The sequence below is a fragment of the Muntiacus reevesi genome, chromosome 17 (assembly GCF_963930625.1).
Source record: "Muntiacus reevesi chromosome 17, mMunRee1.1, whole genome shotgun sequence".
Classification (NCBI taxonomy): domain Eukaryota; kingdom Metazoa; phylum Chordata; class Mammalia; order Artiodactyla; family Cervidae; genus Muntiacus; species Muntiacus reevesi.
Window position 1 is genome coordinate 13,598,751 of NC_089265.1, and position 72,089 is coordinate 13,670,839.

Genomic DNA, 72,089 nt, shown 5'->3' on the forward strand with positions numbered 1-72,089 from the left:
GTGAGTGGGATGAGTTGGGAGATTGAGATTGACGTATATATTTTGCTCTGTGTAAAACAGCTAACTAATGAGAACCTACTTTATAGAAGAGGGAACTATAGTCAATGCTCTGTGGCGATAAAGAGAAGCTATATGTGTATGTGTAGCTGATTTATTTTTCTGTACAGAAGAAATTAAATGACTATAAAGCAACTAAATTCCCAATTAAAAATATTACTACTAATACCAAAATAAAAAGCAGCATGTCTTATCACTGCTATGTCCTTCCTTAAATTCTTAAAGGAATTAGAAAATTTGTTACTTCTACTGTAGCTCTCCCATGTTGGAGCGAGTCCTGCCAATATGTCAATTTCACTAAAATTCAAAGGAAAAGTTCTTCAGAGAGAACCTTCCAAGAATGGGGTCTATGAAACACATTCAGAACATTCTCCCAGAACAAAATATAGGACTAAACTGTTTTAATCATTATTTTGAATATCCTACAAGTTACCCTAATACATCTAAAACTCACAAGACTAATATTCTTAAAGCACTGGTATGTTGGGCATAAAGGAGAAAGATATGGAACACTAAGATGTTTAAAAGTATACATTATAAAAGCAAGATCAAGATAAAGAGTTGTAATTTTGGCCTGGAATGTATTTTTGAGATATTTGTGTACAAACGGAGAATAACTTGCCATGAATAACTAGAGCCAGCCTTGGGTTCTCTTCGACCTCGACCAGATTTGTTTGCTGTCAATCTTGATAGTCTTTCCTCCTGAGGCATTAGGCTGTTATACCCTTCCCTGGGCAGTTGGTTACCTCAGCATCTTCCTTTTTTGTTAAGTAATCATGAAAATATGCAACAGAAGCGTATTCTTCTCATCTACTCTCATGTACAAAGCACGCCATTATTTTAACACATATTGGAAGAATGGTAATCCAGCTTTTACTTCAAAACATCAGGGATGGAAGTCCACAGCTAAGAAGGCAGCAAAGTTCATCACTGGATATTTCTATTTTTCTCAATACTGGACTGAAACATATTTCCATATTACCTTCCTATGTAGAACGTCAGGAGCTAGACATGACAACATTCAGTTAACTAAAGGTATCTATCAGCTTCCCTTCCACATCATGCCTCTCTCTCTTTTCCAAATCTTTCAACAATTGTAGATGTGGTAGTTTCTGGTGTCCCTTCCCTAGTACTTTACCTTCTCCTCTAGATAAGCTCTAATTAGTAACTCAATTACAAACTATACCCTCTTGCAAGTATAGAAACATCTCATAATATAGTAGCGCTCATTATTTCAGTCGTGTCCAACTCTTTGAGACCATTTGAACTTGTAGCCCACCAGGCTCCTCTATCCATGGGATTTCCCAGGCAAGAATACTGGAATGGGTTGCCATTTCCTCCTCCAGGGGATCTTCCTGGCTCAAGGATTGAACCCATGTTTCCTGCATAGCAGGCAGATTCTTTACCACGGAACCATCGGGGAAGCCCTAATCTGGTAGTGGGCAGATAATTGTTGCACTGCCCAAAAGAGTGTGATTTAATACATATTAGCTCAGAGACCTGGGAACAAAGAAGTGAATTTTCAATTTTTTTCTCTGCCATTCACACTGCATTTGACTTGAAGAAAACTCTGTATTATCCCAAGATGCTAGGAAATTATTAAATTTTTGATAAGGTATTATACTAAAGCTCTTTGACATTCAGGGATAAATCATGTCAAATAGTTACAAAGTAATGATGGTAAAGGTAATGATTTCTATTCAGCTTTTGAAGGAAGAATTTAAGACGGTGTCAGCAAGTTGATATCAGTGTTTCTTTCAAGTACTCAGAAATTGTTGCCAAAATTTTAGGAGCTCTGCTTGATGAAATTCTTATCTAGAAGCCTAGCATATATTGAAATTCTGAATGATACTTTCATTGACTGCTGTTTTAAGTGTTAATTTCACTGGCTTTGCATTTCCCATTTCTATCTCTTTTTGCTACTTCAGTAGTAATGCTGAACTCATCTACAATGTATTGCTAACTTTATTAAAATTTCATGAAATGGCAGGATAGTTGGGTAAGCCATGGAGACAACTTAGTTTGCTTTCCCATTTTCTGATCAAGTAAAGTAGCTCTGAAGAAATCCTTTGCACCGAACACTTAGCACATTAAGTAAATAAAATGCATGCTTATGTTACTTTAACTAATATCTCTGCATGTTAAGTAATATCTGAGGACAATCTCATATGAGCTTTAATCTCACTGACTAGGAAAATACTTAGGAAAAGCCAACTAAGATTAATACAAGTCATTTCTTCTCCACAAATCACACATCCTTCACAATGCAGTAAAAGTAATATTTCTAAATTATAAATTCAACTATATAAGTCCTTTGTACAAATCTCTAAAGAAAAATGTTTAAAGTTAGGTCTGTGGATATTTCACCTTCAGAGATGAAAGAGGAGACGAGATGACAGCCTACACACGGAAAATTTCAGCAAGATTACTGTTTTCCCTGACTAAAGACAAAGGTAAGTAAAAGTCATACTGAATTCTTTCACTTTGAACAATTTAATTACAGTAAAATTTGTTCTGCACTAGAATGTTTTCAGCTTTGTTATTAATGACTACCTAAGCAAGATAGAACAGATTAATCCACTGGAATTGGCATGTACTTTTCTGAATGAAGCTTCAGAGTAAAAAAGCCAGTGAGAATTAGGGAACACCAACCTTTTCAATGCAATGGTCTCAGAGGAGACAAACCACTGAAGCATGGATCTTGTTCAAAGAGGACCAAGAGAATTAGACATTATTAAACCTACTGATGTGTACATCTTACATGTTTGGAATCTCTGAAATAATTCCCATTTTGAAGGGGCAACAAAAATTGGAACACAGAAAAATAGAAGTCAAATGCCCCAGGAGTCACTAAAAGAACATGCAGTATCTACCACAATACACCAATGTAGAGCAATAATAAATAGAGTGCTATGTTTTTCTACTTTGAGTTCAGCTTTGGGCACAGGGTTGGAAGACCTAGGGGAAGAGGGAAATCATACCACTACACACAATTGCAGACATGTTTTGCTTAAACACCTAAAGTTAAGTGAACTCAATTTTAATCTTGAGCTCTTTTAGCTGTCTTGCAAGTTATGTGCAATAAGTATCTATGCATAATACGCTTATAAGACATCTCCATATCCTAATTCCTAGAACCAGTAAATATGCTACCTTTTATGGAAAAAGAGCATTTGTTGGTGTAATTAACTATCTCGAGATAAGGAGACTATCCTGACCCTCATAAGTTAAGAATAAAGGAGGAGGGCTAGAGTCAGACACACCTGTCGATGCCACAATCTTGGCTTTGAAAATGGAGGAGGGATTAGCTGCCAAGAAATTCAGGAAGTCCCCAGCAGTAGCAAAAAGCGAAGGGACAGATTTTCTTTTATTACCACCAGAAAAGATATACACGTACAGCCCTGCGGACATCTTAATTGCAGCTCAGTGAAACCACTGTAGACTTCTGACCTACAGAATTGTAAGATAATGAATTGGTCTCATTTTAAGCCATTACATTTATGATAATTTGTTACACTGGCAATATAAAACCAACATAATGGTATAACATCACTGGCAAGATGAAATCCAAACTTTCTACCATAAACTTTGAGCCCCTCCAGGCTCCCGAGACCAGTTTCTTTACTCACATCTTCCAATACTCTCTGATAAGCACTTACTCTAATAATATTAAACGACTGCACTTCCTAGGTTTTATTTTTTTTATTAAACCTCTTATTTCAAATTGTAGGTTCACATGGGACTATAAGAAATAATACAGAGAAATCTACTATACTCTTTGCCCAGTTGTCTCAAAATTTTTGTACTATAATCTTTCGGAATTAGAGTACAGTATCACAGACAAGATACTGACAGTGTTCCAATCTGAGGACAAAACCTCCATCTTGAAACTAATAAAGCCCAAAGATAGAACTTGGGCACTTGAAGACATTGTAAACTTCTCAACTAAAATGCTCTGTAATTATCGTCTTACTTTTAGGCTTCTTCTTATGCAAAATAATAAATGTTATTCTTAAGGCCTTTTTTAATTTGAGTTTTATGTTATTTGCAACCTAAAGCATCAAGTTTTAGCACACTGCTTCAAGTTTTAGCATAGCTTTAACCTATCTCTCTAGTGCAAATAGATAATACAAAATGACATTTTATAACAAAACTGTGTAGGTGAGAAATACTTGTCAGCAGCCCCAACTTAACCAAGAGAAGTGAGGTCACAAGGCAAATCACTGCCACCAAAATTGAAGAGACCAGCAAGTAAATGCAAAGGACCATAACTTACCAAAGCAGAAACCCACAAGCTGAAACCTCTGCAGGAATCCATGCCATGGCAGGGAAATCAGAACTGAAATGGTTAGGAGGTTCGGGATGAACAACTCAGAGAATAACAAACTCTAGAGAATTCACTCATGGGGTGGGGTGAACTTTGGGGGGTTCTACCTTCTAGATTTTCACCAGGTTCTCACAAAGAAAATTGGAGAAAAATCCCCTGCTGCTACTGCAAGAGGCAGGGAAGATCCACCATTTTGAAACACCCCAGAGCATTCTGTTCTTCTTAACAAGGTTTCCCCTCAAGAGAAACTATTAACTGGACTCCAACCTGCAGGTGTTTTATCTCAGCCTAGCTGACTTACACAACCCTCTTCTCACAGCTGACTCTAATTTCCACAGAGATAAATGGAAATACACAGCTTCAGGGATTTACTCTGTGGCTCAGATGGTAGAGAATCTGTAATTTAGGAGACAGAAGAGACGCAAGTTCAATCCCTGGATCTGGAAGAACCTCTGGAGGAGGGCACAGCAACCCACTCCAGTATTCTTGCTGGGAAAATCCCATGGACGGAGGAGCCTGGAAGTCTACAGTTCACAGGACTGCAAAGAGCCGAACACAACTGAAGCAACGGCGTGTGAGCATGCGATTCATCAGCCTTCCACGTGGGAGAAGGAAAACACCCAACTTCAGTCCCCTCTGGCCATCCGGTCCCATCTAAGATGTTGCTGAGGGAACTGAAAATCTCTGGCTAAGTTCATAGTAAAAGGTACAGGCTTCTAGGACTGAGACCTACTGGTAAGATTAAAGAATACTTCGTCTCCCCCAACATCTTGATACCATGTAACTACAGGCCTATTTACAAGAGTTTCTTTTATATTATGCTGGACCATCAAGAAAAAGTTACAAGACACTGTTGTTGCTGTTTAGTCACCCAGTCATGTCCAATTCTTTGTGAGCTCAAGGAGAGCAGCCCACCAGTCTTCTCTGCCCATGGGATGTCATAGGCAAGAATACTAGAGTGGCTTGCCATTTTCTCCTCCAGGGAATCTTACCAACACAGGGATCAAACCCATGTGTCCTGCATTAGCAGGCAGATTCTTTACCACTGAGCCACCAGGGAAGCCCTACGGACATTAAGAGATACACAGTTTGAAGAAACAAAATAAACCTCAGATCCAAACTAAGATTTGATGGGCATGTTGAAATGATCTGACTGGGGATTTGAAACAATCATAAATAATATGCTAAGGGCTCTAATGCAGCAGTACCCAACCTTTTTGGCACCAGGGAGCAGTTTGATGGAAGATACTTTTTCCACAGACTAGGAAGGGAGATGATTTGGCAATTATTCAAGTTCATTACATTTATTGCACACTTTACTTCTATTATTATTACACTGTGATATAGGATGACATAATTATACAGCTCACCATACTGCAGAATCAGTGGGAGCCCTGAGCTTGTTTTGTTGCAACTAGACAATCTCATCTGTGGGTGATGGGAGACAGTGAAACCTGAAGTGTGTTTCTCATGTCTTGTCTATTCCATAATCTCATTTTGGTTGCTGTCACTGCAGAAAGCCTTGCTTCACAAAGATGTGATGCTGGAAATGGAAGCAGGTTTTTCAATGTTTTTGTGGCAATATCAGGATATTCCACTTTGATGTATGGAGATGTGAAGTTGTCTCAAACATGCTTTTTGAAAGAACAGCACTGAAACATGTATATTACCATATGTGAAATAGATCGTCAGTCCAGGTTCGATGCATGAGACAGGGCGCTCAGGGACGGTGCACTGGGATGACCCTGAGGGATGGGATGGGGAGGGAGGTGGGAGCGGGGTTCTGGCTGGAGGACGTATGTACACCCGTGGCTAATTCCTGTCGACGTACAGTGAAAGTCACTACAATCTTGTAAAGTAATTAGCCTCCAATTAAAATAAATAACTTAATTTTTTTAAGTTAAAAAAGTTTTTTAAATATATATATTCTTTACTTGGAGGAAAACTGCTTCACAATATTGTGTTGGTTTCTGCAGGACAACAGCACAATTTAGCCATAATTATAGATATATAATCTCTCTCTTGAACCTCCATGAGCACCAAAGAACTGATGTTTTCATACTGTGGTGCTGGAGAAGACTCTTGAGGGTCCCTTGGACAGCAAGGAGATGAAACCATCAATCCTAAAGGAGATCAACCCTGAATATTCATTGGAAGGACTGACACTAAGGCTGAAGCTCCAGTAATTGGCTCACCTGATGTGAAGAGCCAACTCACTGGAAAAGCCCCTGATGCTGGTAAAGATTGAGGGCAGGAAGAGAAGGGGATGACACAGCATGAGACAGTTGGATGGTATTACCAACTCAATGGACGTGAGTTTGAGCAAACTCTGGGAGATGCTGATGGACAGCAAAGCCTGGCGTGCTGCAGTCCATGGGTCGGTTTGGGCTGCAGTCCAAAGAGTCGGACATGACAGCGACTGAACGACAAGACAGACAAAGTTGATTCATTTGGTTTATTCACAAATGGGTCATGGATCCATTCCTTCCCAGTCTAGGATCTTTTGCTGTTGGGAAGTAATGCTCAAACTCCTTTGAAAACTGAGATAGGTGATCATGCACCAACTGGGACAAAGAAGACTGGCTCAGTCTCTTTCAGAATCTCTGCTAATGCTTGAAATGTGTCAAAAAGCCTCATGTTTACTCCTCACGCCCATAATTCCAACTTGGCTTTGAATGTAGTCACTTTATCTGCCAACTTTAACATAGTATAATCCTCCCTTGAAATGACAGATTGAGTTCATTGAACAGGTTGAATATGTCACACAAGGAAGCAAGTTTTGCCTCCTATTCCGTGTCACTGAAAAGTGCTGCCAGCAGTGACTGCTTTTCTATAAGAAATCTCTGGAGTTGCTCTCATAACTCAAAGACTCTAGCCAATGATTGACCTTTATAAAGTCATCTCACTTCTGTGTGTAAGAGAAGACGTGTACTCTGTGTTCACCTCACAGAGCTGTGTGAATAGAGGTGAGTTAAGGGCGTGAATGGATTTGAGATCACATGTATGGATGTGAGAGCTGGACTATAGAGACAGCTGAGTGCAGAAGAATTGATGCTTTTGAACTGTGGTGTTGGAGAAGACTCTTGAGAGTCCCTTGGACTGCAAGGAGATCCAACCAGTCCATCCTAAAGGAGATCAGTCCTCGGTGTTCGTTGGAAGGACTAATGCTGAAACTGAAACTCCAATTCTTTGGCCACCTGATGTGAACAACTGACTCATTGGAAAAGACCCTGATGCTGGGAAAGATTGAGGGCAGGAGGAGAAGGGGAAGACAGAGGATGAGATGATTGTATGGCATCACTGACTCGATGGGAGTTTGAGCAAGCTGTCGGAGTTGGTGATGGACAGGGAAGGCTAGTGTGCTGCAGTCCCTGAGGTTGCAAAGAGTTGGACATGACTGAGTGATTGAACTAAAGGGCATTAACTTTAAGGAGGCTGATAATTTTAATCATATCCTGAAAAACTTTGCTATGTTCAGGTGGTATTTTTTGGCTAGCCAGCATTTCTCTATGGATGGCTCTGTGCATAGACTCATATTCAGAAGTGACCTCTTTGACCTGAGTAGTGAAAGCAGAAAACCATCCAGTTATGACAGTCAATCTGTCTGTGCATATATGGACACAAAATGACCAAGTCAGTTTTTCTGATATATAATCATTTAGGCTTGAAGAGTTCTGCAGCTGTGGTCATGCTAGTTGGCAACAAAAGTGCATATAACACATCCTTATGCACATCCTCCTGAAAATACATCACACAAAAACAGACATTGCTGACTTGTCAATATCAGTAGACTCATCAGCCTGGATCACATACCACGATGACTCATTAATCCTCTCTAATGAGTGCCTCAGTGTCCTCTATTTCATCAATTCATCTAGTTATGATGCTAGCCAAAAGAGGTAAACACACCACCTTTTGGACTGCAGCCTCTCCTAAAAGTTCACAGCAAATATCCTTAGTAGCAGGCAGGATCAGCTCTTCACCAATAATAAATGGCTTCTCAGCTTTAGCAATGTGGTTAGCCACTAAGAATGATGCTCTCAGCACTGGCACATCTGAAGAAACTGTGGCCTTCAATAATTGCTCTGTTCTTTGTGTTCACGTTTTTTTCTTTGAAAAACACCAGAGGCTTGTTTTTAATGCAGGCTGCTTGGTCTCTAAGTGGCGAAGCAGTTTTGAAGGTTTCATGGCTTTGCTGGATAACCATTCACCACATATTATACAAGGTGGGCTTGGAGGATGTGAATTAACTTTTTTCAGTGAACCCACAATTTAAGGACTCTTGGTATTTTCTTTTAAAGGCGGTTTTCTTTATGTTGGTAGTCTTAGAGTCTTTTGCCGTCTCATCACTGGGTCTTTCCCCATTTTCAAAGAAGCTCTCCAGCAGTATTTTTCTTTTTTTTGCTCATTTTGGCTAGGGTTAGCTTATGGACTTATGAAAACCGTGACAGAGACAACTGCAGTGTGGGAAAGGGGCATGGACAGAAGTGGTAAACCAAAAAATAGACAGGCCACACATAGACTAAAATAAAAGTACTGGAGTCCGACTTAAAGCCTGCCACCAGACACAGCTTGTCACTTGCCACTCACTGATAGGGTTTTGATATGAGTCTGCAAGTCATAGCTTTATTATGGTCTCTGTGCAGTCCTACCTCTCTGCTATTTGTATTTGCAGCTACTCCCTAGCATTAGCATCAGCGCCTCAGCTCCACTTCAGATCATTAGGCATTCGATTCTCAGAAGGAGCAGATAACCGAAATCCCTTGCATGTGCAGTTCACAGTAGGGTATGTGTACCTATGAGAATCCAGTCCCGCCACTGATCTGAAAGGAAGTGGGGCTCAGGTGATAATGGGAGCCATGGAGAGCGGCCGAAAATAGAGATGAAGCTTTGCCCACTGTTCACCTCCTGCTGTGTGGCCTGGTTCCTATCAGGGGGTTGGGGACACCTGCTCCAATGGATAAAGTAGACAGCATGCAAGAGTAAATGTACAGCAGAGAAATGGAAATTCTAAAAAAGAACCAAAAAGAAATGCTAAAGGTCAGAATTGTTATTACAGAAATGAAAAATGCCTTATTTGGGCTTATTAGATAGGACACAGCTGACAAAAGATTTGCCAATATTTCAATAGAAATCTCCAAAAAATGAAAAGCAAATTGGAAAAAACGACTAAAAAAACTCCCGAGAACTGTGGGACAACTAAAAAAAGTTGTAACATAAGTATAATAGGAATACCAGAATAAGAAAGAGAAAAAGGAACAGAAGCAATATTTGAAACAATTATAACTCAGAATATCCCCAAAATTAATCTTGGACATCAAACCACAGATCCATGAAACTCAGAGAATTCCAAACAAGATAAATAACAAAAATTTACCCCTGGCTCATATTATTTTCAAGCTACAGGAAATCAAAGATGAAGAAAAAAATCCTGAAAGATGGCTTACATTCGAACAAAAAATTCATATCAAATACTCCTAAGAAAACATGGAAGTTTGAGGTGACATATTTACAGAGTTGAGAGAGAAACCACAAACCTAGAATTATTTACCTTTAAAAACTGTCCTTCAAAAATGAAGGAGAAATAAAGACTTTCTCAGAAAAACAAAAATTGAGGGAACTTGTTTCCAGTAGACCTGCCTTCCTAGCAGTATTAAAAGAAGTTCTTCAGAGATAAGAAATATTACACAGGTCAGAAATCCACTTCAAGGAAATAAAAGAAGAACATCAAAAAGGTTAAGTGAAGGTAAAATAAAACTTTCATGTGTTTTATTCTTAATCGATTTGACAAATAAGTATTTATTCAAAATAATAGTACCAAAAATGTATTTGATCATGTATACTTATGTATACAATTATGTATAGAAGATATATATATACATATGATGATACTTGCTTATGTATGAGTGAAATGAATAACAAGACTGATACAAGGATGCAAAAAGGCAATTAATATTATTTTATTATTATAAAATACTCACACTACCACTGAGGTATTATAGTATTATTTGAAAGTAGAATTGAATTAGTTGTAAATCATATTGCAAGCTCTAGAGAAACTACTAAACAAAAAGTTTTTTTAAGTATAAATGATATTCTAAGAAAGAAAGGAGAGAAAATGGAATCACAAAAAATGCTCATTTAAAATATATTTAACTACTATAATTCCTTTGCCTTTCCATAAAAATCAGTGCAATAAGTCTGTTTATATTAAAACAAAATCTTTTAATGGGATTTTGATAGAGATTTTGTTAAACCTATATATCAATTTGGAGAGAACTGGCATCTTCAATGGACTTGCCAGGTGATGCTAGTGGTAAAGAACCTGCTGCCAATGCAGGAGACAAGTTGAGATGTGGTTTTGATCCCTGGGTTTGGAAAATCCCCTGGAGTAGGAAATGACAACCCACTCCAATATTCTTGCCTGGAGAATCTCCATGGACAGAGGAGCCTGATGGGCTACAGTCCATAGGGTCACAAAGAACTGGACTAAGCAGGCACGCATGCATCGTTATTACACTAAATTTTCCCTCCATGAGCATGGTGTGACTCTCCACAGGCACGAATGGCATCGTTATTACACTGAATTTTCCCACCCATGAGCATGGTGTGACTCTCCATTTACATAGACCTTCTCTGACTTTTTTCATCAGTATTTTGTCATTTTAGGCAGGCAGGTTCTGTCCATGTGTATTTTCATTTACACCTAAGCACTTCATTTTATTTTGAGGCATTGTAAATTTTCTTCATTTCTGCCTATTTATTGTTAGTATAAAGAAATGCCATATTGATTTCTGTATGATGATCTTATAACTACACTCATATTCAGCTCATTTATTAGTTATAGATTTTTATAGGCTCCTTGGGGTTTTCAATGTAGGCAGTCATTTCATCTACAAATAGGTCAGCTTTATTTATTCATTTCTAATCAGTGTACCTGTTATTTCCTTTCCTTGCCTGACAATAATTTCCAGTAGTCATTGGATAAAGCTATTAATAGTGGATGGTTTTGCCTTGTTTCTGATCGTAGGTGAAAAACATTCATTCACAATTAAGAGTTTTGTTAGTTGTAGGTTCTTTTGTTAGTTGTTGTTTTTCAAGTAGAAGTCCCTTCCTCCACACCATTCCTAGTTGGCTGAGGGTTTTTTTCATGAAGAGTTGTTTTACATCATTAAATCAATTTCTTCATTAGTTGATCATGTGTTTTTTTTTTTTCTTTTAGCCTATTGGTATAGTGAATTGCATTAGTTGATATTTGAACACTGAACCACACTTGCATACCTGGAATAAATTCCAGTTGATCAGAATCAGTAATTATATTTATTCATTGCTAGATTAGACTTGCTAATATTTTATTGGAGATGTTTACATCTAAGATCACCATATATAGAACTTATGGTTAACATTTGTTTACTTTCAGTACTTAAAAAATGGCCTTAATAGTTTCAGATGGGAAATCTGATTTAATCTATTTAAATCATTGTCCCTCTGTGCATCTATGGGCATTCAAGTGATGAAACCCCATCCATCAAGAAATGGAAACCCCATCCAAAATTTATATTTGAAGACTGCTGGTGCCAAACATGTACCAAGAAGGTAAGAGAAAGTTTATTCCTCTCATAATGACATTTTTTGGAAAGAACATAGAGGGTTCTGAACCAAATCCAAATATCACTTGAGGTAACAGGAAACTGTCGGGCTGAAGAAGACTCTTAAGAGTCCCTTGGACTACAAGGAGATCAAACCAGTCCATCCTAAAGGAAATGAACCCGGATATTCATTGGAAGGACTGATGCTGAAGCTGACACTCCAATATGGCCACCTAATGCAAGGAGCTGACTCATTGGGAAAGACCCTGATGCAGAAAAGATTGAGGGCAGGAGGAGAAGGGGACGACAGAGGATGAGACGGTTAGGTAGCATCACAGACTCAATGGACATAAATTTGAGCATGGGAGATTCTGAAGAACAGGGAAGCATTGCATGCTGCAGTCCATGGGGTCACAAAGAGTCAGACATGACTTAGCGACTGAACAACAGGAAAAGGAAACTGACTTAGATTTGATTGTGGTTAGGGGCATCAACTTGGGGCTTCCCAGCTGGTAAAGAATCTGCAATGAAGGGCACCTGGGTTCGATTCTTGGGTTGGGAAGATCCTCTGGAGAAGGGTTTGGCAACCCAGTCCAGTATTCTTGCCTGGAGAATGCCATGGCTGGAGGAGCCTGGTGGGCTACAGTCCATGGGGTCTCAAAGAGTCAGACATGGCTGAGCCACTAAGCAGAGCAAGCACTCAGCACAGGGGTGTTGACTTAGACGCCAGTTCCTGCATGGGGGTGGGGAGCCCCTTGTCGGTTCCCCAACCTCCCATAGACACGTATCACAGCTCAGAGAGGAGAGCAGGATGCCAGCTACCCCAACTCCCACCACATTGTTTCATATTATCAATGGGGGAAAGCTGGAGACTCAGCTCTTCACTGGGCCCCACTCACATGTTGGGGATTGGGAAACAGAGGGAAGCAGAATAATAACTAGCAATATCTGACTCCCTAGATGGCCTTATTTCAAGCAGTTTCCTCTATCAGAAATTGCTCTCCCTTTATATTCACCTGAACCACTTTACTTATTGCCATTAATAAGCTTTTTTTGAATTTTAAAGTTGAGAAAATTACTGTCTTGAGAGTTTCATAGCACGTGTAGCTTAGGATATAATTGTTTCCCTTTACATGTTCGTTCTTCCACAGACTATAAATTCCTCGAGTAGTTTCTTTAGTCATAGCCCATATTAACTCCTCACTATTGAACTAAACTGAGAGGTGATAAACACTATGTAAAGTTTGCCACTTATTTTTAAGTTGTAGTAAAATAGGTTTGTGTGAATTAGGAAAACAAAGATGTGGGGTAAAAATCGGTCGTATTAATATAACCATTCCCCCTTAATCAGTTTATCCCTGAAATATCAATCAATTGGGCTGCCCAGGTGGCTCTGGTGGTAAAGAACCTGCCTGCTAATGCAGGAGACATTAAGAAACACAGGTTTTAACCCTGGGTCGAGAAGATCCGCGGGAGGAGGGCATGGAAACCCACTCCAGTATTCTTGTCTGGAGAATCCCATAGACAGAGGAGCTTGGCGGGCCAGAGTCCATAGATCACACAGAGTCAGACATGACTGAGGTGACTTAGCATGCACGCATGAATCAATTAGGGCTTCCCAGGCTGCTGAGTGGTAAAAATTCTGCCTCCCAATGCAGGAGATGTAGGAGACATAGGTTCAGTCCCTGGGTCAGTAAGATCCCCCAGTGAAAGAAGAGGCAACCCACTCCAGTATTCTTGCCTGGACAATCCCATGAACAGAGGCACCTTGATGACTACAATCCATGGGGTCACAAAGAGTCAGATGCAACGGAGCATGCATGCATGCATGAATCAGTTATCACCAAGTGAGAAGATTTTTTGCCTGTTCCTCTCTCAGAAGAGGAAGGCCAGGACAATGCAGTTTGGAACAGATTATGAACATTATTTTAGAGCAGACCTGAGGGGAAATGAGGAAAATGACGGGAATAAAAATCAAAGGAGGTATATTTTTTGGTAGCTGTCTCTGGGAATGGCAAATTAAGCATATTTTATTATAAATCTTATAATGAATTATGAATTTGCCTGCAATGCAGGAGGCTCCAGTTTGATTCTTGGGTCAGGAAGATCTGCTGGAGAAGGGATAGGTTACCCACTCCAGTATTCTTGGGCTTCCTTTGTGGCTCAGCTGGTAAAGAATCCGCCTGCAATGCAGGAGACCTGGATTAGATCCCTGGGTTGGGAAGATCCCCTGGAGAAGGGCAAGGTGGCCTGGAGAATTCCATGGACTGCATAGTCCATGGGGACACAAAGATTCGGACCCGACTGAACGACCTTCACTTTCATTATAAATCTTGTATAAAAAAAATCAGTTTTCAGTTAAATTGTTCTTACTCCTCAAATTCACTCCTCTGCAACTATTTTTATTTCTAACCAAAAAAAAGAAAAAGCCTTATGTGACTAAAAGAATTCGGTGTCAACCCATCGACAAAGTCAGATCATTACAATTCTTTTACACTGAGGAATTCATGCTGCTGCCAGTTTCTTGGATCTGAGATTCAAAAGCAGAAATATAAAACTGCTGCTGCATTTGACTGGATTACAAAATAAGCAGCACCGTTAGCCTGGATGTCAGAAAGAAACTTTAAAGTGCTGGAGGAAAAAAGCCATTCCTTCAGGGGTTGCTACAGGAACTTACTCTGGGGTCTATGGAGCATCAGAAATAGAAAGAACGTGTGCTCTGCAGTTCTAGAGAAGTTGTAGGGGAAGTCTCAAATCCCTACTCCCCTGCTTACTAAGTGTAATCAGTCATGGTATTTAAATTCTCATTCTTAGTGTCCTCCTTCATGTATGAAAATAACACACAATTTACCAGGGTTCTTCTGAAGCTAAAGTAAAATAATGTAAGCAAGATGCTTGGCTCCAAAATTAGCATATAAGGAAGTTCCAGAAATATTAGTTAACATCCTCTTCACAAAACATTACCAACAATGGCCGCATAAAGGGGGAGTATCGAATTCCTCATCAGAAAATGAAAGTAAAACAAAGGATAAAAACAATGACAAATCCCACGTCTGTGTGGAAATCTATCTCTCCGAGAAATTAACCAATTTTGAAGACAAGAGATGATTGTGAAAACCTTCAGTTTTGTGAAATGTATACTGAGATCAAAATGAGACTTTCTGCAAAGGAGAAGGCCCTGAGAGTGATCATTCAGATAATGTGTAATAGTATGGAAATGGACATTTGCAGTAATATTGGAGTTTGGCAAATGGACAGCTCAGAAGTTGCACTGTTCCTTTATAACATCCTTTGAACTCCTGAGGCGGGTAGAGCTGAAATCATAGGCAACTCAATCAGCAAAGACATGCCCAGTGGAATCCTGGGAGATCCTGTTATATGCTCCTAGCATAGATATTCTATGCGTGTGGCATCAAAATACATCTCAGATAGGTCTGCTGTGTGCGTATGTGTGTTCAGTCACTTATTCATGTCTGACTCTTGGCAACCACCTGGACTGTAGCGTCAGGCCCCTCTGTCCATGGGGTTTTCTAGGCAAGAATAGTGGAGCGGGTTGCCATCCCTTCTCCAGGGCATCTTCCTAGCCCCCAGGGATCGAACCTGTGTCTCTTGTGTCTCTTGCATTGGGAGCTACTACTTGGGAAGCCTATATATATATCGGAGAAGGCAATGGCACCCCACTCCAGTACTCTTGCCTGGAAAATCCCATGAACGGAGAAGCCTGATAGGCTGCAGTTCATGGGGTCGCTAAGAGTTAGACACGACTGAGTGACTTCACTTTATATACACATGTATATATATATATATATATATGTAACTAAATTATTTTGATGTATATGTGAAACTAACAGTATTATAAACTATAGTATGAACTATATTTCAATACAAATTTCTAAAAGATTAAAAATAAAGTAGAAAATGTTTAAAAACCCACAAACTCCTTATAACAACCTATGGAAGCTTACATAAACAAGCTGTTGTCTTTGTCTCTAATCATATCTTCACATCTGTCTGCCTCCCTTATCCATTTTAACCATGCTGTCTTCCTAATATCCCTCAAACACAGTGATTCTGCTTCATGGCACTAGTGGCTGCCCAGAACACTAGTGTTTCAGTCTTTCCACTCTTCATTTGTGTCTCTGATTAGATATCTACTATTCAGAGAGCTTTCCTAGCCGCTCTATTTTAAAAAACCATTTTCTATCCCTTCACATCTATGCCCTTTGATAACTACAGTTTTCTTCAAAGTATCTACAGTAATATACTATTTATGCCATGCATTTATTCGTATCTTTATTTTTCATTGCCGGTCTCTTCTGCTGGACTGTATAGTCAATGAGCTTAACACTTTTCTCATTTACCGCTATAAATACAAAGTCTAAAAGTGTACCTGACACATATTTGTTTGTTGTTTAGTTACTAAGTCATGTCCAACTCTTTTGAAACCCCATGGACTGTAGCCTGCCAGGTTCCTCTGTCCATGGGATTTTCCAGACAAGAACACTGGAGTGGGTAGCAATTTCCTTCTCCAGGGAGAAGCATAATGGTGAAGCATTAATGCCACCTCTCCGTGACTTAGCAGCAGCAGCAGCAGCTCCACCTCTTGGTTTGATGTAGTCTTGGCTCTTCCTCCCTTTTCTGGAAACAGCCCTGATATTGACTTCATTGACTTAAAGAGCTTGGTTTAAGACCAATACATAAGTCTCTGTCTGTCCAGACAGGCCATTTTCAAATGCTCTCAAATATTTTTGCCAATCCTGACAGCATATTGGATCTTAGTTCCTAACCAGGATTAGAACCTGTGCCCCCCATATGAGAGTCTTAATTACTAGACCACCGGGGAAGTCCCTGGACAGGCCACTGTCTGTGTGAACTTCAGCAAAGGAGCTAAATTTACCGAGCTCCAAGTCTCTTACAAGTAAATTAAGGAATACACTATTTACTTCAAAAATTTGTTACAAATATCAAAGAGTTCCGTGGTGGTTCAGTGGTAAAGATTCCACCTGCCAATGACGAAGATGAGGGTTTGATTGCTGGGTGGGAAAGATGCCCTGGAGAAGGAAATGGCAACCCACTCCAATATTCTTGCTTGGAGAATCCCATGGCCAGAGGAGCCTGGTGGGCTCCAGTCTATGGGGTCACTAAAGAGTTGGACATAACTTAGCGACTAAATAATAACAAGCCCAGTCCTTGGCTTATGGTTATTTATTCAGTAAACTGCATCAGTAAACCTTCTATATCACCTTCCCCATCACCTTTATACTGAACTCTATCTGCTCAGATCTCTTAGCTGAGCTTTGCCCTTCCTGCTTTCCAAGATTTTCTCACCATATGAGGATTAGCAACATCCTACCTCTTGCTCATGTTACAACTCTGTATTCCATTCTAGAATCTTTTGGCCTGATCCAATGTGAAATGTGTACATTATATGTATGTGTGTATGTACACACACACACACACACACAGAGATTAGGGCACTGTGTTCTAGGAGATACAATGGACATAGGATTAGCAGGGTACTTTGCCAATTTGATGATTTCCTATGCTTGTAGCTAGTATCTACAGGACATGACTTTAACACCCTTTAATAAAATTATTAGTGTTCATCTATGCATTATGAATATTTACTGCTTAGCAATGTACATTTTTATTTTGTGGGTTTGCTTTATTTGTGTGAGAAATACACACACACACACACACACACACACACACACACTAAGCTCTCTTTTCTGAATTTGTGTATTTCTGCATCTGTTTGACAACATGATGGACATCATGGCCACAAAACATGATGACTTGCTTTGGTTAATTTTCATATTGGTTTCTTATTTTCTATTGTTTGCTACTTCAGATAAATAGGAGAAAAAGTAAAAGATGTTCACGTTTTAAGTGCAGCAGCTTGCAGTGAATTTGTAGCAATTAACTATATCTAATAGTAAATCCCAATAGTAAATGTGAAATTAGAGGCTACATAAACTATCCTTTTAAATTTAATATGCCAACCATTTTAATTTCATGATTAAATCAAGTAAACATGTTATAATTTTTATACTATGAATCTAGTAAAATGGCTAGGTCTATAAAGGAAATTAAGATATATTACCTTTTATTCTATTTCTACCCAGTTCTTTAAAAATGTAGTATCTCCACAAATTGACAATTTCCACCAGTGCTGGTGGTGGCTGATCTCTGATGTGAGACTTGTGTTTGGAGAGACTCCTCAGCAATGTACTGTGTTGGTCGGTGTGGGGGCTAGATTTTAGGAGGCAACACAGACAGATTGGGAGGGTACTTGCCACATTGCTGAGTGCCTATGCCAATGTCTAGTTCCTCCAAGGGATGACTTCAGTATTGTTTGTTAAATTATTTGTGTTCATGAATGCTTTATGAACACATAGTGCTTAGTAATCTCTATTATTTTGTTTTGCAGATTTACTTTGTGTGAGTGGGTATAGGCTCTAGAAGTTGTACAGAAACAGGTGCTAAATATGCTCTCTTAGCACTTAATTTAAGAGCAGTTATATGGCAGCTTAAATATATATCGACATAGATGAGTACATAAAATGCACATCTGAAGCTTGTATTCATTGTACTGTATACAGAATTAGAAATATAATGTGCACACATGAAACATATAATGTCACAACCAATGTTATCTCAATAAAAAATAAATTAAAATGAGGTACTTATATTATAATTAATGGTAGAATAATATAATATGATAACAGTAGTTAGACAATTTACCATAGTTTGGGAAAGGTAAAGTTTAATCTGGGATCTGCAGCATAAAGTCTTTTTTAGGCAGAAAGCTAGCAGCCAAGACATTGATGTAGGAAAGGAACAGACAGAGATGAGAAACTGAATGAAGGCCACAGCAGCCAGAACATACAGAGAAGAGAGAGTAGGAAGAAACAAATTTAAAAGGTGTGAAGAAGCTAGATTATAATAGGCCTTGGTAAGGAATTCGTATCTGTAACTGGAAAATATCATGCAAGGGAATTGAAAGTTTTTAAGGACAATATTATTATCTGATCCATAATCTAAACAGATTACCCTGCTGCTATGTTTAAAAGAGGATTTAAATGAGGGATGTAAAGACCCTTCGCTTCCCTGGTAGCTCAGCTGGTAAAGAATCTGCCCGCAATGCAGGAGACCTGAGTACAGTCCCTGGGTTGGCAAGATCCCCTGGAAATGGAAATGGCAAACCATTCCAGTATTCTTACCTGGGAAATCCCATGGACAGAGGAGCCTGGCAAGCTACAGTCCATGGGGTCACAAGAGTTGGACACAACTTAGAAACTAAACCACCACAATGGACCACAGCCTTGTTGTGATGAATGGGCTTGCATAACTCAATGAAGCTATGAGCCATCCTTGTAAGGCCACCCAAAATGGATGGGTCATAGTGAAGAGGTCTGACAAAATGTGGTCCACTGGAGAAGGGAAAGGCAAAACCACTCTGGGATTCTTGCCATGAGAAGCCCGTGAACTGTATGAAAAGGCAAAAATATGTGACACCAGAAGATGACCGCCCCCACCCCCCCCTCCCCCAGCTCAGAAGGTGTCCAATATACTACTGTAGGAGAACAGAGAAATATCTCCAGAAAGAATGAAAAGGCTGGGCCAAAGCAGAAATGACTCTCAACTGTAGATGTGTCAGGTGGTGAAAGTGAAGTTCAAGGCTGTAAAGAATATCACATAGGAACCTAGAATGTTAGGTCCATGAATCAAGGTAAAAAGCAATCTTTGGCAATAAAGATCCATATAGTCAGAGTTATGGTTTTTTCAGTAGTCATGCACAGATGTAAGAACTGGACCATAAAGAGAGCTGAACACTAAAGAATTGATACTTTTGAATTGTGGTGCTGGAGAAGACTCTTGAAAGTCCCTTGGACAGCAAGGAGATTAAACCAGTCAATCCTAAAGGAAATCAACACCGAATGTTCATTGGAAGGACTGATGCTGAAGCTTAAGCTCCAATACATCGGCCGCCTTACGTGAAGAGCCAACTCATTGGAAAAGACCCTGATGCTGGGAAAGACAGGGCAAAAGGAGAAGACAGCAGCAGAGGATGAGATGCTTGGACAGCACCACTGACTCAATGGAAATGAATATAAGCAAATTGGAGACAGTGAATGACAGAGGAGTCTGACATGCTAGAGTCTACAGGGTGGCAAAGAGTCAGACACGACTTCTCACCTGAACAACAACAACAAAATATTTAAAGATGAGACTGGTTAGGAGAAAGGTACAATTCAAAAGTCATAGTGTAGAGAAAGCTGAAAAAGCACGAGATGTGTTTAGAAGGCAGGAAACAATAGGAATTGCAGAGTTGGGAGATGGAGGAAGGCATTAGAGTTGCCAACGTGAGCCTCTTGGTGGGTGGTTTTAACAATTACTGAAAACAGGAAATGCCAGAAGAGGATCAGGTTTGTTGGATGAAATCAACAGTTTCTCCTGGAAAATACTGCTTGATATATCTATGTAGCATACATTTGGAAATGTCAAGTAGTCTAGTAACTATATGAGTCTAAAGGTCAGGGGAGAACTGCTCAGCAGCAAAGATATTATGAGTTATTACCACCAACAGAAACTGCAGTCTCAGTGCTGCCTACTCCTTGTAGATAAGCCTTCAAAAGTCAAACCTGAAATGTATGAATTTTTCATGTGTTGACTGAGGAAAAGTCAGAAGGAATTATGAGTATCACTTCCCAAGATAATCACAATGGATTCCCTTCTGGTGTTATGCTCTCAATAAGCTCTCAAGTTAGAAGTCTATTCCTAATGTCCTAATGCTCTCTAAACTAATGGATGTAATAACAGAATGAAATAACTAATAGCAAATTCAAAGAAGGTACAACAACTCTGGTAGAAATCTCTATTTATCAGCTACATTGACTTGACAGTAATAGAAAGGCCCACACAATGCTAACTTTAATATAAGCCTAATTCTTAGGTCAATATTTAACTACTGGATTTAGTCAACAGCCACCAGGGTAATATTAGATATTTACATGCAGGATGTCCTTATCTTTAAACTGTCTTGCCACGTGACTAACAGGGAGCCCCTGTTACATAAAATCATTATAATATGTTTGAAACATCTGAATTAGTAGTATCACTGTTTTTATAATTCTTACATCAGTCATTTTTCTATTTTCAGAAACTTATACAGTGTCTCATCAGCGTCAACATCATTGTTGAACGAATGCATAACAGAAGCCTAAATTCAAGAATAGCAAAATTCAGGACATCTAAAACTAGCAAGTTAATTAGGCACTTTGTATTGTTGAATCTTTGCGTCTCTTGTTTTATATTTTTTTTTAATCCTCTCTTAATCTGAAAAAGTAAACTACTTTTTTCATAGAATTTTGCTTTTGTTTCTGCAAAAGCACACTTACTGATTTCCATAAGAATAATAGAAAAATTATCCTCCACATGCTTGTGTTTTTCCCAGTTTTTTTCATGTAATTGAGTTCTAGTTTCATAGTTTTGTAGTTGGAAAAGATGCTTGATGATGATTTCATTCTTCTTAAATTTTTGAGACTTGTTTTGTGGCCAAACGTGATTTGTCCTGGAGAATGTTCTATGTGCACTTGAAAATAATGTGTATTCTGCTGTTTGGGGTGGAATGTTCAGTGTTTCTGCTAAGTGATGTAAGTCAGACAGGGAAAGGCAAATACCATATGATATCCCTGATATGTGAAATCCAAAAAACAAAACAAATGAGCAAATGAATTAAAACAGAACTAGACTCATAGAGAACGAACTGTTGGTTGTCAGAGGGGAGGGAAGGTGGCAAATTAGCAAAATAGATGAAGGGGATTAAGAGGTATAAACTTCTAGGCACATAATAAATGTCTTGAGAATATAAAGTACAGCATAGGGAATGTAGTCAATAATACAATAATACAATATATAATAATAATACAATGATGTAGTCAATAATAACTTTGTATGGTGACTACATTTATTGTGGTGATTAATTTATAATGTACATAAATGTCAGATCACTATGTTGTACACCTGAAACTAATATATATAATGTTGCAAGTCAACCATACTTCAATAAAAATGAAAAGGAAAAAGAAATAACAGAAGAGTTACTATGTGTCAGACTATGCTCTAATTACTTGAACTGTATTATATGATTTCTTCTAGAGTCCTTGGGGGTAGTTGTCATGATTATCTGCGTCTTACTGAGCACAGCTCACATAGATAATAAATCTGTAGGTTTAGGATAGCAATATGGTCTATTTCTTCTTTTCTATAGGATGCTACAGGGTTTATCTTTTAACTTAAAGCTTTGTTTCAGAGGGGTCACCCCTGTGTCTCTATTGGCTTAACGGTCAGCCAGTGAGTTTGGCACATGTGGTTAAAAAATCTTGAACTTCCTCTCTTCAATAACAATTTGTTGTGTGCTACTGGTGAGGGGTCTTCAAAAATCAACCAGTTTCCAAATCTCTGTTTACACTCAATTTGCACTTGGCTGTCTCACGTATAGTTTCCTAGACAGTCAGGGACACATGGAGAGTTTACTTAACTAGTCTATATCACCCAATCAAGTTCCACCTGGTCCCCTGTTCACCCCAACCAAGATCAAATCTCAGACTATCACAATCTCCTTGGATTCCTACTGCCTCCACCAATTTCACATTCTGCTCAAAACTGAGTTCACACCCTCTGTTAGCACAGCTGCAAGTTTATGCAGACAGCTCTGAGCTAATAAATTAACATTTCTCACCAACTAAGAGTGGAAGTAGGTAAGGAATAGAGCAACTGGCAAAAAGGCTAAAGACTGCCATTTTTCTTATGTGAAACTAGAGCGATTTTTCAAGAAGTGACCCTGTTTCTTTTCTGCCTTTTATATTTTCCTAGATTTTTTTTTTTTTTTTTTGAATTCAGTATGGTCGTGCGTGTGTGTGTATGTGTGTGTCTGTGTATAGGATCAATAACCTTTCACTCTGCATAGGTGGGAGTCCTACTTTTGGTGTTTATTGTTTTTTAAATACACTAAGGATTCACATAGTATCTTTATATAAAGCACTCAGTGTATTTCCTCTCAAAGTAAAAAGTCCTATATTAGCATTTTTCTTTTAAATCTCTTTTCAAATGAATAAAAATTCTCCCAAGGGTAAAACACTATATATTTTGATCAACTTAGGAACAAACAAAACAGATTTGTCAAGTTTAAACCATATTTTTAGTCATCTTTCTAGTTACTGCTATTAAATATAGCTACTAAATTATTATCTACTTTGACAGTTTTCCATAGTTGTACAATATTATTCATTTTCTCAGACAATAAGATTTGAACAGGAAAAAAAAATGATTTGAATAGAATAAATTCATTCTTACAAAGGTCATAATTTGATGGTTTTTAATTACATGCAATATCATTAATTTTAATTTCACTAATTCTGTATTTATGGCCAACTTAAGGCTATCCAGCTATAAAAATGGATTATCAATTTAATAAAGAATATTTTTAATCAGAAGGAAAATATTTTACTTCATAAAAGAACAAATTATTTGAACCTCATGAATACCTTACAGCATCTAATTACATATATTTCATATGCTAATTATAAATAATCTTTAATGACTCATTAAAGCTGGTTTTCAAACATGTTTGTGGGTCACACTTTGCTGCCCCAACCTATTACCCATTGAAGCTAAATATGAGAAACTATTTTATTATAGACTATACCTACCAGAAAAAATTAAATTTATTGTTAATATTTACGTCACATCTATAATAAAGACAATTACTGAGTTGTTAAAACACTATGTCAACTCTAAGTAGGCTGTTGTTCAAAATTAACTGTCTAGCCTTTGAGGGTGGGTTTGGTTACACATTCTCTGTGTTCCCAGGGTATGTGTGCATCTATCTCGTAATTCACTCTATCTACTGGATAACAGTGTCAAACAGAGAAAGTATTCAATAATTATTGAATGAATGAATAAAGCTCTCTAAACATTTTTTCTTCATCTTCAAAATGGCTATAATATCAATCTGAATAATCAGTACAGTTAATCAACTATCTTGGTGTAGGAAGTAAGAAATGTAATTGTGGCAGGCACACTGTGGGCGAGGCCCTGGACTAGGTATAAATTATCTTTATATCTTCATAATAATCCTATGAATCATCCATTATTATCCTTTTTATATACTGAAAGTTTAAACATTCACTTTTGACACAGAGCTAATGCAAACTAAAGCCAGATATTCTACTCCATTTGTTAGAATAAAATGCCTATGAACTTTATACAATGTTTCCATCTAGAAAACCCCATGATGAATTGTTTAGAAAGTCAAGCACTATATAAATATAATTTACTATTACTTGACAAGAATTGTGAAATCCCAAGAAATTTATGAAGATTTACCCTAAATAAATCTGCTATACAATCATTACTTCCTATTTTGGTAATTTTTCACTAGTTTAACAAAACACTTGAACAACCAAATAAAGTATTTATACATGTTAATAAGATGCTTTTTGAAATGTGAATTATTAGGTGCATTCATAAATGCCTTCATAATCATAAATCATGTTGACTAAGACATTGATTTCAACCTTGGATAAAGGTGGACCATTACAAATTTGTGGCCTCGTCCTTACCTATCAAAATATCATTTTTTTCTCATGATTTAGATGAAGACAAAAAAGTATCCTTATCATATTTTCAGGAGACAACAAAGAAGGTAGAAAGCAAATAATAAGGAGATGAAGCCAAGATTTGATATGACAATGGGGGCCTAAATTCCTAGGTTACTATGAAGGCAATCAAATGTACACTTATGCTTTTAAGCTCAATAATAGCCAATATAAATTTATGGAGGAGGAAAAAATACTTGGTATGAGTTAATGGGAAAATAAACTGTGACTGTAAATTTACTAATGAGCTAGATGTGTAAGATGATTGCTTACAATGGGTAGCCAATCAGAGGAGTTTAAAGCGATTATCTCCTATAGTGACACAAAGCTGGCCAACTTTACTCTGCACTACACAAAGCAACCTTTGAATACTATGTACAATTCACCATCATTTATATATATTGATAAGCCAGAGTAAACTAAAAGGAAGAAGAAAAAATGAGAAATGAAGTTAGAAGAGACCTGAAAACATCTCAAATAGGAGTTAAGTATAGAAACTTCCATCTAGCTTAGAAATGGGTCAGAAAAAAGGGGAAGCACGCAAGCTATTTTTCAAATACCCAAAGGATTCTCTTATAACAGATAGACTTGTCTTGCTCTTTTGTGGCTCCAAACAGCAGAACTAGAAACAGAAGTGGAAATACGAGAAGCAGGTTTTGAATTAACCTAAGAAGTATAATGGCCTTGGAGTAGAGAATGAAGCAGGGCAAAGGCTAATAGAGTTTTGCCAAGGGAAAGCACTGGTCATAGCAAACACCCTCTTCCAACAACACAAGAGAAGACTCTACACATGGACATCACCAGATGGTCAACACTGAAATCAGACTGATTATGTTCTTTGCAGCCAAAATGGAGAAGCTCTATACAGTCAGCAAAAACTAGACCAGGAGCTGACTGTGGCTCAGATCATGAGCTCCTTATTGCCAAATTCAGACTAAAATTGAAGAAAGTGGGGAAAACCACTAGACCATTCAGGTATGACCTAAATCAAATCCCTTATGACTATACAGTGGAAGTGAGAAATACATTTAAGAGACTAGATCTGATAGACAAAAGTGCCCGATGAACTATGGACAGAGGTTTGTGACATTGTAGAGGAGACAGGAATAAAAACCATACCCAAGAAAAAGAAATGCAAAAAGCAAAATGGCTGTCTGAGGAGGCCTTGCAAATAGCTGTGTGAAGAAGAGAAGCAAAAGCAAAGGAGAAAAGGAAAGACATTCCCATTTGAATGCAGAGTTCCAAAGAATAGCCAGGAGAGATAAGAACCCTTTCTCAGCGATCAATGCAAAGGAAAAGAGGAAAACAATAGAATGGGAAAGACTAGAGATCTCTTCAAGAAAATTAGAGATACCAAGGGAACACTTAATGCAAAGATGGGCTCAATAAAGGACAGAAATGGTATGGACCTAACAGAAGCAGAAGATATGAAGAAGAGGTGGCAAGAATACACAGAAGAACTATACAAAAAAGATCTTCACGACTCAGATACTCACGACGGTGTGATCACTCACACTCACCTAGAGCCAGACATTCTGGAATGGGAAGTCAACTGGGCCTTAGGAAGCATCACTAAGAACAAAGCTATTGGAGGTGATGAAATTCCAGTTGAGTTATTTCAAATCCTAAAAGATGACACTGTGAAAGTGCTGCTGCACTCAATATGTCAGCAAATTTGGAAAACTCTGCAGTGGTCACAGGACTGGGAAAAAAGGTCAGTTTTAATTCCAATCCGAAAGAAAGGCAATGCCAAAGAATGCTCAAACTACCACACAATTAATTGCACTCATCTCACATGCTAGAAGAGTAATGCTCAAAATTCTCCAAGCCAGGCTTCCACAATAGGTGAACCGTGAACTTCCAGATGTTCAAGTTGGTTTTAGAAAAGGGAGAGGAACCAGAGATCAAATTGCCAACATCCACTGCAAAGCAAGAGAGTTCCAGAAAAACATCTATTTCTGCTTTATTGACTATACCAAAGCCTTTGACTGTGTGGATCACAATAAACTGTGGAAAATTCTGAAAGAGATGGGAATACCAGACCACCTGACCTGCCTCTTGAGAAACCTGTATGCAGGTCAGGAAGCAACACTTAGAATTGGACATGGAACAACAGACTGGTTCCAAACAGGAAAAGGAATACATCAAGGCTGTATATTGTCACCCTGCTTATTTAACTTATATGCAGAGTATATCATGTGAAATACCAGGCTGGATGCAGCACAAGCTGGAATCAAGATTGCCGGGAGAAACATCAATATCCTCAGATATGCAGATGACACCACCATTATGGCTGAAAGTGAAGAAGAACTAAAGAGCCTCCTGATGAAAGTGAAAGAGGAGAGTAAAAATTTGGCTTAAAGCTCAACATTCAGAAATCTAAGATCATGGCATCTGGTCCCATCATTTCATGGCAAATAGATGGGGAAAGAGTGGAAACAGTGTCAGAATTTGTTTTTCTGGGCTCCAAAATCACTGGAGATGGTGACTGCAGTCATGAAATTAAAAGATGCTTACTGCTTGGAAGAAAAGTTATGACCAACCAAGACAGCATATTAAAAAGCAGAGACATTACTTTGTCAACAAAGGTCCACCTACTCCAGGCTATGGTTTTTCCAGTAGTCACGTATGGATGTGAGAGTTGGACTACAAAGAAAGCTGAGGGCCAAAGAACTGATGCTTTTGAACTGTGGTGCTGGAGAAGACTCTTGAGAGTCCCTTGGACTGCAAGGAGATCCAACCACTCCATCCTAAAGGAGATCAATCCTGAATATTCATTGGAAGGACTGATGCTGAAACTGAAACTCCAATACTTTGGTCACCTCATGCAAAGAGTTGACTCATTGGAAAAGACCCTGATGCTGGTCAAGATTGAAGGCAGGAGGAGAAGGGAACGACAGAGGATGAGATGATTGGATGGCATCATCTTCTCAATGGACATGGGTCTGGTAGTCTACAGGAGCTGAGAATGGACAGGGAGGTCTGGTGTGGTGCGGTTCATTGGGTCACAAAGAGTCGTATATGACTGAGTGACTGAACTGAACTGAAGAAGAGTAAGGACTTCTTATATGGGTTTTCCTCACGGCTCAGTTGGTAAGGAATCGACCTGCAATGCAGGAGACTCAAAAGACACGTGTTTGATCCCTGGATCGGGAAGATCCCCCTGGAGAAAGAAATGGCAATCCATTCTCGTACTCTTGCCTAGGAAAGCCCATGGACAGAGGAGCCTGCCAGAAACCTTAACCAACACGTGGTTAATGCCACACATCCCATCAAAACAGATTTTATCTTTTCTATCTAGAGAAAGTTTCCTAAGGTCCTCAAGTTGGAACAAGTAATTTCCTCTGTCTCCTCTTTACATGGTTCTCACTTCTAGTACAGAACATATAACTTTCACTATGTGTTTACCTGAATATCTGTCTCACAAGATAATATCTTGTGAGAATATCTGTCTCACAAGACAAGAGTCAGTTCTTAGTCAAGCTACATTTTCATCGCCTGAAACAGTAATAAGCAACTAAAGGGTAGGGATGCAATAATTTGTCACTTTCTTGAGCTGACACTTAGATCCTTTGATCTGTCCAAAGTCCAGCTGTTTTTCATAGCTTTTGTAAAAATTAAGTTCCAGTATCTCATATTTGCCTTTTCTTTGCCTTAGTAAAACTCCATAAGGATTACAAGATTGTGTTTGCTGAGGTTGTTTCAAGAATAAGACAAATTTATTCTACCTGTAGGCAAATGGCAGAGCTGATTCACCAAATGGCCCCCCTTAGCATGTCTTTTGGGTTTCTCTGGTAGCTCAGCTGGTAAAGAATCTGCCTGCAATGCAGGAGACCCCAATTCGATTCCTGGGTCGGGAAGTTCCCCTGGAGAAAGGATAGGGTACCCACTCCAGTTTTCTTGCCTGCAGAATTCCATGGACTGAGGAGCCTGGCGGGCTACAGGCATGGGGCCTCAAAGAGTCAGACACGACTGCGTGACTAAACACAGCACAGAACAGCGTGTCTTTTCTCTCCTCTTTATCTCTTCTTTCCCTCTTGCCTACACATTTCTTTTTGGTTTTGATTTCTAGTTATGATTTTTCACTTGGAATAATTCTTCCCTGCTTCTCTGAAGAGTTCCCTTCTTCCCTGCCTTTAAATGACTCCCCAAGGTTCAGTTTTTCCAGCAAGTTTTATCTATGCACATCTTTAAATTCAATTGTTTATGCTGCTGTCTGTTTAGACTTCCTCCAAGCTTCTGCTCTATATGTATGTGCTCAACACCAAATTTAGCTTGTATGACAAAGGAAGGAATAAGCCTAACTTATTTAATGATAGCATGTAGGATGCCACTAACAGACAGTGAATGCTAAAAGCCACATCATTTACTTGTATTTTCCAGAAAGCAGAAACACACTTATTGTAGATTTGTGAAGCCCAATCATGCTTTGATTGTTACTCTATGTTTTTGTTTTTACTTACCTATGTGTTGAAAAGCTATCAGATTCACTTTCTGCCCTTCTCCTCACCAGTTTTATTTTTACTGTATTATTAGAATTCTTATTCCTAAAGTAGTTCTACTGAATTGCAAGATAATATGCACATTGAATATTACAGCTACTTGTCCTGGTATATGTTTCAAACTTGTTTTGGTAAGTCAGCTGACTAGGAGAGAAAGATTCAGATAACTTAGCTTGTTTCTACTGTTTTTAAGGTACTCTCTGCATGTTCTCAAGAATTCTCTATATTCTCACTTAATGGCATGGTGAGGTTTAAAATTTGACTTAATTCATTTTATACATGAATAAAAAGATGCTGAGAATGATTACGGTCAAGTCAGGATCCTAAAACCAGAGCTGTCCCACTACACCTATACACCCAGCATCTTGGGGTATACACCAGGGTGCAGAATCAGAGCCAGTGAAAAAGAAGAAGAACCGAAAAGTGTAGGAAAGAAGAAATCACTGCCCTGAAAGTAATTTCAGAGGACATGACGTTAAACATACCTTGAAGGAACAGTACCTCTATATCTGTTTTATATGTAAACATGTGCTTATCAGCAAATAGTTGAGCTAGACTTTTGGATAACTTGCTGTAAGAAGAAAGAGATATATAATAAAAGGAACCCTGAGGAGCAGGCAGAATCAGTATCTGGGTAAACAACTTGTACCCCATATCCAATCTCTTGAACTGAAAGTACCTCTGATGGGGTCAAGGCCTCACCATTAACAATGCTGTAACTTCCTCCCTTACTACCAAGCACACTGTCTCCTCATTAATTGCTTACAAATTAGCCTTTGGCTTTTATACTGAGACAATATCAAGAGTAAAGATATTCCACAAATCTATGTATTCAAGACTTGATTGAGTGCTTATTACATAGCATGAATGAATAAATACATAAGTAAATAAAAGAAAGAAAAATGTATTCATTAAATTTTATTACCAGTCTTCACTACTTTAAAGTCACTGGAAACCCAATATCCTTATATATATATCAGTTAGACTACATCAAACAAATGAGCAATAACAAATTAATTCAATCAAAGAAGCAATGTAATTTTAATTTCTTGAGACTTCATTTAGAAATTAAATCAAACTATTAAAACAGTCAGATTATATTTTTTTGTGTTGACATAGACTGTGTATGTCACTAAATACACTAATTGAATTTTTAAGTGATTTTTTAATCAGGATATTAAAACAATATAAAAATCAATACTTCCATAGTCTTCATTTTAAATCAATTTTATCAACTTTTTTCATAAAATTATATTCGATGATAGAACATCATCTTTGTAGGGGCCTCAGATAATAATAATGGCTAGATAGCATATTAAAAAGCAGAGACATTACTTTGCCAACAAAAGTCCATCTAGTCAAAGCTATGGTTTTTCCAGTAGTCATGTATGGATTTGAGAGTTGGACTATAAAGGAAGCTGAGGCCAAAGAATTGATGCTTTTGAACTGTGGTGTTGGAGAAGACTCTTGAGAGTCCCTTGGACCATAAGGAGATCCAACCAGTCCATCCTAAAGGAGATCAGTCCTGGGTGTTCATTGGAAGGACTGATGCTGAAGCTGAAACTCTAATACTTTGGCCACCTGATGTGAAGAACTGACTCATTGAAAAAGACCCTGATGCTGGGCAAGATTGAAGGCAGGAGGAGAAGGGGACGACAGAGGGTGAGATGGTTGGATGGCATCACCGACTAAATGGACAAGAGTTTGAGCAAGCTATGGGAGTTGGTGATGGACAGGGAAGCCTGGTGTGCAGCAGTCCATGGGGTCACAAAGAGTTGGACATGACAGCAAGTGTACTGAACTGAATTTCTTGGGAGAAATCCTCTCCCTTAAAGGATGTGGCTCATTATTTATGGCAATCATATAAGACAGCAACTGACAGATAAGAGGACTGCAGTTTGATGATTTCACTTTTAGTGGGCCGCACTAGTTTAAGAAGTTTTGAAGCAAATGTGGAGTCAAACAAGTATTTTGTATCCTTTCATCATATATATCTACAGGAAAATTGTTCGTTTTTTTTTTAAAGAAAGACCAGACTGGTGATAGCCTAAGCCACTTAGAAAGATATTTGCTCAAAAATATAAATAAATAAAGATATTTGCTACCAGCCAATAGTTTCCTGAAATGATTACTACCATGTATTTAATGTTTATGATGTAGAACTTTGAGTTTCTAAACGCCAACAATTTTAACTATTGAAGCAGAAAAAAAAAGTCACAGAAAAGAATATTAAAGAACGAGAGCTTTCCTCTTGATTTCTTAAAATTTAACTTTCTTAATATAAAATTTAAAAAGCAAAAAAGTGTTTACTTTTTATATATTTTAATGATTCAAATGATGTAATCTTTCCACACATTAAAATTTAAATATATTTTAAATTATCAATGGAACATATCTTCATGGTGACTAGTGGACAAATGCAAAGATACATAAGCATAGTAAAAATTCTCCTCCAATCTCTTCCATGCTTAAACTCTGGGTGTAAACAGTTATAGAAATTTGGTATTTATCCCCTCATACGTAAATTTATGCACACTTATTTTAGATACTGACTGGTTGGTGGGGGTGGGGGGATGATGCTATGTTGTTTACTTTCCAAATATCAGTTTATGCCATCTGTATTAATCTACACATTTTTCTCACTTAACACCTCACAGAATTAACAGTATGTCATAGAGTTCTTTCTTCCTAAACTTGCTCTTTATTTTGAATCTACCTATATTAAATGGGGGAGCGTCCCAGGTGGCTCAGTGGTAAAGAATCCGCCTGCCAATGTAGGAGACACAGTTCAATCCCTGGGTCAGGAAGATCCCCCGGGGGATGAAATGGCAACCCACTCCACTATCCTTGCCTGGGAAATCCCATGGACAGAGGAGTGTGGCAGGCTACAGTCCACGGGGTTGCACAAGCTGGACACGACTGCCTGAGAATGAGCATGATATTAAATGGTAAACAAACACCAACATTTACTGACTTCTCTGAAAATCTACTGGAATACAATTGACTCTTGAACAACACAGGGGTTAGGGCTTCAAACGTTCCATGAAGTTGAAAAATCTGCCTGTAACTTTACAGACAACCCTCTGCATCTGTCCTTCCACATCCAAGGATGCAGCCAACCTTGCCTCCTGTAGTTCTGTAATACATATTTACTGGAAAAATGTCTATATGTAAGTGGACTATCATAGTTTCAACCAATGCTGTTCAAAGGGCCAACTGTAGAAGAAAACACAGCCACAAAAGTAAAGCCTCCTTACTGTTTCCACAAGTGGTCATAATTTTTTTAAAAAGCATGGCAGAAAAATAATGCAGGACTAAAGCACTCTCTAGATGACTGAGCTTCGATAGTCTATTCTTTTCATTAGTATTAATGTCAATTTTTAATGAGTACTTTCAACAAATCTATCACTAGATGCTCCCATTTATGTATATAATCTTATTCAAAAGGACTTACAATAATTTTAGTGTTGAGAAATATTATAATCCTACACTGTAGAGATAGATTAAGAATTTGCCCCCATGGTCTCAAATTTCACAGGTCTTATATAATTAATATTGTTTCAGTAATACTCAAATGCTAACAACATGGCATAAGTTAGTGTATCCTCTTACAACTACATGCCATTTCAATTCACTCCAGAGAAAATTCTTAGTAATTGTGATGGGAAAATATCTCAGATATTATCATCACTGAGGACCAGCAATCTAATTATTGTGGTCTGTCAGCTAGCCAGTTGTCCAGTTACAGAAAAATATCCGTAGAACCTGCTTATTAGGAAAATTTCTGCCTTTGTGGGAATTTTCGAATAAGCTGATCCTGAAAAATGTATTCAAGTACTATTAGTTTATTTGGAATATAAGTCCAGAAATGCAGGTAGGTAATCGGGGAAATGAGACAGGTGAGAGGAGAGTGCCAAAAAGGCATGTGCATATATCAAGTTATCACTTAGGGAAACAATAGCTTCATTCCACTGGTGTTGGTTTGCAAATTGACCTTGTACACAGAGGGCAAGGGGAGACCAAAGAAAGAAGCAGACCACTCCAGACTGACAGGTTTACTAAGCAAGGAAGCTCACACAGGATGGCCGCAAGACAAGTGGATCTCCTCACCCACCCACCAGAAACTTAAAATTCACGTAGAGAGGCCTTAACAGGATTCAGTCATACACACTGTGCAAATGCTCTCAATAACAGAGGGCTCCTTTAGGAGGCTGAGTCCTTGACAATCATTACAGTGGGCACAATGTACATTCCCAGGTTAGGGGTGAGGGTGAGGAACACCCAGTTGCTCTGTTTCAACTTGTAGGTCAACCTGTGGTCACATGCTGTGGATGACCTCCAAAAACTGGAAAATTCTGGGAACCATTATACAACATTCACTTTAGAGCAGCAGATCCCATCCTTTCTGGCCTCAGGGATGGGAAGACAAATTTTCCACAGACCAGGGTTGGGGGAAGATGGTTTGGGATTATCCTCATAGGGAGCACACCACCTAGATCCTTGCTTGCAGAGGTCACAGTGGAATTAGCACTCTCACATCCTATGAGAATCTAGTGCTGCTGCTTCTCTCATAGGAAGTGGATCTCAGGCGGTAATGCAAGAGATAGGGAGCAGCTATAAATACAGATGAAGCTTTGCGCCTGGCCTGCCACTCATCTCCTGCTGTATGACCTGGTTCTTAACAGGTCATGGACCAGTAGCGGTCCACGGCCTGGGGGTTGGAGACCCCTGCTTTAGAGTTATACCATCAGAGAGGAAAGAGAACTGGGATATTACCACACAAACCACCATTAGCTGGGAACCCCAGGGAGAGGAGGTATTAATCTCCCGACACTGCCAGTCTCTAGGTGGGCTAAGAACATACCAAAGGCCAGACAAAGCCTTTAGAGAAAAAAAAAGAAAAAGTCAAAGCTAGCAGTCATAAATCCGGCCTTTGTCCACTGATATGGAAAGGGCACCAGTAAAATCTGCTCTAATATGCTATATCTTCCAAGTTTATCTCTCAGCAGATATTAACCAGGCAGTTTTGCCCTTTGTTGCTTCAATTTATAGATTTTTCCATCTCAAAGTTAAAAATTCTAACCCATCTAATATTAATCTTAAACATCAGGCTTGCTTAATATCTTGAATCTTAACTTCATCAACAGCAAAGTGAACAGTCTACTTACTGATTCCATGCTTTGCAATAAATATGTTTTTATCTTAATTATGCTTGTCCATAAAGTGTTTCAGATAATTCAGTATGAATTTTGTTTCCATGTTACATCAAGAGACAGACAAAAAGAAATATGTATGGAGAGGCATACATTATAATTAGAGCACTTCATTAGCAAGTTAAATGTGAAGGAATATGAAATGCAAGAACCTCATTACTAACAGCAACAAAAAAGAACTTTGGTACTGTGTATATGAGTCAAACACTGTCTCCAAACTCTAAGTTCAGTTCAGTCACTTAGTCATGGTTGACCCATTGTGACCCCATGGACTGCAGCAGTCCAGGCTTGCCCCTCCATCACCAACTCCTGGAGCTTACTCAAACTCATGTCCATCGTGTTGGTGATGCCATCCAACCATATCATCCTCTGTCGTCCCCTTCTCCTCCCACCTTCAATCTTGACCAGCATCAGGGTATTTTCCAATGAATCAGTTCTTTGCATCAGATGACCAAGTATTGGAGTTTCAGCTTCAGCATCAGTCCTTCCAATGAACACCCAGGACTGATCTCCTTTAGAATGGACTGGTTGGATCTCCTTGCAGTCCAAGGGACTCTCAAGAGTCTTCAACACCACAGTTCAAAAGCATCAATTCTTCGGCCCTCAGCTTTTTTATAGTCCAACTCTCACATCCATACATGACCACTGGAAAAACCATAGCTTTGATCGTAAAGTAATGTCTCTGCTCTTTAATATGCTGTCTAGGTTGGTCATAACTTTTCTTCCAAGGAGAAAGCATCTTTTAATTTCATGGCTGAAGTCACCATCTGCAGTGAATTTGGAGCCCAAAACATGAAGACTCTGTCTCCATTGTTTCCCGATCTATATACCATAAAGTGATGGAACTGGATGCCAAGATCATAGTTGTCTGAAAGTTGAGTTTTAAGCCAACTTTTCACTCTCCTCTTTCACTTTCATCAAGAACCTCTTTAATTCTTGTTCGCTTTCTGCCATAAGGGTGGTGTCATCTGCATATCTGTGATTATTGATACTTCTCCCAGGAATCTTGATTCCAGCTTGTGCTTCATCTAGCCTGGTATTTTGCATGATGTACCCTGCACATAAGCTAAATAAGAAGGGTGACAATATACAACCTTGATGTACTTACTCCTTTCCCAATTTGGAGCCAGTCTGTTGTTCCACGTCCAGTTCTAACAGTTGCTTCTTGACCTGCATACAGATTTTTCAGGAGGCAGGTCAGGTGGGCTGGTATGCCCATCTCCTTCAGAATTTTTCACAGTTTGTTGTGATCCACATAGTCAAAGGCTTTGGCACAGTCAATAAAGTAAAATCAGATGTTTTCTGGAACTCTCACTTTTTTGATGATCCCTCAAATGTTGGCAATTTGATCTCTGATTCCTCTGCCTTTTATAAATCCATCTTGAACATCTGAAAGTTCATGGTTCACATACTATTCAAGCCTGGCTTGGAGAATTTTGAGCATCACTTTGCTAACATGTGAGATGAGTGCAATTGTGTGGTAGTTTGAGCATTCTTTGGCATTATCTTTCTTTGGGATTGGAATGAAAACTGACCTTTTCTGGTCCTATGGCCACTGCTGAGTTTTCCAAATTTGCTGGCATACTGAGTGCAGCACTGTCATGGCATCATCTTTTAGGATTTAAAATAGCTCTACTGGAATTCCATCACCTCCACTAGCTTTGTTCTTAGTGATGCTTCCTAAGGCCCACTTGACTTCACATTCCAGAATGTCTGGCTCTAGGTGAGTGATCACACTATCGTGGTTATCTGGGTCATGAAAATCTTTTTTGCATAGTTCTTCTGTGTATTCTTGCCACCTGTTCTTCATATCTTCTGCTTCTGTTAGGTCCATACTATTTCTGTCCTTTATTGAGCCCATTTTTGTATGAAATGTTCCTTTGGTATCTCTAATTTTCTTGAAGAGATCTTTAGTCCTTCCCATTCTATTGTTTTCCTCTATGTCTTTGCACCGATCACCGAGGAAGGCTTTCTTATCTCTCCTTGCTATTCTTTGGAACTCTGCATTCTAATGGGTATATCTTTCCTTTTCTCCTCTGCTTTTGGCTTTTCTTTTCTCAGCTACTTTTAAGGCTTGTCAGGCATCCATTTTGACTTTTTGCATTTCTTTTTCCTGGGGAAGGTCTTGCTCCCTATCTCCTGTACAATGTCACAAACCTCCGTCCGTAGTTCTTCAGGTACTCTGTCCATCAGATCTAATCCCTTGAATCTATTTGTCACTTCCACTGTATTGTGGAATTGTAAGGGATTTAATTTGGGTCATACCTCCAAACTGTAGCTCACATTTAAAACAAGTATACCATACTTGAAGAAGTAATAGATTAGTTGAGTGTTTTAACCACAAAAATAATAGGAAAAATAATTAAAATCTTCATATAAGCAAAATGTCAAAACCAGATAATGTTCTAAGAACAGATAAATTCACGCTTATACAGAATTTTACAAAATATAGAAAGTGAGGAAAAGTACTCCAACATATTTTTATGATGTTGCCTTCTGCCTTTTAAGAAGCAGAAGCAAATGAAGAAAGATAAGAAGGAAAAGTCCAATATATCTGCAAAACATACACTTATGACTGCAGATGAAAAATTCTCAACAAGGTATTATCAAACAAAATATATAGAATATTATCCCAATGGATGCTGGATAATATTTACTTATCTGTTTTTATATCTGTAGACATCATTTCTAGCAAACTAGCAATAGAATGAAATACCTTATTCTTAAAAACGGAATTGACAGAAATCCCACAACAGTCATCATATTTAATGTGAAAAGTTAGAATTCCCTTTAAGAACATAAGACATAGACACTCACTTTTACTGCTACATTTAAACATTGTGCTGAAAGTCCTGTCTAGGAAAGAAATATAAAGAAAGAAAATGAATGGCATAAGAACTAGAATTAGAGAAAAAAAAAATCACTATTTTCCAAGAAAATTACTACTTGTTAGAAAAGTGGAAAGGATCTATGGATGAGTATTAGACTCACAAAAAATTTCTTCATTTTTATTTTTGAAAAAATCTTTAAATTTATTGTATTTCTCTCCCCCAGTAATAAATATGCAATGCATATAGTTAAAATGGAAGTAGCTATCTATACTTACAACAAAGTTATAAGTACCCAGGAATAAATAAAGAAATACATAAAATTTGTGAAAAAATTAAAACTATTTTGAAGGACATTTGAAAACAATTAAACGGAAAATAAAATTCTAATCAAACTGTCAGCACAGTTATGTTATATTTAGATTTGTTTTCCTGGAGTATCTGTTCTAATGTTCATATGAAAGAAAAATAGCTAAGAGCCAGAATATCTCAGGAGAGTAAGAAAACATTGGAGCACATTCCTATGAAGTAGAAAGTTTTATTTATATTAAAGTGAAAGTCGCTTAGTCATGTCTGACTCTTTGAGACTCCATGGAGTATAGCCTGCCAGGCTTCTCTGTCCATGGAATTCTCCCAGCCAGAATACTGGAGTGGGTAACCATTCCTTTCTCCAGGGGATATTCCCAACCGAGGGATAGAATCCAGATCTCCCACATTATAGGCAGATTCTTTACCTTCTGACCCACCAAGGTGATGCAATATATTAACAGTGGAGATTGATAAATAAAGTAACAAAACTTAGTATGGATACTTCACATTTTAACCAAAATCTATTCCAGAATATTTAAAAGTTAAAATACATTAATAGTAAGAAACATTTACAAACTTTTAGAAGACAACATAGGAGAATATCTGTATGAACTTCAGATAATAAAAAAAATTTGAGCTTACTGAAGTATACTTATAAAAGAGCAATATAATTAAGTGTATAATATGATGATGTTTGTATACACTGTGAATAGATTCCCACAACTGAGTTAACTAAGACAATCATCACTTCATATATTCACCTTTCTTTTTGGTGAGAACACAGGTTCAATTCTTTTGGCAAATTTCAGTTATTCAAGACAATAATATCAATTATAGTCATGCACTAGTTCCTCAGAACTTATTCCTTTATAACTAAAAGTTTGTACTCTTCTGCCAACCTTGACCCAATTTCCCTGCAGCAGCACCCTTGACAACCACCAGTCAACTCTATTCCTACGAGTTTGGCTTTTTTTCTTTTTTTTTAAGATTTCAATTATAAGTAATACTATGCAATATATGTGTTTTTCTGTCTGGCGAATATCACAAAGCATAATGCCCTCTGGGTTCATTCATGTTGTACAAATTATAGGATTTTCTTTTTTATTCCCAACAGAAACAGAAGAGATTAAGAAGAGGTGGCAAGAATACACAGAAGAACTTTACAAAAAGAGTCTTAATGACACGGATAACCACTATGGTGTGGTCACTGACCCAGAGCCAGACATCATAGAGTGTGATGTCAACTGGGCCTTAAGAAGCATTCAGTTCAGTTCAGTCGCTCAGTCGTGTCCGACTCTTTGTGACCTCAGGAATCGTAGCATGTCAGGCCTCCGTATCCATCACCAACTCCCAGAGCTTACTCAAACTCATGTCCATCGAGTCGGTGATGCCATCCAGCCATCTCATCCTCTGTCATCCCCTTCTCCTCCTGCCCCCAATCCCTCCCAGCATAAGGGTCTTTTCTGATAAGTCAACTCTTCGCATGAGGTGGCCAAAGTATTGGAGCTTCAGGTTCAGCATCGTCCTTCCAATGAACACCCAGGACTGATCTTCTTTAGGATGGACTGGTTGGACCTCCTTGCAGTCCAAGGGACTCTCAAGAGTCTTCTCCAACACCACAGTTCAAAAGCATCAATTTTTCAGTGCTCAGCTTTCTTCACAGTCCAACTCTCACATTCATACATGACCACTGGAAAAACCACAGCCTTGACTAGACGGACCTTTGTTGGCAATGTAATGTCTCTGCTTTTTAATATGAACTAAACTAGTGAAGGTGATGGAATTCCAGCTGAGCTATTTCAAATCCTAAAAGATGATGCTGTGAAAGTGCTGCAGTCAATATGTCAGAAAATTTGGAAAACTGAGCAGTGGCTACAGAAGTGGAAAAAGTAAGTTTTCATTCCAATCCCAAAGAAGGGCAATGCATACAATTGCACTCATTTGGCAAGCGAGTAAGTTGATGCTCAAAATGCTTTAAGCTAGGTTTCAATATTACATAAACCGGAACTCCAGATGTACAAACTGGATTTAGAAAAGGCAGAGAAACCAGAGATCAAATTGCCAGCATTCACTGGATCATACAGAAAGCAAGATGATTCCAAAAATCATCTACTTTTATTTCAGTGACTACATGAAAGCCTTTAACTGTGTGGATCACAACAAACTGTGAAAACTAAAAGTTGTTTGTCAAATGCCCTTTCTGAATTTGTGGATATGATCATATACTTTTCATCCTTTATTCTGTTAATATGTTATCTCACATTTATGGATTTGGATATTTTATGACATGGCAATGAACTACTTCAGCAAAATTCATCAACATGAGTGGACATCAGAAACACAATCTTTTTACAAAGCCAAGAAAATCACAGATTATATACAATGTGATTCCATTACTATATGTTTAAAAACCTGAAAAACTAAATAATATATTGATAATGGCATATCATCTAAACAATAAAGAAGTAAATATATGCAGAATTCAGAATAGTGGTTAGCTCTGCAAGGAAAGAATGATGAGTTTAATCAAAGATTACACAAAAGGTATCAAATCATAAAATTGGTAAAATTTTAACTGGTAAAATTCTGTTTCTTAACTTGGTACACAGATGTTCCTTTGATTTTTTTTATTTTGTGTGTATGACAAAAGTGAAATTTTAAATTTTAATATTAAACCATTTAAAAGTAAAGATAAAATAATTGTAGCATTTCTTCCTTAAGAAATATATAAAGAGTAAATATTATTTGTATTACCTCTAAAAACATACATTTTATAATAAACTTAAGTGCTACAAAATCAGATATGGCAGCAGATAACCCTGAAATTTTTTTCACTGTTTTAACAAGTTTATCTTCCCACATAAAAAAGCAAAAGCCACTGCCAATTAGTATTATGAGTTCTTTAACTTTCCTTATTAAAAGTTAAAATTATCTATGATTTCTATCCTACTGAAATAACGTTGAAGTTCACCCATGAGATGAAAAAAGGCAGTATGTTCAGTGACCTAAAATGGGGAGTCACCTCTACTGCAGTGATATATTGAAAGCAAAGATGCACTTAAGGTTACCAAAGTATAATGTTCTTTGCTACTAAAATCTTTAAAAGCATTGTGGAATCTTAGACAAATATAATGTACTTTCTTAGAAAAATGAAGTACAGCTGAGAATAGAAAGAACCTTGAGAGGTTATACAAGCATACAGTCTTATCCCACTGAAATACCTAGCTACTATTTTCTTCAGAATTATTTGTTATAAGCAATAACTTCTCTAACTTTATGTTCTAGAAGTTTATACTTTCTAACCAGACAGTCATTTTATTATAGAATATTTCAACTGGCACAATAGTAAAGAAAATAGTATTTTTAATCTCTATGGACCCCTTGTCCAGTTTCAACAATTATCAAAGCATGATCAATCTAATTTTTTTCATAACTTCACAAGTTCACCCACCATCCAATTAATTTGAAACAAATGCCATGTATTATTTCATCTATAAGCATTTTACTATATATGTGTGTTTGTATACCCTGCAGGCTTGCAAGCCCTGCAACTGTCCTGATTCCAGACCAAAGAAAGAACTTAGAAACAGCAACAGATTCATATAACAATTTACTGGATAGGGAATCTTAGCAGCCTGAAGCAAAAGGTCCTGGAGCAACATCCCATCCTGCATGGCCAACAGTAAGCAGGATGTGGTAGCAATCTTTGTTCCTCTGGGGGAAAAGAAAGATCATCAGTTACCAGGGAAACCAGTGGTTGGGGTAGGGGCATGTACATAGGCAGTTGCTGACTGCATGCATGCTAAATCGCTTCAGTCGTGTCTCTTTGCGACCCTGTGGACTGCAGCCGGGAAGGCTCCTCTGACCATGGGTTTCTCCAGGCAAGAATATTGGAGTGGGTTGCCACGCTCTCATCCAGGGGATCTTCCCAAGCCAGGGACTGAACCCACATCTCGTATATCTGATTAAGCCCTATAATTATGAGACTTGGATAATTATGTGTGTGAAGCAGAGACTGGCTGAGCAGGGGATGGAGAGACAGCAAGAGAACATCAATCCTGAAAGGCCTGACAATACAAAGTGTAAAACACAACAGCTGCTTTTAAAAATATGACAATGTTTCATGAATTATCTTCATCACACACACCCGACAAAAATTTCTAATATCACTAAATATGTATGCATACACATGTTCTACTGATCATCCTACAATTGGTCTTTTTATATTTACAGTATATTTGATCACATAGAGATCCAAACAAGAGTCTTATATTTTGATTAGCTAATTTGTTGACGTTTTCTTAAAATTTAGATATCACTCTGTCATACCTACTTATAATTCATTTTTAAGAAATGAATTTTTATTTATTTAGTCCTATGGATTCCCTATAGTCTAGATGTGCTGCTTGCTTTTCATTAGCATCATTTAATACGCTCATCTCTCTCCTGTATTTACTATAAATTCACAGTTAGGTCTCCCGTTCAAGGGCTATTTCACAGGCAGCACTTCCTTTAGGAAGGTAACTGATGTCAATGCTGCCTCTTTTTGTGCTGTCAGCGGTGACTGGTGTTCAGATCCTTGTTTAATTTGGTATTGCAAATGTTTATGTTTTAATTAAATTATTTTTTTATATCAAAGTTGGATATTCTTACAAAGATCAATGCTTTTTGAAACAGAGCAAGACCCTATGATCCTTGGCCCCGTGTCCCCTGCCTGCCTTTCGTCTGTGGAAAAAACTTTCACCAAAGAATAAATTTAACCAGAGAAGTGAGAAAATGCAGAAACAAAGGAAAACAGTCAAAGGAGATCAAGTAGTAATAATATAGTCATTAAGCAGAGTCAAGGATATTTAGTTCCTTCTCAAGGGCTATAGACAATATCCTGAGCCATATCCTGTGAGCCGTCTTATAGATACTGAAAGCCCTACCAAGCAAAAAGTTTACATGATGACCAGACTGTAGCCATGACATAAGCTGCCATAATTCTGAGAATTGGCCTCAAGAAATGGAAACAAACCAACACTAGAACTAAAGAGCAATTGTACTTAAAACAACCGAGATGATGCTGATCCGACCACTGATGACCAATTTCAAGATGAATGTCTGACCTGGCTGTGCTATTTACCTGTAGCCCTCTTCTTCAGCCTACAAAACTCTTGCTCACTGACTGTCCGTGGGATGGGGAGGCAGTGGGCCCCCCTGCCCTGTGTTGCTGGCATCCAAACTAAAGATTTTCCTTTCCACCAATCTGGAGATTTGACTGCCTTTGGGGCAGTGAGCAGCTGAAAATGAAAGTGAAAGTGGCTCAGTTGTGTCCGACTCTTTGCAACCCCATAGATATACAGTCCATGGCATTCCCAGGCCAGAATACTGGAGTGCGTAGCCTTTCCCTTTCCAGGGGACGTTCCCAACCCTGGGATCGAACCCAGGTCTCCCGCATTTGCAGGCAGATTCTTTATCAGCTCAGCCACATGGGAAGCCCAGTGAGCAGCTGGACCCCCATTTTTGGTAACAACTTTATCTACAATTTTGTTTCCCTAAAGTCCTCATTTTATAAGAAATGCAAAATACATGCTTACGGGTGTGTTGTTTTTGTTTGTTTATGCATTTGCTTGTTTTCTGACAAATTTTCAAAGTGAATTAATTCCTTATGCTATCCTCTGTGTGTCTGTGTTAAGTTGATTCAGTCATGTCCAACTCCTTGTGACCCCACGGACTGTAGCCTGCCAAATTCCTCTGTCCATGATATTCTCTAGGCAAGAATACTGGAGTGGGTCACTGTGCCCTCCTACAGGGGATCTTCCAGATGAAGAGATTGAAACAGCATCTCCTGCATGGCAGGTGGGTTCTTTATCACTAATGCTACCTGGAAAGCAAGCTATTCACTGACAGTGATCAATTAAGTAGTGCTGTGTGGACTCAGTCGCTCAGTTGTGTCTGACTTTTTGAGACCGCATGGACCATAGTCTGCTAGGCTCCTCTGTCCATGGGGATTCTCCAGGCAAGAATACTGGAGTGGGTTGCAATGTTCTCCTCTCAGTTAAGTAGGGGCAGGGGTATTTTTTAAGTACCATAATGAATTAAAACATATTTGATATGTTTTGGTTTACTAGAGTTATTTTTTCCACAAATGCTTAACTGTCCCCATCTTTTACCAGTAGGAGCCTCCTTAAGTTAGCAGCTTAAAATTGGTTATGAGAGTGCTTACACACCACAGAAATCAGCAAACACAAATCCAGGCTTTTTCATCCCAGAAAACCAGATATCAATATTTGCCACTTTACTGCTGGCATCACATCCTATTCTGTCTCTTTCATCACCATCATTAAATTTTGGTTCTGTGGGTAAATATATATTTAACAGTTATTTCTGTCCTAATGCCAATGACTTTAAAAACTTATTTTTATTGTCTTAAGGGCATTCTCCATTAAATGCAAATTTATTTCCTGATATTTCTTTAGGACAGAAGGTTAAGTGGGTCAGCAGGCTGGATTCCTTATGGAGCAATAGTGAAGGATATCTCCTTGCATTTTCCAACATCTAGAGCCCATCTGCATTCCCTGACTTGCAGTCTCTTCCTCTTTAGTTCTTTCGTATTCCTGATAAGTCTGTGGCCCTTTTATGCAAAAATTATATTTTCTGAATATAAAATCCTTGGATGAAACTTTATTTCTTTGAACATCTTTAACAAATTCTTTTTATTTTTCTTGAATTCCAGGATTTCAAAGAGGTTTCCACTGTTACTGAAAGTAGACAGGGTGCTACTTCTTGCTGACAGGAATGAAGTCTTGGCTCTTGCTTGGATCTCTCTGATAGGTTTGGAAGCTTGGAGGGCCTAGTTCCAGTATAACAATGGGGAAAGTATGGGCTTCACTCTTGGGCTTGGTTAGTAGGGTGCTGTGTGGGTGGAGGTCATAGTTTTTTCTGTGTGTTTGGCTGAAGTTGAATAGCTGTTGTTTAAAAGTTTCCTATATTGTTAGGTGGCCCCTTTCCTAACCCATTTGATAGGGAGAGCAGGTATTTATTGGACTTTTGCTTATACACATCTGTTGGCATTTCTAACTTGCTGCCTCCTCCAGCTCCACATCTGGGATATTTGGGGAAAAAAGAAAACCCAAAGAACTTACCACCATGTCATTATTTGTATTCTAAGGACCAGTAGTCATGTATGGATGTGAGAGTTGAACCATTAAGAAGATTTAAGTGCTGAAGAATTGATGCTTTTGAACTATGGGGTGGAGAAGACTCTTGAGAGTCCTTTGGACTGCAAGGAGATCCAACCAGTCAATCATAAAGGAAATAAACCTTGAATATTCATTAGAAAGACTGATGCTGAGGCTGAAGCCCCAATACTTTGGCCACCTGATGCAAAGAGCTGACTCATTGGAAAAGACCCTGATGCTGGGAAAGATTGAAGGTATGAAAAGAAGGGGGCGACAGAGGATGAGATGGTTGGATGGCATCACCGACTCAAGGGGCATGAGTTTGAGCAAACTCCAGGAGATAGTGAAGGACAGCAAAGCCTGGCGTGCTGCAGTCCACGGAGTCCCAAAAAGTCGAACATGACTTAGTGACTGAATAACAAAAGTCCCACACATTGTGCCTTCTTCTCTCCACCTTTCAATGTTTTCTTACATTTATTTTATATGATAATCAGTGGTTTTAGTTGTACTTAAAAAAAGGAATATGGAGTATGTCTCTATTTTCCTAAAAGTGAAATGATAAATTTAATTTTAACAACTATTTTTCAAAAGAGTTCATGGTCCATGTTTGAGAAAGTTTATCCATGCTCTTCACCACTCAGAATTTTGAGGGGTGTTTTCTTCAGGTAAAACATCTTCCCTATGTTGGCTTCTTCTTGCCTTGTTTATCTCTTAAGCTGTTTAATCATTTGGTCTTTGATCCTATCAGTTAAGTAAGATTATCTCCTACTTTGGGCTTCCCAGGTAGCTCAATGGTAAAGAATCCACCAGCCAATGCAGGAGACATGGGTTCAATCCATGGTTCAGGAAGATCCCCTGGAGAAGGAAATGACCACCCATTCCACCATTCTTGCCTGGAAAATCCAATGGACAGAGGAGCCTAGCAGTCGACAGTCCCATGGGATCCCAGAAGAGTAGGATACAACTTAGTGAATAAAACAACAACAACAAATCTCTTAACTTTCTTTCTTTTAGTAAACCAACTTTCATCAGTGTTTATTCATTTTCTTGAATTTTTGAAAATAATTTGACTATTTTTGCAAGGCCTCAGTTTGTTTTTAAAGGTGGGCAATTTTTGTGCATGCAATTTGCATGAGTTTTCTGCTGCAACAAATCACCACAAATTTAATGGTTTAAAAAAAACACAAATATATTACTTTATCCTCCTGCAGAACAGAAGTTTAGGTGAGTTGGCAGGCTGATTCCTTCTGGAAATAATAGAAAAGGGTGTCTCCTTGCATTTTCCAACTTTTAGAGGCCATGTGCATTCCTAAGCTTGTGATCTCTTCCTCCATCTCCAAAGACAGATGTCTAGCATCTTCCGATCCCTGTCTCTGACTGTGACTCTCCTGCCACTCTCTTTTCCTTACCAAGAACTTTGTGATTATATGGACCCATCCAAATAATCCAGGCTAATTCTCCTTTCTGAAACTTCTTAATTTTAATCCTATCTACAACAGTTATTTTGGCAAGCAGCTAACACATTACAAATGCTAGAGATTAGGAGATGGACATCATTCAGGGGCCATTATTCTGTCTCACACATAAAAAAACTGTTTTACCTCCTTATTTTTGAACTCTTACTTGACAGATTTTTTAGTTTCATTTTATCATGAAGTGATTGGGTAAAGTCACTCCTCTGGATTAAAGTCATTTTTATAGAAACGTTGGTCATTGCGTAACTTTATCCTTTAGTTTTCCTCTCTGAACTGTGCTTTTTCTTTACTTTTTATAACGCACAGCTCGCTGTCCCTATGCATTTTGTTGCTCTCTTCTTATCTGCATTTAGTTTTTTCTTCAAAGACACAGTTTAAAAGATCTAGACAGTTTCTGCTCTATCAGTTATTCTCTTATCTGAGGGAACTGTGGACAAAGAAACAGCACTACGCTGAGGTTGCACTCTGAAATCCTGAGTTTCTGCCATTCCACTAGATGTCCTGACCAGAAAGCATTACATCGGCAGGGGGAACCCCATTCACTGAGACACCCGACTGGTTTCTAATGACACTCTGGCTTTGGGAACTTTATTTTCATCAAAATAGCTCAGCTACTTTGCCCATTTTCTCCTTTCACTCTTTTCTACCAGCACCCATTTTCTTTACACCTCCTTCAGGAAAGGCAATAGTAAATAAGATCTGCTCAGTTATCCCCTCAGTTGAAAACCTGCAGTTTTGTCAGTGTTTCATTATAGCTACTATACTGGAACGGGTGAATTTAACTCAGATGACCATTGTAACTACTACTGTGGACAAGAATCCCTTAGAAGAAATGGAGTAGCCATCATAGTCAACAAAAGAGTCCAAAATGCTGTACTTGGATGCAATCTCAAAAATGACAGAATGATCTCTGTTTGTTTCCAGGGCAAACCATTCACTATCACAGTAATCCAAGTCTATGCCCCAACCAGTAATGCTGAAGAAGCTGATGTTGTACGGTTCCGTGACGGCCTACAAGACATTCTAGAACTAACACCCAAAAAAGACATCCTTGTCATTATAGGGGACTGGTATGCAAAAGTAGAAAGTCAAGAGCTAACAAAAATTTGGCCTTGGAGTACAAAACAAAGCAGATCAAAGGCTAACCGAGTTTTGTCAGGAGAACACACTGGTCATAGCAAACACCCTCTTCCAAAACCACAAGAGAAGACTTGACACATGGAAATCATCAGATGGTCAATACCAAAATCAGATTGATTATATTCTTTGCATCCATAGATGGAGGAGCTCTATACAATCTGCAAGAACAAGACCGGATGTGGCTCAGATCATGAACTCCTTGTGGCAAAATTTAGACTTAAATTGAAGAAAGTAGGGAAAAGCACCAAACCATTCAGGTAAAACCTAAATCAAATCTCTTGCAATTATACAGTGGAAGTGAGAAATAGATTCAAGGGATTAGATCTGATAGACAGAGTGCCTGAAGAACTGTGGACGGAGGTTCGAGACACAGTAGAGAAGACAGGGATCAAGACCATCCCCAAGAAAAGTAAATAGAAAAAGGTAAAATAGCTGTCTGACAAGGCCTTAAAAATAGCTGAGAAAAGAAAAGACGCAAAAGCAAAGGAAAAAAGGAAAGATATACCCATTTGAATGCAGAGTTCCAAAGAAAAGCAAAGAGAGCTAAGAAAGCCTTCCTCAGTGATCAATGCAAAGAAATAGAGGAAAACAGTAGAATGGGAAAGACTAGAGATTTCTTCAAGAAAATTATAGATACCAAGGGAACATTTCCTGCAAATATTGGCTCAATAAAGGGCAGAAATGGTACGGACCTAACAGAAGCAGAAGATATTAAGAAGGGGCAAGGAACCCTGGCGTGCTGCAGTCTGTGGGGTCACAGAGTCGGAGAAGACTGGTCAACTAAACTGAGTGATACTCATAGGTGTGAGGGCATACAAGGTCATTAAGCAGGGTGATAATATACAGCCTTGTTGTACTCCTTTCCCAATTTGGAACCAGTCTGTAGATCCAGCGGATATTAGCAATTTGATCTGTGGTTCCCCTGCCTTTTTAAAATCTGCATTACTTTGCTAGCATGTGAGATGAGTGCAATTGTGCGGTAGTTTGAACATTCTTTGGCATTGCCTCTAGTTGGCATTCTCTGAATTGAATTTACTTATGTACTGATAAGTAAAAGGTATGAGATAATGAGAGATCAGTAACATATGCTTCAAGTAAGTTCAGTTCAGTTCAGTCACCCAGTTGTGTTTGACTCTTTGTGACCCCATGGACTGCAACACAACAGGCCTCCATGTCCACCAACAACTCCTGGAGTTTACTCAAACACATGTCCATTGAGTTGGTGATGGCATCCAACAATCTCATCCTCTGTCATCCCCTTCTCCTCCCTCCTTCAATCTGTCCTAGCATCACGGTCTTTTCCAGTGACTCAGTTCTTCACATCAGGTGGCCCAAGGATTGGAGTTTCAGCCTCAGCATCAGTCCTTCCAATGAATATTCAGGACTGATTTCCTTTAGGATAGACTGGTTGGATTTCCTTGCTATCCAAGGGACTCTCAAGAGTCTTCTCCAACACCACAGTTCAAAAGCATCAATTCTTTGGCACTCAGCTTTCTTTACAGTCCAACTCTCACACCCATACATGACTACTGGAAAAACCATAGCTGTCACTAGATGGAATTTTGTTGGCAAAGTAATGTTTCTGTTTTTTAATATACTGTCTATGTTGGTCATAACCTTTCTTCCAAGGAGGAAGCATCTTTTAATTTCAAGGCTGCAGTCACCATCTCCAGTGATTTTGGAGCCTCAAAACACAGTCTGTCACTGTTTTCACCATTTCCCCATCTATCTGCATGAAGCGATGGGTCCAGATGCCATGATTTTAGTTTTCTGAATGTTGAGTTTAAAGCCAACTCTTTCACTCTCCTCTTTCACTCTCATCAAGAGGCTCTTTAGTTCTTTTTTGCTTTCTGCCATAAATGTGGTGTCATCTGCATATCTGAGGTTATTGATATTTCCCCCAGCAATAGAGATTCCGGCTTGTGTTTCATCCAGTTCAGCATTTCCCATGATGTACTCTGCATATAAGTTAATTAAGCAGGGTGACAATATACGGCCTTGACTTACTCCTTTCCCGATTTGAAACCAGTCTGTTGATTCATGTCCAGTTCTAACTGTTGCTTCTTGACCTGCATACAGATTTTTCAGGAGGCAGGTCAGGTGGTCTGGTACTCACAGCTCTTGAAGAATTTTCCACAGTCTGTTGTGATCCACACAGTCAAAGGTTTTAGCATAGTCAGTAATGCAGAAGTAGATGTTTATCTGGAACTCTCTTGCTTTTTTGATGATCCAATAAATATTGGCAATTAGATCTCTGGTTCCTCTGCCTTTTCTAAAACCAGCTTGAACATCTGGCAGTTCACAGTTCATGTACTGTTCAAGCCTGGCTTGGAGAATTTTGAGCATCACTTTGATAGAGTGTGAGACGAGTGCAGTTGTGCAGTAGTTTGAGCATTCTCTGGCATTGTCTTTCTTTGGGATTGGAATGAAAACTGACCTTTTCCTGTCCTCTGGCTACTGCCATGTTTTCCAAATCTGCTGGCATACTGAGTGCAGCACTATCACAGCATCATTTTTTAGGATTTGAAATAGCTCAACTGGAATTCCATCACCTCCACTAGTTTTGTTCACAGTGATACTTTCTAAGGTCCATTTGACTTCACATTCCAGAATGTCTGGCTCTAGGTGAGTGATCACAACATTGTAATTATCTGGGACATGAAAATCTTTTTTGTATAGTTCTTCTGTATTTTCTTGCCATCTCTTCTTAATATCTTCTGCTTCTGTTAGGTCCCTACCATTTCTGTCCTTTGTTGTGCCCATCTTTGCATGAAATATTCCCTTGGTATCTCTCATTTTCTTGAAGAGATCTCTAGTCTTTCCCATTCTGTTGTTTTCCTCTATTTCTTTGCATTGATTGCTGAGGAAGGCTTTCTTATCTCTCCTTGCTGTTCTTTGGAACTCTGAATTCAAATGGGGATATCTTTTCTTTTCTCCTTTGCCTTTCACTTCTTTTCTTTTCACAACTATTTGCAAGGCCTCCTTAAACAATCATTTTGCCTTTTTGCATTTCCCTTTCTCATGGAAGGTCTCGATCACTTCCTCCTGTACAATGTCACGAACCTCCATCCATAGTTCATCAGGCCCTCTGTCTATCAGATCTAATCCCTTGAATCTATTTATTACTTCGACTGTATAGTCATAAGGGATTTGATTTAGGTCATACCTGAATGGTCTAGTGGTTTTCCCTACTTTCTTCAATTTAAGTCTGAATTTGGCAATAAGGAGTTCATGATCTGAGCCACAGTCAGCTCCCGGTCTTGTTTCTGCTGACTGTATAGAGCTTCTCCATCTATGGATGCAAAGAATATAATCAATCTGATTTCTGTGTTGACTATCTGGTGATGTCCATGTGTAGAGTCTTCTCTTGCATTGTTGGAAGAGGGTGTTTGCTATGACCACTGCATTCTCTTGGCAGAACTCTGTTAGCCCTTGATCTCCTTTGTTTTGTACTCCAAGGCCAAATTTGCCTGTTATTCCAGTTATCTCTTGATGTCTTACTTTTGCATTCCAGTCCTATAATGAAACTTCCATATAGGTTTTTTCCCCCCATTACCAGGAATTACGGGCTTCCAAGGTGGTACCAGTGGTAAAGAACCTGTCTGCCAATGCAGAAGACATAAGAGACACTGGTTCATTCCGTGGGATGGGAAGATCCCCTGGAGGAGGGAATGGTAACCCACTCCAGTATTCTTGCCTGGAAAATCCCACAGACAGAGGAGCCTGGCAGGCTACAGTCCATAGGGTCGCCAAGAGTCAGACATGGCTGAAGCAGGCTACCAGCAGCCGCAGAAAAATTATATTTTAATTTTAATTATCTCATTAGAGCAGAATGCAAATAGGGGTTGAATTATATTTTCAATTGAACTGGGGTCTCCTGCATTGCAGATGAATTCTTTACCAGCTGAGCTACCAGGGAATGCCATATTTTCAATAGTTTTCACAACTGAATTCAAATTACAATTTAATATAAATCAAAAATGTTATCTGAATTTAAGTTGGGAATAACATCTGTTATTTTTGTTAGAATGAGATGGATTATTCATAAAATTACAAACATTCTAACTTAAGAGATTCTAAAAGACATGATCCAATCATCTTTGAAACTGTAGAATATTCTATAAAAGTTTTTACCAAGTGGTAATCACAATGTGGTTTAGATATCTTAGTAAGAGTTGAGGCAACCCTTACTGTCTTCAGTACGGTTTTTATAAAATCTCATATATTTATCTGAACTCTCTCTCATGTTGATCAATACTCTGCACTTCCTCCACTGGGGACCTCACATAATTTTTCCACATAACACTATCAAGATGAGGGGAACTCTCCTACCGTTTCTTTCTCAAAATGACTGTGCTCTGTTGCTAAGCTGTGTCTGACTCTTTGCAACCCGATGAACTGTAACCCATCAGGTTCCTCTGTCTATGGGATTTTTCAGTCAAGGATATGGAGTTGGTTGCCATTTCCTTTACAAGGGGATCTTCCCCACCCTGGAGTGGCTACTAGTTCACGCTGAAAGGCTATGAGCATCTTCACCAATCTTGTGTCTCTGACTGAAACACATCCAGAAGGAATAAAACCCTGTTAACGTGAAGCACCAAATATAAACAGAATACTTAAGATTATGCCTTTAATGAAAAAGAATATTACAGTCTCAATCTAGACAAAAGAGTACTGGGTTTTTTTCCCTTCATTTTCCCTGTAATAATTGCAGGCTCAGGTGTTTAGCACTTTAGTGACCATTTCATATTGTTGACTGAAATTATACTCACTACTGACTAAAACACGGCTGCTGAGGGTCTTTTACTCTTTTTCTAAATTTTGTGCCATTGACTTCATACTTGAGTTTGCTTTCTCACATCCAGTGCTATTGAATTTCATTTTTAAAAGGCTTGGACCACCAGAATAGATTCGGATCCCTATTTTTGTTATCCACCACATTTATTATTCCCCCAAAGTGTCATATTCTGCTAGATTTGAAGCATCTGAAATCATGTATCAGTCAAGCCCTTTATAACAAGATGAGAATCAAAGAGGGAAAAGAGAGAAAGAAACAGGAAGAAAGAGCAAACAGAAAGAGGAGGAAAGTAAAAAAGAAAAAGGACAAGGGAAGAAGCTAGTACATCAAATGTAAAGAGGTGTTATACCCCATTCTCCTTTTACAAAACCCAAATTCACAAGGATTTAGCAACTTTGAAAGCAGTGAAAGGTGAAACCTAATTAAAATGATTACAATCCCACCTCCTCACATTCATTTTGGAGGAAGCTCTGAAGTACAAAGAAATAAACATGTTGTTGCTTCTGTATATTCTTAGCATATTTCCTCAAATTGTTCACGGTGCTTATCACACATTTTATTCATTATCCTCATGTATATATTTGAAGGAGAAAAAAGTTTCTGTGTAGGTTATTTTTCCTTAATCATAGAAGGCTAGATCCTAGAAGTCTGTTTTTTTTTTTTTTTAACATGATGGTAACTTAATAGAAAGATAATGGAGGTAATGATTAAAAGTAACTAAAATTCTATGTGAAACTTTATGGGTGGTAGGGCAGAGGTGGGCTGAAGAGGCAGTGTGAAAAATTTAAGTTAAATATAAATAAGCCAAGATAGTAGGAAGATAGTTATAACAAATGTGCTATTTAATCTTTTGAAATTTTTTCAGAAATGTAACAAGGGTGAAAAGGTTACTTCAAGAACTTCATAATATCTTGTTTAAGGATACAAACTTAGTAGAAAAATAAGTTCTGGAGAGCTGGTGCACAACACAATGATTATGGTCAATAATACTGTATTAGAAACTGCAAAGTTGCTAGGAGACTAGATCTTAATTATTACAAACACACAAAAAATCACAATACTTATAAAATGTGTTGGAGCTGTTAGCTCATGCTATAATGGTAACTATGTTGCAATATAAAGAAGAATCAAATCAGCAATTTGGGCGACTTAAATATACAGTGTTATATATTTCACTAAAAAAGAACTCCAAATAAATTGAGTGAAGATAAAGTAACAATAGCTAAACAACCTGCTCAATATCAGAAACTGTATTAAAGAAAGGAGGGGGAAAACAAGGGGCCTTGCAACAAACCTTAAATCCAGAGAACTCCAAATCATTATCATGTATTCCCTGCAAAGTTACTCATTCCATTCAAAAAAAAAAAGAGTGACAAAAGCAGAAAGGTCACATGGTAAACACCAGTTTGAATGAGAGTTCAAGTAACCTTGTGAATGTCTGAAAACAGTAGAGTTAACTGGGGTCGGCGCCCTGTTAAATCAAGAAACCACAAACTAAAGCACCTTTTCTGTGATGAGGAGGTATTGCCACTATAGAATCCAAATTGATCACATCAGGGATCAAACGGGAGGGGAGAAAAGAGAAGATTCAGAAAAGGGGGAGGGAGGGCTACAGTGGGTGAGAAATTGTGGAGGAAGTTCTCAGAAGCTGAGACCATAGTTTTGATCAGGTGGTGAAAAACAAGAGGGGGCACTAGAGGGTGGTAAAACTACAGTAAATATCCGGGCTCGTCTCTCCTTCCCGAATGTGCAATGATGATGATTCTACCTACAAATCATCAGGTGTCGAAATGGGTAACAGAAATGTGTAACAGAATGTATAACAGAAAACGTGTAACACAAAAGGACTGCAGCAGAATCTCATACAAAGATGTTACAATATAAAATTAAAAAATGGGGAGCAGGACGTCATCTCTATATTATAATGAAAGCACACCATTAATACCAAACACATAGCAGGCAAAAACTGCTAACTTAATATTTCAAAATAAGCTAAGAAAAATTATAAAATCTGCAATGAATAAATCATCAAACTGTAATTCAAATGTTATATAGAAATTTAAAATAATAACAAATCAGAAACAGAAAAAGAAGTTAACAAATGAATTGGTGAAAAATAATATTTGAGGGTATAATAAATAACCAATAAATATAAACCAAACTATAAACTAAATATCCATGTGTCCATATGATAAATAAATGATTTAATAAATAACAATGGCCATCACTCAGCAGTAAAGTAGATACCCCGGCCCCACTGTGTCACTGGAAACCCTGTAGAGAGCAGTCTCAAGGCACTTGTATCCCTCCCAGCCATACAGGTATTATGGGAGCCTTCTAGGAAGCCAGAATTTCTACCCACACTGAACAGCAACAAGCAACACCCTCCTAGGGTATCAGTGGATGCCAAGAAGGAAATCTGGATTTCTACCCACTTCTGGCAATAGGAGCTCACTCTTCCCCTGCAAAAGCAATTTCAAAGGAAGTCAGTTAAAATATCAGGTTGAATTAAGACCCAAAGTTTAACAATATAATACCCTGAATGCCCATGTTTTTTATTTTTTTTAAAGTTACAATACCAAGAGCCAGACAAATTTCAAACAGGATGAAAAGAGGATCAGTAAGATGCAGAAAGATTAAAATTACCTGACAAATGTTTTCCAGCTGCCATGATAAAATACTTCAAAACATAGTTAGGAACATCCTTAAAGCAAATGAAAAAAACTAGAAAGTCTCAGAAAGGAAACATAAAGCAGGAAAAAGAATCAAATGAAAATTTTAGACCTTAAAAAACAATAGCAAATAAAAACTCAATAGATGGGCTGAACAAAATAATTGATGCTTTTGAAATGCGTTGTTGGAGAAGACTCTTGAGAGTCCCTCGGATTGCAAGGAGATCAAACCAGTTAATCCTAAAGGAAATGAATCCTGAAAATTCACTGGAAGGACTGATGCTGCAGCTGAAACTTTGGCCACATGATGTGTAAACTGACTCATTGGAAAAGACCCTGATGCTGGGAAAGATGGAAGGCAGGAGGAGAAGGCAACGACAGAGAATGAGATGATTGGATGGCATCACCAACTCAGTGGACATGGGTTTGAGCAAGTTCCAGGAGTTGGTGACGGACAGGGAAGTCTGGCATGCTGCAGTCCACAGGGTCGCAAAGACTCAGGCACGACTGAGTGACTGAAATGAAACACCATAATGGAGAGAACATAGGAAAAAACATAGGAAAAAACCAACTAACGAGAACAGAGGACAATAAAAATTACCTAATTTGATTGACAAAAGACAGATGGATTAACAAGGAGTAACAGAGCCTCAGGGACCTATGGAACAATAACAGAATATTTAAAATTCATTAAATTGGTCTCAAAGGGAGGAGAAAGGAAATGGGGCTTTAAAAGTGTTCAAAGAAATAATTGCTGAAAACTGCCAAGATTTCCAAAAGACATACACCAACTTATTAAGAAGCTAAACAACTCCCAAGCACTGAGGTAAAATTGTACAGAACTTAATACGGAGAAACAGAAACACATATGTGACTACAAGTAAAATTGGGAAAAATCTCAATAATACTGAAGGTTTGTACCAATGTCATGTTAAACTATAGTTCTATAAAATGTCACCACTGGGAGAAACTGGGCAAAGTACACAAGAGATAAAAGGGCAACAGGAGGCACATTTGTGGTGATGGAAATTCTCTATATCTTAACTGTATCAGTGTTGCCCCAGGGGTGATATTACACTACAGTTCCATAAGATTTTATTTAAAAATAGAATTCAGTCAATTAAATGAAATGTTTAGGAATTATATACATGATCACATATGGATACTGAATTCATTAAAAGTAGAACTAACATGTTACTAAATAACTATGGGAATTATGATTTCAGAATATTATAAATTAAAATAATGTAAAACTTCAAAAAATAAAAATTTAGATGCAATAGGAAGTCCATGAGAGTCATTTTAAAAGTCTATGTCACCATCTTTTACAGAAAAGAGAAAATTGATCAATTATCATTGTTTAAAATAAAACCATATAGTATAAAAATATGTCATTAGTATCTTAATAGTTTTATGTTTTAACATTATAGACATCTTTTAGAAAAAAAATTATTTTACCAGAGAAAAGTTATTTATTTGAATTTCATAAGTTTTATTTTAGATATTTTCTCTTGCATTACATAATCAAGCGTAATGTGTCTAATATATCAATATAGTGTTTAATGTAATAAAAATGTGCCTAGACTTATGAAAAAAGGTAAGGAGGTAATATAGTGTAGTTGGAAGAATTAGCATAATTTCTGAAACAATAAAGAATTGGATATGTACCTTTGATTTTGTATTTATTGGCTGATGGCAGGTATTGAGTTTATCAAAAACTCGGTTTCATTTTTTTCTAAAATGGGTCAATACTGATCATCATAAAAAATTTTGATAAGAACTAAATAAGGAAATACAGCAAGAGCTTGGAACATAGCACTTGGGACAATTCTGCTTTCTGCCTTGAAGTTAAAAATTGACTAAGTTCTCTGTAACTATTAATTCCTTCCTTCCTTCCTTCTCCTATTTTATTCTATTATATTCAGTTCAGTTCAATCGCTCAGTTATGTCTGATCCTTTGCGATCTCATAGACAGCAGGACGCCAGGTTTCCCTGTTCATCACCAACTCCCGAAGTTTGTTCAAACCCATGTCCAACGGGTTGGTGATGCCATCCATCCATCTCATCCTCCATCGTCCCCTTCTCCTCCTGCCCTCAATCTTTCCCAGCATCAGGGTCTTTTCTAATGAGTATAGCATACCTTAATTAAGTTCACAGGGAATTGCAGAGTATATTCAGATATTCAGAATAATTTCTATTTAAAGTGGGTGTTAAGAATCATATCCCACTATCATCTACTACTATCTATTAATAAAAATCTCTTAGAGACTCTTAAGCACAGAGGCTTTACTAACTATAAGCTACCATTTATTTCTTATTGGAAATTTTGTGAAACTGCACAAATTTACCAAGGACAATTTTCAAGTTGAAAAAGATACCAAAAATCGCTGAGATGGTTAAACAAAAGTTAAGGTTCAAAACACAAGCATCAGTTCTGACATGCTGTACCAATTTGCTTTCCACTGGTGGACATTAGGCTGTTGGCAGAGACTAGCCAAACAATTTATACACTTCTCCCTTTCAGTCAGGCAGCAGCTGGTCTGCAATGGAAGACTGAACATTTGTCTGCTTTTCTCTACCCCCAACTGTCCTCCCCATATGTACTCACAGAAGTAAAGAAAGCTTCTAAATCAAATTAATAAAATGACAGACCATTAGGCAAAATATGGTACATTTTCTCTCAGTAATCAGGGGTTAAAGAGTAAACAAATCTGCTTCCAGCACAAGTGACGATGAGGCAAAACAGCGGTCACCCAGGTTTGCTAACCGGCTTCCCACCTTCGGGTAACTGGTTTGCTCTGCTATTTCGCCACTCACTGAGGGCAAGCTGGCAAATGTGCTCTGCATCCAGGGCCTTGTGTTCCAGCAGCAGATCCTCTTGACACTACCTGCTGAGGTCACTGTCAAACTTTGCGGGGTGCAACTTAAAACACTGACAAGAGGGAAATTTCTGGCACTGAATGCTTAGGTAAGACGATGGCAACACATTCCAGCATTCTTGCCTGGGAAATCCCATGTACAGGAGAGCCTAGCGGGCCACAGTCCATGGGGTCGCAAAGAGTCAGACACGATTAGCAACTAAACAACAACAATATGAAAGTGTTAATAATAATTATGCATATTCATACCTCAAGAAAATCATGAGAAAAGAGCAAAATAAACTCAAGGTAATTATAAGGAAGAAAATAATAAGAGATAAGAAATTAAGTAGCAAATAGGAAAACCATAGAAAGGATCAACATAGACAAAACTTGATTCCTTAAAAAGAGTAGAAATTGATAAATCCTAAAAACGTTTGGGAAAGACAAAATTAACACTGTCAAGAAGAAAAGAGAGAATGTTATTATAAACTATAGTGAGGTAAATTCAAACAATTAATGTCTAATAAATTCAACAAATTAAATGAAATGTACAAATACCTTAGAAATCATAATTACCATAGTAGATACAGAACTACAAAACCTTTTTAAGAAATTAAATCCATAATCAATAAATTTCTCACAAAGGAAATCTCAGTACAAAATTGTTTCACAGAATAAATAATCCCAACTTTATACAAATGCTTCAGAAAATATAAAAGGAGATATCAAACTGCAGAAACAAAATGTCAAAAAAAAATCACATAATGAATTTACAAGTGGATATCCCTCATGACTGTAACCAAAGATACGCTTAATAAAATGTTAGCAATGGAATCTCACAATTTATAAAGCAAATAATGTCATAATAAAGTGAAGCTATACCAAGAGTAAAAGTGTAATTTAACATTTGAAAGTAAATCCATGCAATTCACCCTGTTAACAAATTTTAAAATAAGGGAGATAAATCATAAAAAAAATATGAAAAACATCCACTCATGGTAGAAACTCCCAGAAAATTAAGAAGGAATTACATTTCATAAAGAGCATCTGTGGAAAACCTAGAACTATCATCACTCACTTCTTATGGTAAAAAAGATATGTTTCTCAGAAAGATGGCAAGAAAGGCGAGGATGTCTGTTCTCAGCAATTCTATTCAACGTCCTACGAGAGGGTCTTGAACAAAGTAAGAAAACAAAATGCCTAAAGCTTGGAAGGTAGAGAAGTAAAACTGTCTTAGTTCACCCATAAAATGCTCATTTATGTAGACTGATATATGTAACCAGGGAACAGAATAGTTGACCTTAGTGGGGCTTCCCTGGTAGCTCAGCTGATAAAGAATCCGCCTGCAATACAGGAGACCTGGGTTCAATCCCTGCATTGGGAAGATCCCCTGGAGGAGGGCATGGCAATCCACTCCAGTATTCTTGCCTGGAGAATCCCCATGGACAGAGGAGCCAGGTAGGCTACAGCCCATGGGATCGCAAATAGTCAGACACAAATGAGAGAAAAAGAATAGCAAGTTGAATACATTCAATACATTCAAGTACCGGAACACATTCAACCGAGGTTTTTACAAAGGGGTGAAAGAAATTCAATAAGGAAAGGGAAGTCTTTCACAAATTTTCCTGGCACTGCTTAGATAAATATATGGAAATAAGTTAATCTTGATACCTATGTTTCAAAATAAAAAAATAAAAATAACTCAAGTAGTGATGCATAACTAGATGTGAATTCTAAAAGCCCCTAGAAGAAAACTTGGAAGAATGAACTCACAAATTTAAACAGAAAAATATTTTTTTAAACAGAAAGAGGTTATAAAAAAATTAACCATAAAACAACAACAAAAATAACTTGGACTAATCAAAACATTTCACTTCTGCTGCATGATTAAGAAAATGATTAGGAAAACACAGAATAGAATGTTCACAATTCATAATCATAGCAAAGACCTTGTGTTCAGAATGTATCAAGATCTGATAAAAGTTAATAATAAAAATCAAACAACCTAATTGGAAAATATAAGCAAAAGACTTGAACACTTTACAAAGGAAAACATGCACATGTCAAGACTCAGCATTAATCAACAGGAAAATAATATCACAATGTGAGATAAAGTTCACATCTACAGAAATGGCTAAAATTAAAATGACTGAGAACAGAAAATGAGCAGAGGAGGAGAAATGGAAACTCTCACACATGGCTGGTGAGAGTATAAAATGTACCAATTTGAAAACCTGAGTTTCTTAGAAAGGTAAATGTGCACTAACTACTATGACTGTAGCAGGAGGTCAACTAGAGGATGTGACTGAGGCGGGTTCCTGAGTTGGACCCATGCAATTGGATATTCCTCAACCCCTTCGCTGTCCTTAAAAAGTACATTCTGCCCACTGTTTCCCCAGTGGGAGCCATTTTCAAGGACTCAGTCCAGAGAGCAACGTGTTCTTGGGACTACCTGAATGGTATCCATGATGGAACCCAGTTAAGGCCCCTGCACAAAATTCTGAGATTCTGGCAGGCAGGTGCAGAGGTCTACTTGTCTTGGGGTCCCCAATATGTAAGTTCCCTTGCCTGTTAAACCAGCCTCCTATCAAGCTGGAGTGTTCTGCCTCTTTGGTCTCTCCCTTCCCCCTAGGTACAGGGCCTGTTTGGGATTTCACCTGGACTACTCTCAAAGTATCAAACCAGCAATGACATTCCCATGCACTTTCCCAAGAGAATAAAAATATTCATCGACAAAAATACATGTATGTAATGCTCAGAGAAGGTTTAAATCATAATGTTGTTTTTGTCTTAGTCACTGAGTTGTATCTGACACTTTTGCAACCCCATGGACTGTAGCCCACCATGTTCCTCCGTCCATGGGATATCCCAGGCAAGAATACTGGAGTGGGTTGCCATTTCCTTTTCAGGGGATCTTCCCAACTTAAGGATCAAACCCTTGTCTCTTGCTTTGACAGGCAGGCTCTTTACCACTGAGCCATTAGCAAAGCCCTTTATTTATAATAGGATAAGGCTAAAAAATAAATCCCCAAATTCTGTTAATAGAAGTGTGGATAAACAAAGTATAATATATTTATACAAGGGAATAAAATAACTCCCATTAAAAAGAATAGGAACCAACCCTCTCAAAATGAACTATTAATGTATATGTCTACATGTTGTGTGATATGCTTAGTTGCTCAGTCATGTCCAACTATTTGTGACCCCTTGGACTGCAGTCTGCCAGGTTCCTCTGTCCATGGGGATTCTCCAGGCAAAAATACTGGAGTGGGTTGCCATGACCTCCTCCAGGGGATCTTCCCAACCCAGGGATCGAACCCAGATCTCCCTCACTGCAGGTGGATCCTTTAACAACTGAGCAACCAGGAAAGCCCAAGAATACTGGAGTGGGTAGCCCATCTGTTCCCCAGGGAATCTTCCCAACCCAGGAATCAAACTGAGATCTCCTGCATTGCAGGCGGATTCTATACCAGCTGAGCTACCAGTGAAGCCCAAATGTCTACATAGGTGAATTAAAGGAAGAAACACTAGAAGCCAAAGAAGGAAAGACACCACATCAAGAATCTTGGGGGCAACATGGGATAATAATATGGAAGAATAAAGTAATAATATTTTGCATTCATGGTCCTAAACCCAATATATACATTATTTCATTTAACTCTAATCATATGTAGTAGGTTTTATGATTCCCATTTTATAGATGAAACTTTTTCGGAATAAAAGGGTCAAGCATCATGTTCAACGTAGAGGGGATTCAGTAGCAAACTCAGTATGTCTATCCAGTTCTGTCTAAACGATAACTTAGACCACACACTGAAAACCACCCTGCTGACCTGCAGTTCGTTTCGACTGTTGTCCAGTTTACTAATCGAACATGCAACCTAAGGTCTTTGTTCAGTTCAATCGCTCAGTAATGTCCAACTCTTCGAGACCCCATGGACTGGAGCACCCCAGGCTTTCCTGTTTATCACCGACTCCCAGAGCTTGCTCAAACTCATGTCCATTGAGTCGGTGATGCCAACCAACCATTTATTCCTCTGTTGTCCGCTTCTCCTACCACCTTCAATCTTTCCCAGCATCAGGGTCTTTTCCAATGACTCAGTTCTTTGCATCAGGTGGCCAAAGTATTGGAGTTTCAACTACAGTATCAGTCCTTCCAATGAATATTTAGGACTGATTTCCTTCAGGATTGACTGGTTGGATCTCTTTGTAGTCCAAGTGACTCTCAAGAGTCTTCTCCAACACCACAGTTCAAAAGCATCAATACTTCAGTGCTCAGCTTTCTTTATGGTCCAACTCTCACATCTATACATGACCACTGGAAAAACCATAGCTTTGACTAGATGGACCTTTGTCAGCAAAGTAGTGTCTCTCTGCTTTTTAATATTCTGTCTAGGTTGGTCATGGCTTTTTTCCCCCAAAGAGCACACGTCTTTTAATTTCATGGCTGCAGTCACCGTCTGCAGTGATTTTGCAGCCCAAGAAAATAAAGTCTCTCCCTGGTTCCATTGTTTCTCCATCTATTTGCCATGGAGTGATGGGACTGGATGCCGTGACCTTAGTTTTTTAAATGTTGATTTTTAAGCCAGCTTTTTCACTCTCCTCTTTCACTTTCATCAAGAGGCTCTTTAGTTGATCTTTGCTTTCTGCCATAAGAGTGGTATCATCTGTATATCTGAGGTTATTGATATTTCTCCCAGCAATCTTGATTTCAGCTTGTACTTCATCCAGTCCAGCATTTCACATGATGTACTCTGCATATAAATTAAATAAGCACGGTGACAATATACAGCCTCGATGTACTCCTTTCCCAATTTGGAACCTTTCCCAATTTGAATGAATAATCTATTTTATTATGTTTTTCTAAAATAAGCTCAAGGACATGTTTATAATATGTTCTTTTTTTATAGTTTCTAGTGCATTCATTTCTCCATCATGGATCAGTGGCTTGTCATGGCAAAGGGGCTTGCATAACTCACTGAAGCTATGAGCCATTCCAAGCAGGGGCACCCAAGATGAACAGTCAGAGTGGAGAGTTCTGACAAAACATGATTCACTGGAGGATCCAAAATACTAGCGATGAGAACTCCATGAACTGTATAAAAAGGCAAAAAGATATGACACCACAAGATAAACATTGCCCCCAGGTCAGAAGGTATCCTGTATGCTACTGGGGAAGAGAAGAGGACAATTAATGATAGCTCCAGATGGAAACAACGCTCAGTTATGGACGCATCTGGTGGTGAAAGTAGATGTGTCTCATGTCATAAAGAATAATATTGGATAGGAACCTGGAATGTTAGGTCCATGAATCAAGGTAAATAGGACTTGACCAACCACGAGATGGCAAGAATAAACATTGACATCTTAGGAATCAGTGAACTTAAATGTATAGAAATGGGTGAATTTAATTCAGATGACCATTATATCTACTACTGTAGGCAAGACTCCCATAAGAAATGGAATATCCCTCATAATCAAAAAAAGAGTAGGAAATGCAGTACTTGGGTACAACCTCAAAAATGACAGAATGATCTTGGTTTGTTTCCAAGGCAAACCATTCAACATCACAGTAGTCCAAGTCATTGCCCCAAGCATGGATGTCAAAAAGCTGAAGTTCATCAGTTCTATGAAGATCTACAAGACTTCCTAGAACTAACACCAACAGCCCCCCCAACCAAAAAAAAAAAAAAAAAAATGTCCTATTCATCACAGGGGATTGGAATGCAAAAGTAGGAAGTCAAGAGATACTTGGAGTAACAGGCAAGTTTGACCTTGGAGAAAAAAATGAAGCAAGGCAAAGGCTAACAGAATTCTGCCAAGAGAACACACTGGTCATAGCAAAAACCCTTTTTTAACAACACAAGAGACCACTTTACACATGCTCATCACTAAATGGTCAATACTAAAATCAGATTGATCACATTCTTCATAGCCAAAGATGGAGAAGCTGTATATAGTGAGCAAAAATGAGACCTGGAGCTCACTGTGACTCAAATAATCAGCTCCTTATAGAAAAACTCAGACTTAAACTAAAGGAAATGGGGGAAACCACTAGGCCAGTCAGGTACGACCTAAATCAAATCTCCTATGATTATACAATGGAAGTGATGAATAGATTCAAGGGATTAGATTTAGTAAACAGGGTGCCTGAAGAACTATGTATAGAGGTTCATAATATTATACAGGAAGCAGTGACCAAAACCATCCCAAAGAAAAGGAAATGCAAGAAGGCAAAGTGGTTATCTGAGGAGGCTTTATAAATAGTTGAGGAAAGAAGAGAAGTGAAAGCAAGGGAGAAAGGGAAAGGTATATCCAACTGAATACAGAGTTCCAGAGAATAGCAAGAAGAGACAAGAAGGCCTTCTTCAATGAACAATGCAAAGAGATAGAGGAAAGCAACAAAAAAGGAAATACTAGAATTCTCTTCAAGAAAACTGGATATATCAAAGGAACATTTCATGCAAAGATGTGCACAATAAAGGACAGAAATTGTAAAGATCTAATACAAGCAGAAAGATCAAGAAGAGCTAGAGAGAAACAGAACTGTACAAAAAAGATTTTGATCACCTGGATATTCACGACTGTATGGTCAGTGACCCAGAGCCAAACATTCTGGAGTATGACATCAAGTGGCCCTTAGGAAGCACTGCTGCCAATGAAACTAGCAGAAATGATAGAATTCCAGCAGAGCTATTTAAAGTCCTAAAAGATGATGTTATTAAAATTCTATATTCAATATGTCAGCAAATTTGGAAAACCCAGTAATGGCCACAGGACTGGAAAAGGTCAATCCTCATCCCAATTCCCAAGAAGGGCAGTGCTAAAGAAAGTTAAAACTACTGGACAGCTGCACTCAAGGTTAGGCTCAAAATCCTTCAAGCTAGATTGCAGCAATGCATGAACTGAGAACTTCCAGATGTTCACACTGGGTTTAGAAAAGGCAGAGGAACCACAGATCAAATTGCCAACATTCACTGGATCATAGAGAAAGCAAAAAATTCCACAAAAACATCTACTTTTATTTCATTGACTTCACTAAAACCTTTGACTGTGTGGATCACAATAAACTGTGGAAAACTCTTAAAAGAGATGGGACTACTCGGCCATCTTATGTCTGACTCCTGAGAAATCTGTATGTGGGTCAAGAAACAACAGTTAGAACCTTACATAGAACAACTGACTGGTTCAAAATTGAAAAAGGAGTACGACAAGGCTGTTTATTGTCACCCTGTTTATTTAACTTATGGGCAGAGCACATCATGAGAAATGCCAGGCTGGATGAGTTACAAGCTGGAATCAAGATTGCTGGGAGAAATAAAAACAACCTCAGATATGCAGATGATACCACTCTAATTGTAAGCACAACCTTCCCCCTAAAGCCCAGTTATGCCTCACACTCTAAGCCTTTACCCAAGACAAAACACACTAGTTTATTCACTAAACAGAGCCAAGGACTTTTAGTTACTCCTCAAGAGTCATGGATAATATTCTGAGCCATATCCTGTGAGCTGTTTTTCAGATACCGAAGTCCCCTCACCAGGCAAAGAAGGTGACTATGTGATGAGAGGATGACTGCATGATGACCAGACAAAAGCTGTGACATTAGCCACTCTACTTCCAAGAACTGTCCCCAAGAAGTGGGAACAAACGCTGAAACCAGAGATTAACTGTACTCAGAACAACCAAGATGGTTGTATAATATATATAATAATCAGTGACATGGACTGTCATGTCACTGATATCAAGATGCCTGTCAGAGCTGCCTATGACTATTGTCACTGATCCTCAGATAACCGTTGGAGCTGACTGTGCCATCCTGCCCCCTCCCTCCATCCATACAACCTGAAACTCCCCTTCGAAAACTTCTGCCTCCTGAGCAGCAATTGGGAGGTGGTTCTTGGACACAATTCCACCTTCTCCCCAGGTTGCTGGCATCCAAAATAAAGCCACCTTTCCTTTCCTATCAACCCTTGTCTCTCACGAATTGGCTACTGAGTGGCAAGCAGTTGGACCTTGTTTAGGGAACATAATGGCAGAAAGTGAAGAGGAACTAAAGAGCCTCTTGATGAGGGTGGAAGAGGAGAGTGAAGAAAATTATTTAAAACTCAATATTAAAAAACTAATATCATGGCATCTGGTCCCATGACTTCATGGCAAATAGAAGAGGGAAAAGTGGAAACAGTGACAGATTTCCTCTTCATGGGCTCTAAAAAGCACTGCAGATGGTGACTGCAGCCATGAAATTAGAAGATGATTGCTTCTTGGCAGGAAAGCTATGAAAACCCTAGACAGTGTATTAAAAAGCAAAGATATCACTTTGCCAACAAAGGTCCACATAGTCAAGACTATGATCTTTCCAGTAGTCATGTATGGATGTGAGAGTTGGACCATAAAGTAGGCAGAGCGCCAAAGAACTGATGCTTTCGAACTGTGGTATTGGAGAAGACTTTGAGACTCCCTTGGACTTCAAGGAGATCCAACCAGTCCATCCTAAAGGAAATCAGTCCTGAATACTCACAGGAAGAACTGATGCTGAAGTTAAAGCTCCAGTACTTGGGCCACATGATGCAAACAGCTGACTCACTGGAAAAGACCTTGATTTTGGGAAAGATTGAAGGCAGAAGGAGAAGAGGACGACAGAGAATGAGAAGGATAGAAGGCATCATCGATTCAATGGACATGAACTTGGGCAAACTCTGGGAGATGGTGAGGGACAGGGAGGCCTGGTGTGTTGCACTCCATGGGGTCATAAAGTCAGACACAACTTGGCGACTGAACAGACACAGACAGTGCTTTCATTTACACTTTTATCTTTAATATTTCCTATTTTTCACTTTCCCTAAATATATTTTATGTTTTTAACTGAGTTGAATATTTAATTTGTTTAATTGTATGATAGGATAAGCACTTCAGAAATACACGGCTATGCCTTTTTGATTTTCAGTTCTGATGTGTTTGTTTTTTATTTTAGTATGACATTGATTTCTACTTCTCTTCTGGATGTTCTTATTCATTATTTAGAACCACCTATGAATGTTGGAATGGGTTTGTATTAATTGCAGTCTGTATCAATTACCTTGAGTAGGAGAATGAATTATGGGTCCCAATCCTTCTCTCTTCCCTATATTCACACCCTTCATCATAACTTTACTGTTCTAGAGACAGGATGTGTTTCTCCGACCCTTGACTTCTGGGTTTATCCATGGAAATTGTTTAGATCAAAGGTGATTGAAAATTATTAAGTTAAGAGACTTTTATGTGCTTGTGCAGTTGAACTTTCACTTTTATGTTTCTAATAGCCATTAAAAGAATATGTCCTGGAGAACCTACTGAACCAAGACCAGTCTAGACCAGTGGAAAAGCTTAGTTCACTCACAGATTTTTTTTTTTTTTTTACCAAGAATATGTCAATGTTATTTCAAGCTACTAAATTTCATGTAGTTTATTAATCAGCACTGTTAGGGCAATAATTAATACACTCAGAAGCTGCTACCTAGAAATGAGGTCCTGTGGTAAGAAAATTCTAAAATGTGTGACAGTGAATCTAGGGCCATGTGGTAGGCACAGAGGAAACAATTAAAGCAAGTATAAAAACGGTGACCTCTATGAGTGGAAAATGGCTAGTTAAAACCACAGCCTCATACCACAACTACATTCTCTAGAAGCCTGCGTGCTCTAGAGCCCGTGCTCCACAGCAAGAGAAGTCATCACAATGAGAGGCCTGTGCACCACAACTAGAGAAAGCCTGTGTGTAAAAATGAAGACCCTGCGTGGCCAAAAATAAGTAATAAAAATAAATTTTTTAAAATTAAAAAAAAAGAAAAACACAGCCTGGAATAATGTGGAAGGGATTAAAATCTACCTAAAAGATCATGTACAGGTGGAAAGAGGTTAATTTTAAGGAGATTGTGAAAATGTGTGTTGTTACTAGTTACATTTGCTAAGGTGCTAAAAAGAAAGAATTCAGCTCAGAAAGAAATAGGCAAACAGTTTGTAAACAGACTTTGAAGAGAGTACAGTCAGGCCAGAAGTGTCAGAGATGGAAGATAAAACTATTTCTCACCAAACCAGCTTCAGGAGAGAGACCAAATATGGAAGATGGGGTGGAGACCACCAGTAAAGTATGGCCTCAGGGAAAAGACAAAACCAAGTGTAGCGCTGGAAAGTCCACTTATAAAAACTCCAAAAGGATTAATGTGAGCACCTGAGACACTCTCAGCCGAAAAGTTTCTAGAATGGTTAAAAGTGTGGTTCCATGGAATCTGATGCAGCACCCTGCACTTTTATCACTGATATAATTTAAAAAAAAAAATCCACAGCATTTATGAAAATGTTGAATTGGCAAAATCTCTGACAGCCTGGACTAAAGGAAACAGAAACCATGTGAGAAATTAAAAACTCTCTGGGCCTCTAAATTCTTGCAGGCAGACAGCAGACTCTGGAAGTTGACAGGCACCAAAACACATATTTTTCTTAGCTCCAGAGCAGAGGTATGCCCATTTGTCCTGTAAAGGGATGGGTATTAAATATTTTAGGCTTGCTTGGCCACATGTGGTCTCTGCATATTGTTCTTGGCTTTGGTTTTGTCTTTACAACCCTTTCAAACATAAAAGTGGAAGTGGAAGTGGCTCAGTCGTGTCTAACTCGTTGCAACCCCATGGACTGTATAGTATGGTCCATGAAATTCTCTAGACCAGAATACTGGAGTGGGTAGCCTTTCCCTTCTCCAGGGGATCTTCCCAACCCAGGGACTGAACCCAGGTCTCCCACATTGCAGGAGGATTCTTTACCAGCTGAGCCACAAGGGAAGCCCAAGAATACTGGAGTGGGCAGCCTATCCCTTCTCCAGTGGATCTTCCCGACCCAGGGATTGAACCCAGGTCTCCCACATTGCAGGAGGATTCTTTACCAGCTGAGCCACAAGGGAAGCCCAAGAATATTGGAGTGGGCAGGCTATCCCTTCTCCAGTGGATCTTCCCGACCCAGGGATTGAACCCAGGTCTCCCACATTGCAGGCGGATTCTTTACCAGCTGAGTCACAAGGGAAGCCCAAGAATATTGGAATGGGCAGGCTATCCCTTCTCCAGTGGATCTTCCCGAACCAGGAATCAAACCGGCGTCTCCCACATTGCAGGCGGATTCTTTACCAACTGAGCTACGAGGGAAGTCCATTTCAAACATAAAAGCCTTCCTTAGTTTCCAGATCATAAAAGAAGACAGGGGCTGGATCTAGCTCAGTGGGCCAGCCTGTGCACACCCTCTTCTAGGGTATGTGGACCTGACAAGTCTTGCCCAGGAGGATCTGAGAGCTCTGAACGACCAGTGAATACCTGTAAGGCAGACAAAGAAGACTTTATTCAAGGCTATTGCAGTAGGATAGGAGCCTGAGCTCAGATTTAACATAATTCCACTGAAACAAAGGCTAGGAGAGTTTTCCGTAGGTATGATGTGGGGAATCCTGGGACGTCTGTGTTTGCTAACTGGCTTCTTCCAAAGGAAAAGTAAACTTTCTCCTGTTTCCATGACAGAAGGCAGCTTTTTGTAACTTGGATCAAGGTGCCCCTGAGGTTAGGCTCCTATCTCCCACAGAGGCTGTCTCTTCCTTGACACAGAGCTGTCTCTTCCTTGACAACTATTTTCCAAAGGGACAGCTCTCAGGTCTTTGAGAAACACACTCCTGGGTTATAAACTGGCAAGAGAATTTTTGAAAGAATTACATCTCAAAGAGGCAGAGAAAGGATTTACAGTTGTAAGTTTTCTTAAATGCTCTAAGATAAGGGAAGGGAAGGACCACTGGCTAGGGTGAAGGGGTAAGAGGGAGGTCAGGGACTCCTGACTCAAGTTTATTCAAGCTGAAAGAAGTGATAAGGCCATTTTGATTAAAAATAATTAGCATTTTAAAAATGGCTTCTTGTGTGGCTCAGCAGTAAAGAATCTGCTTGCAATGCAGGAGACACAAGTTCAGGCTCGATGGATCCCTAGGTCAGGAAGATTCCTTAGGGGAGGAAATGGAAACCTAGTCCAATATTCTTGTCTGGGGAATCTCATGGATAGAGGAGCCTCGAGAGCTATAGTCCATGGGGTCGCAGAGTCAGACACAACTGAGCATGCATGCACACATATAAAAAAATTAAACATGTGTATAAGCTATAACCCACCAAATCTACTCCCAGGATACACACTGGAGATATTCTCATATGTGCAAATGTCACTATTTTAATGCACAAAGTAAGATCCTAAAGCAAAATTTTCAGGAAGGAAAATTATGTGTGCCTTCTTTTCCTTTCATTAGTCTTTTGGGCCAGTTCATCCCATGCCTGTGTGCATGTGTGCTAAGGCACTTCAATCGTGTCTGACTCGTGTGACCCTATGAACTGCAACCTGCCAGGCTCCTCTGTCCATGGGATTCTCCAGGCAAGAATACTGGAGTGGGTTGCCATGCCCTCCTCCAGGGGATCCTGACTCAGGGGTCGAACCCACATCTCTTAAGTCCCCCTGCCTTGGCAGCCAGGTTCTTTACCAGTACTGCCACCTGGGAAGCCCCATCCCATGTCTATGAAGAAGTTAATCCCATACATTCCTGATCCCTTTCAGACAATGTAAAATGTTCTTGAATCATTGACAGTAACACAATCCACTCTTAATTTTGTCATTAAAATGTCTGGCCCCTTGTAATACTCAAAACTTTAACACTGGCTTAAATGTATAACTTTCCTTTATCCCCCAGTTGGCAGAGAAGATTGTAACTGCTCTTTGACACCTTCAGAGAAAAGTAGAAGGGAAAAGAGGAATGAAGTAGAATGTGTTAAGAACTTTCTCACTGTTTGTAAGGTAGAAAGTTGGCTTCAATTCTCTTTGGAACTGACAAATGTCTAAAGCCATCTCTTCCTCTTGTGGATGCCCTCATGGGCTTTAGGGGACCACCAATATACCTGCTCCCTTCCCTATTCCAACCACCTCCTGGATGCACAGCCATTTGGCAGCCCCCTCTCTGCTGAAGATGAGGCTTCTCCCCAGGAGGACTGACATGTTACTCTGGAGTGGCAATTTTTAAAAAAATTCTCTAACCACCTCAGCCTTCTGGGCCAAAAGGAAAAGAAAAAATAATAATAATAATGATACTTAACTTAGCTAAATTATATTTGATTCCACTTTTAAGAGGAAAGAAGTAAAAGAAGCAGCATGGGGGACACATACAGGAAGATAAGACAACAGACACACAAAAGCAGAGAGATAAATAGAAAGGAGACGGAAATTCATCAGATCCTGCAGTATATGTTAATTAGTTTTAAAGTCACCCTCTGGAAGTTCTTGAGCAGAGAGTCACAGAATATTTAGCACCCCAATACACTCCTCTTTGAAACTGCTAATCAATCAATTAGCTGCTCTTCACAACTCTTTAGCTCCTAGTTACAGGCTAGAAAGTAATGTTTCCAGAAGAGCTTTACCCTTCCTTTGTTTCCACGGCATGCTTGTGCCCACTATAATGTCTGGCAAATGGGAGGCAATTTAGAAACAAGTGTTTGAATTGAAAAATGAAGAAATGTACCCTTCAACCTTGCAGGAGATGCAAGAGACACGGGTTTGATCCCTGGGTTGGGAAGATCCCCTAGAGAAGGAAATGGCAACACACTCCAGTATTCTTGCCTGGAGAACTCTATGGACAGAGGAGTCTGTCGGGCTACAGCCCATGGGGTCACAAAGACTCGGACAAGGCTGAGCGACTGAGCACACACACCCTTCAACCTACAGGGAAGGAAGTTTCATTCTGATCACTGTGATGCAGCTACAGTAATATCACCAGATGAAATGTTAGAGATACTATCTTACCCACAGGCTAAAGGTAGGTTCATTCTTTTTAATTCCCCAAACTTGTACTGGGCATCCACTAAATAAACCTGAATTTCAAAATGCATCTTTCCCTTGGGGAAAAAACTAGTATCACAGCAGTATTCCTACAAAGTACAGGAATTCTAGTAGTTTTGACAAGTTCCAGTCTAAAAAATATAGAGTCAAAATGCCTTGCTTCTAATCCTAGCCAGTGTTGTCACATGTTAAAGGATCTTGCACAAGGTACGGAATACCCATCATTCTCATCGGTGAAATGGGAAAACCATTTAGTACCTATGTTCCCAGTGAAGTTGAGGGTCTTGTCTTGTCGAGAAAATTCAGAGATGAAGCAGGCAGGTTAGGTGAGAATTTATTTAAGCCAGAACAGGCTCTCAGAGGGGGAGCAGGCAGACAGGTGAGGAGTTGCTGCCCCGGGTTTCTTTGGCAAGTCAGTATGTGTGCATGTGTGATAAGTCACTGCAGTCGTGTCCGGCTCTTTGCGACCTGATGGACTGTAGCCCACCAGGCTCCCCTGTCCATGGAATTCTCCAGGCAAGAATCCTGGTGTGGGTTTCCATGCCCTCCTCCAGGGAATCTTCCTGGTCCAGGGATCAAATTTGGGTCCCTTATGTCTCCTGCACTGGCAGGTAAGTTGTGTGT